This window comes from Hemiscyllium ocellatum, unplaced genomic scaffold (genome assembly GCF_020745735.1).
Source record: "Hemiscyllium ocellatum isolate sHemOce1 unplaced genomic scaffold, sHemOce1.pat.X.cur. scaffold_1023_pat_ctg1, whole genome shotgun sequence".
In the NCBI taxonomy this organism is placed as follows: Eukaryota; Metazoa; Chordata; class Chondrichthyes; order Orectolobiformes; family Hemiscylliidae; genus Hemiscyllium; species Hemiscyllium ocellatum.
The window spans coordinates 32,078-104,166 of NW_026867643.1; the positions used below are offsets into that span (position 1 = coordinate 32,078).

The 72,089-nt window shown below is 43.1% G+C and overlaps 15 non-coding genes across 15 annotated transcripts; 1 reads left to right on the top strand and 14 right to left on the bottom strand.

Moving 5' to 3' along the window:
• Positions 1 to 4,337: 4,337 nt before the first annotated feature.
• On the bottom strand, positions 4,338 to 4,410 carry trnav-cac (transfer RNA valine (anticodon CAC)). Its single transcript has one exon. It is a non-coding gene; the product is annotated as a tRNA-Val (tRNA).
• Positions 4,411 to 5,909: 1,499 nt separating this feature from the next.
• Positions 5,910 to 5,991, bottom strand: trnal-cag (transfer RNA leucine (anticodon CAG)). The gene has a single exon. It is a non-coding gene; the product is annotated as a tRNA-Leu (tRNA).
• A 1,660-nt stretch (positions 5,992 to 7,651) lies between these two features.
• Positions 7,652 to 7,724, bottom strand: trnag-ccc (transfer RNA glycine (anticodon CCC)). The gene has a single exon. It is a non-coding gene; the product is annotated as a tRNA-Gly (tRNA).
• A 1,499-nt stretch (positions 7,725 to 9,223) lies between these two features.
• trnal-cag (transfer RNA leucine (anticodon CAG)) lies at positions 9,224 to 9,305 on the bottom strand. The gene has a single exon. It is a non-coding gene; the product is annotated as a tRNA-Leu (tRNA).
• A 1,660-nt stretch (positions 9,306 to 10,965) lies between these two features.
• trnav-cac (transfer RNA valine (anticodon CAC)) lies at positions 10,966 to 11,038 on the bottom strand. The gene has a single exon. It is a non-coding gene; the product is annotated as a tRNA-Val (tRNA).
• A 1,499-nt stretch (positions 11,039 to 12,537) lies between these two features.
• On the bottom strand, positions 12,538 to 12,619 carry trnal-cag (transfer RNA leucine (anticodon CAG)). The gene has a single exon. It is a non-coding gene; the product is annotated as a tRNA-Leu (tRNA).
• A 1,660-nt stretch (positions 12,620 to 14,279) lies between these two features.
• On the bottom strand, positions 14,280 to 14,352 carry trnav-cac (transfer RNA valine (anticodon CAC)). The gene has a single exon. It is a non-coding gene; the product is annotated as a tRNA-Val (tRNA).
• Positions 14,353 to 15,851: 1,499 nt separating this feature from the next.
• trnal-cag (transfer RNA leucine (anticodon CAG)) lies at positions 15,852 to 15,933 on the bottom strand. Its single transcript has one exon. It is a non-coding gene; the product is annotated as a tRNA-Leu (tRNA).
• Positions 15,934 to 17,593: 1,660 nt separating this feature from the next.
• Positions 17,594 to 17,666, bottom strand: trnav-cac (transfer RNA valine (anticodon CAC)). Its single transcript has one exon. It is a non-coding gene; the product is annotated as a tRNA-Val (tRNA).
• A 1,499-nt stretch (positions 17,667 to 19,165) lies between these two features.
• On the bottom strand, positions 19,166 to 19,247 carry trnal-cag (transfer RNA leucine (anticodon CAG)). The gene has a single exon. It is a non-coding gene; the product is annotated as a tRNA-Leu (tRNA).
• Positions 19,248 to 20,907: 1,660 nt separating this feature from the next.
• Positions 20,908 to 20,980, bottom strand: trnav-cac (transfer RNA valine (anticodon CAC)). Its single transcript has one exon. It is a non-coding gene; the product is annotated as a tRNA-Val (tRNA).
• A 1,499-nt stretch (positions 20,981 to 22,479) lies between these two features.
• trnap-cgg (transfer RNA proline (anticodon CGG)) lies at positions 22,480 to 22,561 on the bottom strand. Its single transcript has one exon. It is a non-coding gene; the product is annotated as a tRNA-Pro (tRNA).
• A 1,660-nt stretch (positions 22,562 to 24,221) lies between these two features.
• Positions 24,222 to 24,294, bottom strand: trnav-cac (transfer RNA valine (anticodon CAC)). The gene has a single exon. It is a non-coding gene; the product is annotated as a tRNA-Val (tRNA).
• A 25,507-nt stretch (positions 24,295 to 49,801) lies between these two features.
• trnas-gcu (transfer RNA serine (anticodon GCU)) lies at positions 49,802 to 49,883 on the top strand. The gene has a single exon. It is a non-coding gene; the product is annotated as a tRNA-Ser (tRNA).
• Positions 49,884 to 62,549: 12,666 nt separating this feature from the next.
• trnah-gug (transfer RNA histidin (anticodon GUG)) lies at positions 62,550 to 62,621 on the bottom strand. Its single transcript has one exon. It is a non-coding gene; the product is annotated as a tRNA-His (tRNA).
• Positions 62,622 to 72,089: the final 9,468 nt, after the last annotated feature.

Below are 72,089 nucleotides of genomic sequence, written 5' to 3' on the forward strand. Positions count from 1 at the left end.
AGATGGAATTGCAGCCCAAACCATTGATGATTCTGTGTTCCCTGGCTCCACATGGAGTAAAATAGGGACAAACATTGTTCTTTCCAGACCCCTGCTGTCAACTGAAAGTGGCCACTGCAGCTCCCTGCATAGCCCTGGGACACAGCTTACAGAAACTAAACCCCCCCACCCCGCCCCCTCAAGAATGGTGCTTCCCGTGTGAAAATCTTCACATTTAATACGGTAATGGTTGCAAGCTAACCCCGTCTCCTAGATTACAAACTGCAGGATTTTGTGATGAGAACAGTGTTATGAAGTTGAAGACGTGCCCTCCACCTTTAAATGAGAGTGAATGCTGTTGGGAACTGAGCGCTAACTAATACCTGTGATGACCAGCTCGCAGTCTCAGCGTGGACTAGAAAATTGGAAAGATGTAACGGTTGGCTGTGAAACAAGTCAGTTTTGTTTGCTAATTAAGAAAGAATTCCAATTTTACCAATTAATTTAAATTGTGCCTCAGAATACTAAAATCCAATCGCTCTTGAATTTAGTGTCTAGAAGTTTACTGCAGTACCGGGTCCTTCCACAATGTTACTCCCACTGACCATTCCCCATGAAACATGCCCAGGTTCTCAGTTGAGGAATTTTGCTGGGAACCTTTGCTCCTTGGCTTTGAACCAGGCCACCTGCCCAAGGAAAGCAAATGTGGTTCTGTTTTTAGTGGAAGGATCAGAGTCCAGGAACTCCACTGTGACACAGAATGGCCATCAGTGCTGTACACATCTGTCCATATTCAAAACCAGTTTGGCGACCACTGTGACAATGTTTCACACAGAAATGAAATGGGATTGTATTCCGTTTCATCACGCAAACATGTATGAGCGAGCAAATTCAAAGCCAGGTTTGCTGACGTGAACAGCAAATTATAAAACTCTGCTCATGTCAGTCTGAAAGGCTGCCATCGGGAATAAGGCTATTCTTGCCCGATTTTGAAGTGAGGAGTTTTCGTGTATGAGGTGACTCTAACAGCCACTACACTACAGGCAACATCCCCGCGAGCAGCTGGTGTTCAGAGTGGGCCAGCACTAAACTTTACAGCCGTTCAACGCTTCATCTTTCTGTTTCCAGGAGCTGGTTATTCTCCAGCGTAACTGGCATCATTAAAAAAAAATAAGAAAATCACGTGAAATTGCTCACAAAATATAAACAAAGATGGTGTCAGGGGTGCACAGTTTGGAATGTCGGGCGAGCCTGAACATGCTGGGACGTCTTACCCTTCATCGTCAGGCATGACCTTAAGGAAGGTTTGTCAACAGAAAAATTTGAGTTATTGATCTCTGCAATATGGGGCGAGTTAAAAACTGGAGAGCATAGGTTTAAGGTGAGACGGGTAAAATATAAAACGGAATGAGGCACCTTTCCCACACAGAAGGTTGTGCGTGTATGGAATCAGCTACCAGAGGAAGTGGAGGAGGCTCGTACACTCAGAAGATTTCAAAGGCAACCGGCTGAGCTTCTGGATAGGAAAGGTTTAGTGGGATAGGGGCCAGATGCTGGGAAATGGGAGTTTGTTTAAAATGCATTTTAAGAGACATTGAAGCATGAATGCTGTTCTGGGGACAGTGCGAGGGCAATCAGCCATAAACAGCTCCCAGATCCTTCAGCGGAATTCCAAACTGCACTCCCAAAATGTATTGGAAACTTGGTGCACCGCCACCTCCCGGAAAGCTCCGAAATGAGGGAAAAGAAAGAACTGAACATGAACGGACCATGAAAAGTTAAGAGATTCCCAAACACAGTCTCGTTTAGATTAATTTGCCCATCCGATCAACAATGCGGCAGTGCCTGCTTCCTCCATCTCCAGGGCAGAAGGGAAGGAAATAAAAGAAATTTAAGACCATATGACATCACAATGTAGTGGAATTATTTTCCCATTCGCCGGAACACCAAATAATGGGAAGTAAAGTCACTGCAGGATTTTGTTTCACGACAGCGATGCAATACCAATCTCCGTTCTGTTTCAGTGAAAACAGTGAATAACACAACTTGGCCGGAACATGATGCAGCAGTAGAACCGCTTGAGGACGGGGACATTTCATGTGGGACGCAAACGTGATCATAACAGCATAAACACTGACAGGATAGAGAGTGTGCACTCTCCCAAATCAGAGGTACATTTCCAAAAGCAAAACCACATGGTTGTGTTGGAATTTAAACACAGCAGCATTTAACAGGCTGCAGTAAAACAAACAGCACACCCACAAAGGGCAGCGGTTGGATCTGAACTCGAGCCACCTGAGAGTTTGTAGTGAGAAAGCAGTTCCTTCGGTCACTTGGCCACGAAACCAGCCACAGCTGCAGTGTATTGTCTTACACCTTCCATGGTGCTCCTGTGAAACATTAGAAGCAAAGTCACAGGGAAACAGTTCTGTGATCCCTCTCCTGCTGGCACAGCTGCAGGGATATGACCAACTACAATATCAATCTCGCAACAAACATTCAATCCAGCCAAAAATCATTTGATAGCTGGAATCAAGCTTCTGAGATTTGCTAAAGCCACAAATGTAATGTCTGTATGAGAGACTGTATATTCGGATATGATTGGGCAAAGTAACCATGAGCTGCATGATATTGCTGGTATTTGGATTGTTGCTTTGGTAAATGATTTCGTCCTCTGCTCGAAACAGGACAACTTTCAGTTTTTGAGGATATTAACAGAAGTCAAAAGGTGATTGCCCCACCCCACCCCAGAAGATGTCAAAGAGGTGCTAACTGCCCTTGAGTGCTCTTTGTTCTCGATGTGAAGAGCTCTCTGCCAGAGTCACCTTCATGTCTCTGGTTGCTGAGTGAAACACAAAGAAGGAGCCCCTCAATCCAGACAAAAATCAATGGTAAGCTGAGTCTACCTACTCAGACTCTTTTCAGCTACAAATGTTTCTGTGAGTGCGTGAGAGTATACGTTCGCTTACGATTTGGTCAAATCACCATGAGCTGCTTGACATTACTTCAATTTCGATTCTTGCTTTGCTCAATGATTGCTCGAAACAGGACAACTTTCACGTTTACACGGAACACGAAACACACCGGACTACAGGGAAAATGCACAAAGCTGAGCAGGCCGTGTTCCACATCATACCGTGCACTATATTTTCAGTCACTGTGTCTGTTTTGCAAAGAATGTTCTCCACCCTAAAACCGGAGGTAGCATTACAATCCGAGAACGACAGATCACCTTGTGAGGATGCTCTGACCTCGGGGCTGGTTCGAGATGCCACTTTCCTTGCCTTTTACCTTAACCGTGCAATTGGCTGCAGGGATATTCACACCTGGACATGAGCCACATCGATACCGACTGACTTGGAAACCTGTGTGGGAAGCGACGAGAAGCGACTCAATAAATCTTGCTAAATTCCATGGTGCTCATTAGAAATGCAGTTTCTGTTCACCTCAATTTAAAAGGCAGTTTCTGAACATAGTAACTGAAGTCAAAAGGTAATTATCTCACCCCACCCCAATTCCGGGAGAGGTGCTAACTGCACTTGATTGCTTTTTGTTCTCGATGTGAAGAGTTCTCAGGCATGAGTCACCTTCACGTCTCTTGGTGCTGAGTGACTTACAAAGAAGGAGTTTCACCAGAGCTGCAACTGCCTCACTTTCCCACTCGCCCTGCCCGTTTACAGTTTCCTGCTCGTCAGTGATTTAAAGAAAACCAAAAGGTTGCGATGTTATTCTGCAGCCTCTCTGTCAATTCCTCCGTTTCAGTTCCAACATGGCTTAGATCTCGGGGCTCACCTTAATACTAGCGACGCTATGAAATCACAAGTCCAGAGGTTCCTCTGGGAGTGCAATTTCTTTCATTGCTGTTGCTGATTGAATGAGTCACTAACGTGCGAACTGATCCAAACCATGATTCAGCACCTCTGCTGCCAATTCTCGCACGTTGAATAACGACAGAGAGTTTCCAAATGAGGCCTTGCAGAGACGACTTTGGTTTACATTTGACAGACAGACTAGTTCAGGAATCAGTGGTGCGCTGATCAGTAGCACCAGCGCATCAGCTTCTTCCCTGTCTTTGAACCGGTCCGCCTGCGCAAGGAATGCAAATGCGGGACAGTTTTTCGTGGAAGGGATCAGAACGCGGTAACTACACTCTCAAACAGAATGACTTATGATCAGAACCAGGTTTTACAATGGTTCTGATCAGAACAAGCCTTTACAATGCTTTGCTCACTAATTAAATGGAAGTGCATCACATTTCACAAAGAGAGCAGATTTGTTCGAGCATTTTCGCAGATGGGAGAGCAAGCAAGAAAGCTCCGTTCTTGTCCGTGTAAAAGGCTGCAATTGAAGAACAAAGCAGTTTCTGCCCAGCTTCGAACTGGGGACCTTTCGCGTGTGAGGCGAACGTGATGACCACTACACTACAGAAACGAGCTTCAGCCGAGCGCGTTGCGGCTCTGTGGCATCCAGCACTGAAAGTTGAAGCCATTCTACGTTTCACCTTTCTTTTTCCAATAGCTCGTTGTTATCCAGGGAAATTGACATCTTGAAAAAGTCAAAAAATATAGACTGAACTTAGTGACAAAATATAGACAAGGATGTCGTCAATGTTTGGACTGGAGTGTGAAGTGGAATAAGCTGGGACAACTTTCCCGGCAGCATAACGGCTGCGACATGGTTTTATGGAAGGGTTGTAAACTGAGTATTTACGTGTTTTACACAAGCTAGGGTGAGTTGGAAACTCGAGAGCATAGGTTTAAGGTGAGTGGTCTGAAATTGACAAAGGACCCCGACGCACATTTTCCACTCACAAGGTTGTGGGTGTATGGAATGAGCTACCAGAGGGAGTGGAGGAGGCTATTGCACTCAGAAAATTGCAATGGTAATCGGATGAGTTTCTGGATAGGATGGGTTTAGAGGGATTGAGGAGAAATGCTGTGGAACGGGACTTGTTTAATTTTGGTGATGTGGTGAGCATGGATGAGATACACCGAAGTCTCTGTTTCCACGCGGTGTACCCCAATAACCTTGCGTTGCTTACACCGGTTTTAAAGGATTACTTTTCAGCGGAGCTTGTCGTCGCAGTCTGTAGCACAATCATTTAGTCTGTTCGACTGCTCACGGGAAAGGTAGTATTGTGAAACACTGCAGAAACGAACGACTTCCTTACTTTTGCTCCGACTGACCATGCTTCGTGAAACTTTCCCAGATCCTCAGTTGAGGATTTTTGCTGCTGCAAGTTACCTCAGAACCCCTGTTAACTCGTAATGTATTGACCGAATCGCAAACAGAAAGCATTTAACACGGAACACAAACAAAACTGGCATACCTAATGCATGTTCAGACACAGCGAAGCATGAATGCTAAATGTGAGACAGTCCGAGGGCATGAGGCATAAAGTAATCTCACAACTAACAACAGGGCAATTCCAAACTACTCTTTCAAACATACTGCAGCCTTAGTGCACCACCACTTCCCAGACAATGCTGAAAAGAGAGAAAGAAAGAATATAATAAGTATGGGCCATAAAAAAGTGAATTTCACCAATCACAGTCTCGATTAGATTACCTTTCCCTTCCGGTGTCTCCAGGACGGAAATGCAGGAAATGGGAGAAATTCAATAACATATGCATTGGAAAGATTTTCCCATTCGCCAGAAAGCCAAATAACGATGAATCGACTCACCGCCGGACTTTGTTTCACAACAGCGATGAAATAACAGTCTCCATTCGGTTCCAGTAAAACCCCAACTTGCCTGGAACATAAACCAATCGCTGAGCTGCTTGCGATTTTCTGCAGGCGAGGCGAATAACATCATGGCAGCTGAGAGACCTGACAATACTCGGCACCTGTCCACAGTTAATTCTCCGAGAACATCAATGCAGCGGGGATCGAAGCAGCATTCGAGCAGTGGAGTTGATCAGCTGAAATGGCAGTGGTGGGATTCGAACCCACGCCCCTTTCAGGACTGGAACCTGGATCCAGCGCCTTAGACCGCTCGGCCACACTACCAGACAGCCTGAGCGTCCATTTTCTTGCATTTCGAATTGTGCTCCTGCATAACCACACATGCAAAGTCACATGAAAAGGGTTCCATGGTCCCTGTCCGACTCGCACAGCAGCTGGTATGTGCCCGGCTACAATGTCTATTTCGCAGCAGATAATGAAAGCCCATCAATCCAGACAAAAATCAATGGTAAGCTGTGTCTATCTTCTCAGACTCTTTTCAGCCAGAAATGTATCTTTGACTGCGTGAGAATATATGTTCGGTAATGATTTGGTCAAATCACCATGAGCTGCTTGACATTACTTCAATTTCGATTCTTGCTTTGCTGAATGATTTCACCGATTGCTCGAAACAGGACAACGTTCACGTTTACACGGAACACGAAACACACCGGACTACAGGGAAAATGCACAAATCTGAGCAGGCCGTGTTCCACATCATACCGTGCACTATATTTTCAGTCACTGTGTCTGTTTTGCAAAGAATGTTCTCCACCCTAAAACCGGAGGTAGCATTACAATCCGAGAACGACAGATCACCTTGTGAGGATGATATGACCTCGGGGCTGGTTCGAGATGCCACTTTCCTTGCCTTTTACCTTAACCGTGCAATTGGCTGCAGGGATATTCACACCTGGACATGAGCCACATCGATACCGACTGACTTGGAAACCTGTGTGGGAAGCGACGAGAAGCGACTCAATAAATCTTGCTAAATTCCATGGTGCTCATTAGAAATGCAGTTTCTGTTCACCTCAATTTAAAAGGCAGTTTCTGAACATAGTAACTGAAGTCAAAAGGTAATTATCTCACCCCACCCCAATTCCGGGAGAGGTGCTAACTGCACTTGATTGCTTTTTGTTCTCGATGTGAAGAGTTCTCAGGCATGAGTCACCTTCACGTCTCTTGGTGCTGAGTGACTTACAAAGAAGGAGTTTCACCAGAGCTGCAACTGCCTCACTTTCCCACTCGCCCTGCCCGTTTACAGTTTCCTGCTCGTCAGTGATTTAAAGAAAACCAAAAGGTTGCGATGTTATTCTGCAGCCTCTCTGTCAATTCCTCCGTTTCAGTTCCAACATGGCTTAGATCTCGGGGCTCACCTTAATACTAGCGACGCTATGAAATCACAAGTCCAGAGGTTCCTCTGGGAGTGCAATTTCTTTCATTGCTGTTGCTGATTGAATGAGTCACTAACGTGCGAACTGATCCAAACCATGATTCAGCACCTCTGCTGCCAATTCTCGCACGTTGAATAACGACAGAGAGTTTCCAAATGAGGCCTTGCAGAGACGACTTTGGTTTACATTTGACAGACAGACTAGTTCAGGAATCAGTGGTGCGCTGATCAGTAGCACCAGCGCATCAGCTTCTTCCCTGTCTTTGAACCGGTCCGCCTGCGCAAGGAATGCAAATGCGGGACAGTTTTTCGTGGAAGGGATCAGAACGCGGTAACTACACTCTCAAACAGAATGACTTATGATCAGAACCAGGTTTTACAATGGTTCTGATCAGAACAAGCCTTTACAATGCTTTGCTCACTAATTAAATGGAAGTGCATCACATTTCACAAAGAGAGCAGATTTGTTCGAGCATTTTCGCAGATGGGAGAGCAAGCAAGAAAGCTCCGTTCTTGTCCGTGTAAAAGGCTGCAATTGAAGAGCAAAGCAGTTTCTGCCCAGCTTCGAACTGGGGACCTTTCGCGTGGGAGGCGAACGTGATGACCACTACACTACAGAAACGAGCTTCAGCCGAGCGCGTTGCGGCTCTGTGGCATCCAGCACTGAAAGTTGAAGCCATTCTACGTTTCACCTTTCTTTTTCCAATAGCTCGTTGTTATCCAGGGAAATTGACATCTTGAAAAAGTCAAAAAATATAGACTGAAATTAGTGACAAAATATAGACAAGGATGTCGTCAATGTTTGGACTGGAGTGTGAAGTGGAATAAGCTGGGACAACTTTCCCGGCAGCATAACGGCTGCGACATGGTTTTATGGAAGGGTTGTAAACTGAGTATTTACGTGTTTTACACAAGCTAGGGTGAGTTGGAAACTCGAGAGCATAGGTTTAAGGTGAGTGGTCTGAAATTGACAAAGGACCCCGACGCACATTTTCCACTCACAAGGTTGTGGGTGTATGGAATGAGCTACCAGAGGGAGTGGAGGAGGCTATTGCACTCAGAAAATTGCAATGGTAATCGGATGAGTTTCTGGATAGGATGGGTTTAGAGGGATTGAGGAGAAATGCTGTGGAACGGGACTTGTTTAATTTTGGTGATGTGGTGAGCATGGATGAGATACACCGAAGTCTCTGTTTCCACGCGGTGTACCCCAATAACCTTGCGTTGCTTACACCGGTTTTAAAGGATTACTTTTCAGCGGAGCTTGTCGTCGCAGTCTGTAGCACAATCATTTAGTCTGTTCGACTGCTCACGGGAAAGGTAGTATTGTGAAACACTGCAGAAACGAACGACTTCCTTACTTTTGCTCCGACTGACCATGCTTCGTGAAACTTTCCCAGATCCTCAGTTGAGGATTTTTGCTGCTGCAAGTTACCTCAGAACCCCTGTTAACTCGTAATGTATTGACCGAATCGCAAACAGAAAGCATTTAACACGGAACACAAACAAAACTGGCATACCTAATGCATGTTCAGACACAGCGAAGCATGAATGCTAAATGTGAGACAGTCCGAGGGCATGAGGCATAAAGTAATCTCACAACTAACAACAGGGCAATTCCAAACTACTCTTTCAAACATACTGCAGCCTTAGTGCACCACCACTTCCCAGACAATGCTGAAAAGAGAGAAAGAAAGAATATAATAAGTATGGGCCATAAAAAAGTGAATTTCACCAATCACAGTCTCGATTAGATTACCTTTCCCTTCCGGTGTCTCCAGGACGGAAATGCAGGAAATGGGAGAAATTCAATAACATATGCATTGGAAAGATTTTCCCATTCGCCAGAAAGCCAAATAACGATGAATCGACTCACCGCCGGACTTTGTTTCACAACAGCGATGAAATAACAGTCTCCATTCGGTTCCAGTAAAACCTCAACTTGCCTGGAACATTAACCAATCGCGGAGCTGCTTGCGATTTTCTGCAGGGGAGGCGAATAACATCATGGCAGCTGAGAGACCTGACAATACTCGGCACCTGTCCACAGTTAATTCTCCGAGAAGATCAATGCAGCGGGGATCGAAGCAGCATTCGAGTAGTGGAGTTGATCAGCTGAAATGGCAGTGGTGGGATTCGAACCCACGCCCCTTTCAGGACTTGAACCTGGATCCAGCGCCTTAGACCGCTCGGCCACACTACCAGACAGCCTGAGCGTCCATTTTCTTGCATTTCGAATTGTGCTCCTGCATAACCACACATGCAAAGTCACATGAAAAGGGTTCCATGGTCCCTGTCCGACTCGCACAGCAGCTGGTATGTGCCCGGCTACAATGTCTATTTCGCAGCAGATAATGAAAGCCCATCAATCCAGACAAAAATCAATGGTAAGCTGTGTCTATCTTCTCAGACTCTTTTCAGCCAGAAATGTATCTTTGACTGCGTGAGAATATATGTTCGGTAATGATTTGGTCAAATCACCATGAGCTGCTTGACATTACTTCAATTTCGATTCTTGCTTTGCTGAATGATTTCACCGATTGCTCGAAACAGGACAACGTTCACGTTTACACGGAACACGAAACACACCGGACTACAGGGAAAATGCACAAATCTGAGCAGGCCGTGTTCCACATCATACCGTGCACTATATTTTCAGTCACTGTGTCTGTTTTGCAAAGAATGTTCTCCACCCTAAAACCGGAGGTAGCATTACAATCCGAGAACGACAGATCACCTTGTGAGGATGATATGACCTCGGGGCTGGTTCGAGATGCCACTTTCCTTGCCTTTTACCTTAACCGTGCAATTGGCTGCAGGGATATTCACACCTGGACATGAGCCACATCGATACCGACTGACTTGGAAACCTGTGTGGGAAGCGACGAGAAGCGACTCAATAAATCTTGCTAAATTCCATGGTGCTCATTAGAAATGCAGTTTCTGTTCACCTCAATTTAAAAGGCAGTTTCTGAACATAGTAACTGAAGTCAAAAGGTAATTATCTCACCCCACCCCAATTCCGGGAGAGGTGCTAACTGCACTTGATTGCTTTTTGTTCTCGATGTGAAGAGTTCTCAGGCATGAGTCACCTTCACGTCTCTTGGTGCTGAGTGACTTACAAAGAAGGAGTTTCACCAGAGCTGCAACTGCCTCACTTTCCCACTCGCCCTGCCCGTTTACAGTTTCCTGCTCGTCAGTGATTTAAAGAAAACCAAAAGGTTGCGATGTTATTCTGCAGCCTCTCTGTCAATTCCTCCGTTTCATTTCCAACATGGCTTAGATCTCGGGGCTCACCTTAATACTAGCGACGCTATGAAATCACAAGTCCAGAGGTTCCTCTGGGAGTGCAATTTCTTTCATTGCTGTTGCTGATTGAATGAGTCACTAACGTGCGAACTGATCCAAACCATGATTCAGCACCTCTGCTGCCAATTCTCGCACGTTGAATAACGACAGAGAGTTTCCAAATGAGGCCTTGCAGAGACGACTTTGGTTTACATTTGACAGACAGACTAGTTCAGGAATCAGTGGTGCGCTGATCAGTAGCACCAGCGCATCAGCTTCTTCCCTGTCTTTGAACCGGTCCGCCTGCGCAAGGAATGCAAATGCGGGACAGTTTTTCGTGGAAGGGATCAGAACGCGGTAACTACACTCTCAAACAGAATGACTTATGATCAGAACCAGGTTTTACAATGGTTCTGATCAGAACAAGCCTTTACAATGCTTTGCTCACTAATTAAATGGAAGTGCATCACATTTCACAAAGAGAGCAGATTTGTTCGAGCATTTTCGCAGATGGGAGAGCAAGCAAGAAAGCTCCGTTCTTGTCCGTGTAAAAGGCTGCAATTGAAGAACAAAGCAGTTTCTGCCCAGCTTCGAACTGGGGACCTTTCGCGTGTGAGGCGAACGTGATGACCACTACACTACAGAAACGAGCTTCAGCCGAGCGCGTTGCGGCTCTGTGGCATCCAGCACTGAAAGTTGAAGCCATTCTACGTTTCACCTTTCTTTTTCCAATAGCTCGTTGTTATCCAGGGAAATTGACATCTTGAAAAAGTCAAAAAATATAGACTGAAATTAGTGACAAAATATAGACAAGGATGTCGTCAATGTTTGGACTGGAGTGTGAAGTGGAATAAGCTGGGACAACTTTCCCGGCAGCATAACGGCTGCGACATGGTTTTATGGAAGGGTTGTAAACTGAGTATTTACGTGTTTTACACAAGCTAGGGTGAGTTGGAAACTCGAGAGCATAGGTTTAAGGTGAGTGGTCTGAAATTGACAAAGGACCCCGACGCACATTTTCCACTCACAAGGTTGTGGGTGTATGGAATGAGCTACCAGAGGGAGTGGAGGAGGCTATTGCACTCAGAAAATTGCAATGGTAATCGGATGAGTTTCTGGATAGGATGGGTTTAGAGGGATTGAGGAGAAATGCTGTGGAACGGGACTTGTTTAATTTTGGTGATGTGGTGAGCATGGATGAGATACACCGAAGTCTCTGTTTCCACGCGGTGTACCCCAATAACCTTGCGTTGCTTACACCGGTTTTAAAGGATTACTTTTCAGCGGAGCTTGTCGTCGCAGTCTGTAGCACAATCATTTAGTCTGTTCGACTGCTCACGGGAAAGGTAGTATTGTGAAACACTGCAGAAACGAACGACTTCCTTACTTTTGCTCCGACTGACCATGCTTCGTGAAACTTTCCCAGATCCTCAGTTGAGGATTTTTGCTGCTGCAAGTTACCTCAGAACCCCTGTTAACTCGTAATGTATTGACCGAATCGCAAACAGAAAGCATTTAACACGGAACACAAACAAAACTGGCATACCTAATGCATGTTCAGACACAGCGAAGCATGAATGCTAAATGTGAGACAGTCCGAGGGCATGAGGCATAAAGTAATCTCACAACTAACAACAGGGCAATTCCAAACTACTCTTTCAAACATACTGCAGCCTTAGTGCACCACCACTTCCCAGACAATGCTGAAAAGAGAGAAAGAAAGAATATAATAAGTATGGGCCATAAAAAAGTGAATTTCACCAATCACAGTCTCGATTAGATTACCTTTCCCTTCCGGTGTCTCCAGGACGGAAATGCAGGAAATGGGAGAAATTCAATAACATATGCATTGGAAAGATTTTCCCATTCGCCAGAAAGCCAAATAACGATGAATCGACTCACCGCCGGACTTTGTTTCACAACAGCGATGAAATAACAGTCTCCATTCGGTTCCAGTAAAACCTCAACTTGCCTGGAACATTAACCAATCGCTGAGCTGCTTGCGATTTTCTGCAGGCGAGGCGAATAACATCATGGCAGCTGAGAGACCTGACAATACTCGGCACCTGTCCACAGTTAATTCTCCGAGAACATCAATGCAGCGGGGATCGAAGCAGCATTCGAGTAGTGGAGTTGATCAGCTGAAATGGCAGTGGTGGGATTCGAACCCACGCCCCTTTCAGGACTTGAACCTGGATCCAGCGCCTTAGACCGCTCGGCCACACTACCAGACAGCCTGAGCGTCCATTTTCTTGCATTTCGAATTGTGCTCCTGCATAACCACACATGCAAAGTCACATGAAAAGGGTTCCATGGTCCCTGTCCGACTCGCACAGCAGCTGGTATGTGCCCGGCTACAATGTCTATTTCGCAGCAGATAATGAAAGCCCATCAATCCAGACAAAAATCAATGGTAAGCTGTGTCTATCTTCTCAGACTCTTTTCAGCCAGAAATGTATCTTTGACTGCGTGAGAATATATGTTCGGTAATGATTTGGTCAAATCACCATGAGCTGCTTGACATTACTTCAATTTCGATTCTTGCTTTGCTGAATGATTTCACCGATTGCTCGAAACAGGACAACGTTCACGTTTACACGGAACACGAAACACACCGGACTACAGGGAAAATGCACAAATCTGAGCAGGCCGTGTTCCACATCATACCGTGCACTATATTTTCAGTCACTGTGTCTGTTTTGCAAAGAATGTTCTCCACCCTAAAACCGGAGGTAGCATTACAATCCGAGAACGACAGATCACCTTGTGAGGATGATATGACCTCGGGGCTGGTTCGAGATGCCACTTTCCTTGCCTTTTACCTTAACCGTGCAATTGGCTGCAGGGATATTCACACCTGGACATGAGCCACATCGATACCGACTGACTTGGAAACCTGTGTGGGAAGCGACGAGAAGCGACTCAATAAATCTTGCTAAATTCCATGGTGCTCATTAGAAATGCAGTTTCTGTTCACCTCAATTTAAAAGGCAGTTTCTGAACATAGTAACTGAAGTCAAAAGGTAATTATCTCACCCCACCCCAATTCCGGGAGAGGTGCTAACTGCACTTGATTGCTTTTTGTTCTCGATGTGAAGAGTTCTCAGGCATGAGTCACCTTCACGTCTCTTGGTGCTGAGTGACTTACAAAGAAGGAGTTTCACCAGAGCTGCAACTGCCTCACTTTCCCACTCGCCCTGCCCGTTTACAGTTTCCTGCTCGTCAGTGATTTAAAGAAAACCAAAAGGTTGCGATGTTATTCTGCAGCCTCTCTGTCAATTCCTCCGTTTCAGTTCCAACATGGCTTAGATCTCGGGGCTCACCTTAATACTAGCGACGCTATGAAACCACAAGTCCAGAGGTTCCTCTGGGAGTGCAATTTCTTTCATTGCTGTTGCTGATTGAATGAGTCACTAACGTGCGAACTGATCCAAACCATGATTCAGCACCTCTGCTGCCAATTCTCGCACGTTGAATAACGACAGAGAGTTTCCAAATGAGGCCTTGCAGAGACGACTTTGGTTTACATTTGACAGACAGACTAGTTCAGGAATCAGTGGTGCGCTGATCAGTAGCACCAGCGCATCAGCTTCTTCCCTGTCTTTGAACCGGTCCGCCTGCGCAAGGAATGCAAATGCGGGACAGTTTTTCGTGGAAGGGATCAGAACGCGGTAACTACACTCTCAAACAGAATGACTTATGATCAGAACCAGGTTTTACAATGGTTCTGATCAGAACAAGCCTTTACAATGCTTTGCTCACTAATTAAATGGAAGTGCATCACATTTCACAAAGAGAGCAGATTTGTTCGAGCATTTTCGCAGATGGGAGAGCAAGCAAGAAAGCTCCGTTCTTGTCCGTGTAAAAGGCTGCAATTGAAGAACAAAGCAGTTTCTGCCCAGCTTCGAACTGGGGACCTTTCGCGTGTGAGGCGAACGTGATGACCACTACACTACAGAAACGAGCTTCAGCCGAGCGCGTTGCGGCTCTGTGGCATCCAGCACTGAAAGTTGAAGCCATTCTACGTTTCACCTTTCTTTTTCCAATAGCTCGTTGTTATCCAGGGAAATTGACATCTTGAAAAAGTCAAAAAATATAGACTGAAATTAGTGACAAAATATAGACAAGGATGTCGTCAATGTTTGGACTGGAGTGTGAAGTGGAATAAGCTGGGACAACTTTCCCGGCAGCATAACGGCTGCGACATGGTTTTATGGAAGGGTTGTAAACTGAGTATTTACGTGTTTTACACAAGCTAGGGTGAGTTGGAAACTCGAGAGCATAGGTTTAAGGTGAGTGGTCTGAAATTGACAAAGGACCCCGACGCACATTTTCCACTCACAAGGTTGTGGGTGTATGGAATGAGCTACCAGAGGGAGTGGAGGAGGCTATTGCACTCAGAAAATTGCAATGGTAATCGGATGAGTTTCTGGATAGGATGGGTTTAGAGGGATTGAGGAGAAATGCTGTGGAACGGGACTTGTTTAATTTTGGTGATGTGGTGAGCATGGATGAGATACACCGAAGTCTCTGTTTCCACGCGGTGTACCCCAATAACCTTGCGTTGCTTACACCGGTTTTAAAGGATTACTTTTCAGCGGAGCTTGTCGTCGCAGTCTGTAGCACAATCATTTAGTCTGTTCGACTGCTCACGGGAAAGGTAGTATTGTGAAACACTGCAGAAACGAACGACTTCCTTACTTTTGCTCCGACTGACCATGCTTCGTGAAACTTTCCCAGATCCTCAGTTGAGGATTTTTGCTGCTGCAAGTTACCTCAGAACCCCTGTTAACTCGTAATGTATTGACCGAATCGCAAACAGAAAGCATTTAACACGGAACACAAACAAAACTGGCATACCTAATGCATGTTCAGACACAGCGAAGCATGAATGCTAAATGTGAGACAGTCCGAGGGCATGAGGCATAAAGTAATCTCACAACTAACAACAGGGCAATTCCAAACTACTCTTTCAAACATACTGCAGCCTTAGTGCACCACCACTTCCCAGACAATGCTGAAAAGAGAGAAAGAAAGAATATAATAAGTATGGGCCATAAAAAAGTGAATTTCACCAATCACAGTCTCGATTAGATTACCTTTCCCTTCCGGTGTCTCCAGGACGGAAATGCAGGAAATGGGAGAAATTCAATAACATATGCATTGGAAAGATTTTCCCATTCGCCAGAAAGCCAAATAACGATGAATCGACTCACCGCCGGACTTTGTTTCACAACAGCGATGAAATAACAGTCTCCATTCGGTTCCAGTAAAACCTCAACTTGCCTGGAACATTAACCAATCGCTGAGCTGCTTGCGATTTTCTGCAGGCGAGGCGAATAACATCATGGCAGCTGAGAGACCTGACAATACTCGGCACCTGTCCACAGTTAATTCTCCGAGAAGATCAATGCAGCGGGGATCGAAGCAGCATTCGAGTAGTGGAGTTGATCAGCTGAAATGGCAGTGGTGGGATTCGAACCCACGCCCCTTTCAGGACTTGAACCTGGATCCAGCGCCTTAGACCGCTCGGCCACACTACCAGACAGCCTGAGCGTCCATTTTCTTGCATTTCGAATTGTGCTCCTGCATAACCACACATGCAAAGTCACATGAAAAGGGTTCCATGGTCCCTGTCCGACTCGCACAGCAGCTGGTATGTGCCCGGCTACAATGTCTATTTCGCAGCAGATAATGAAAGCCCATCAATCCAGACAAAAATCAATGGTAAGCTGTGTCTATCTTCTCAGACTCTTTTCAGCCAGAAATGTATCTTTGACTGCGTGAGAATATATGTTCGGTAATGATTTGGTCAAATCACCATGAGCTGCTTGACATTACTTCAATTTCGATTCTTGCTTTGCTGAATGATTTCACCGATTGCTCGAAACAGGACAACGTTCACGTTTACACGGAACACGAAACACACCGGACTACAGGGAAAATGCACAAATCTGAGCAGGCCGTGTTCCACATCATACCGTGCACTATATTTTCAGTCACTGTGTCTGTTTTGCAAAGAATGTTCTCCACCCTAAAACCGGAGGTAGCATTACAATCCGAGAACGACAGATCACCTTGTGAGGATGATATGACCTCGGGGCTGGTTCGAGATGCCACTTTCCTTGCCTTTTACCTTAACCGTGCAATTGGCTGCAGGGATATTCACACCTGGACATGAGCCACATCGATACCGACTGACTTGGAAACCTGTGTGGGAAGCGACGAGAAGCGACTCAATAAATCTTGCTAAATTCCATGGTGCTCATTAGAAATGCAGTTTCTGTTCACCTCAATTTAAAAGGCAGTTTCTGAACATAGTAACTGAAGTCAAAAGGTAATTATCTCACCCCACCCCAATTCCGGGAGAGGTGCTAACTGCACTTGATTGCTTTTTGTTCTCGATGTGAAGAGTTCTCAGGCATGAGTCACCTTCACGTCTCTTGGTGCTGAGTGACTTACAAAGAAGGAGTTTCACCAGAGCTGCAACTGCCTCACTTTCCCACTCGCCCTGCCCGTTTACAGTTTCCTGCTCGTCAGTGATTTAAAGAAAACCAAAAGGTTGCGATGTTATTCTGCAGCCTCTCTGTCAATTCCTCCGTTTCAGTTCCAACATGGCTTAGATCTCGGGGCTCACCTTAATACTAGCGACGCTATGAAATCACAAGTCCAGAGGTTCCTCTGGGAGTGCAATTTCTTTCATTGCTGTTGCTGATTGAATGAGTCACTAACGTGCGAACTGATCCAAACCATGATTCAGCACCTCTGCTGCCAATTCTCGCACGTTGAATAACGACATAGAGTTTCCAAATGAGGCCTTGCAGAGACGACTTTGGTTTACATTTGACAGACAGACTAGTTCAGGAATCAGTGGTGCGCTGATCAGTAGCACCAGCGCATCAGCTTCTTCCCTGTCTTTGAACCGGTCCGCCTGCGCAAGGAATGCAAATGCGGGACAGTTTTTCGTGGAAGGGATCAGAACGCGGTAACTACACTCTCAAACAGAATGACTTATGATCAGAACCAGGTTTTACAATGGTTCTGATCAGAACAAGCCTTTACAATGCTTTGCTCACTAATTAAATGGAAGTGCATCACATTTCACAAAGAGAGCAGATTTGTTCGAGCATTTTCGCAGATGGGAGAGCAAGCAAGAAAGCTCCGTTCTTGTCCGTGTAAAAGGCTGCAATTGAAGAACAAAGCAGTTTCTGCCCAGCTTCGAACTGGGGACCTTTCGCGTGTGAGGCGAACGTGATGACCACCACACTACAGAAACGAGCTTCAGCCGAGCGCGTTGCGGCTCTGTGGCATCCAGCACTGAAAGTTGAAGCCATTCTACGTTTCACCTTTCTTTTTCCAATAGCTCGTTGTTATCCAGGGAAATTGACATCTTGAAAAAGTCAAAAAATATAGACTGAAATTAGTGACAAAATATAGACAAGGATGTCGTCAATGTTTGGACTGGAGTGTGAAGTGGAATAAGCTGGGACAACTTTCCCGGCAGCATAACGGCTGCGACATGGTTTTATGGAAGGGTTGTAAACTGAGTATTTACGTGTTTTACACAAGCTAGGGTGAGTTGGAAACTCGAGAGCATAGGTTTAAGGTGAGTGGTCTGAAATTGACAAAGGACCCCGACGCACATTTTCCACTCACAAGGTTGTGGGTGTATGGAATGAGCTACCAGAGGGAGTGGAGGAGGCTATTGCACTCAGAAAATTGCAATGGTAATCGGATGAGTTTCTGGATAGGATGGGTTTAGAGGGATTGAGGAGAAATGCTGTGGAACGGGACTTGTTTAATTTTGGTGATGTGGTGAGCATGGATGAGATACACCGAAGTCTCTGTTTCCACGCGGTGTACCCCAATAACCTTGCGTTGCTTACACCGGTTTTAAAGGATTACTTTTCAGCGGAGCTTGTCGTCGCAGTCTGTAGCACAATCATTTAGTCTGTTCGACTGCTCACGGGAAAGGTAGTATTGTGAAACACTGCAGAAACGAACGACTTCCTTACTTTTGCTCCGACTGACCATGCTTCGTGAAACTTTCCCAGATCCTCAGTTGAGGATTTTTGCTGCTGCAAGTTACCTCAGAACCCCTGTTAACTCGTAATGTATTGACCGAATCGCAAACAGAAAGCATTTAACACGGAACACAAACAAAACTGGCATACCTAATGCATGTTCAGACACAGCGAAGCATGAATGCTAAATGTGAGACAGTCCGAGGGCATGAGGCATAAAGTAATCTCACAACTAACAACAGGGCAATTCCAAACTACTCTTTCAAACATACTGCAGCCTTAGTGCACCACCACTTCCCAGACAATGCTGAAAAGAGAGAAAGAAAGAATATAATAAGTATGGGCCATAAAAAAGTGAATTTCACCAATCACAGTCTCGATTAGATTACCTTTCCCTTCCGGTGTCTCCAGGACGGAAATGCAGGAAATGGGAGAAATTCAATAACATATGCATTGGAAAGATTTTCCCATTCGCCAGAAAGCCAAATAACGATGAATCGACTCACCGCCGGACTTTGTTTCACAACAGCGATGAAATAACAGTCTCCATTCGGTTCCAGTAAAACCTCAACTTGCCTGGAACATTAACCAATCGCTGAGCTGCTTGCGATTTTCTGCAGGCGAGGCGAATAACATCATGGCAGCTGAGAGACCTGACAATACTCGGCACCTGTCCACAGTTAATTCTCCGAGAAGATCAATGCAGCGGGGATCGAAGCAGCATTCGAGTAGTGGAGTTGATCAGCTGAAATGGCAGTGGTGGGATTCGAACCCACGCCCCTTTCAGGACTTGAACCTGGATCCAGCGCCTTAGACCGCTCGGCCACACTACCAGACAGCCTGAGCGTCCATTTTCTTGCATTTCGAATTGTGCTCCTGCATAACCACACATGCAAAGTCACATGAAAAGGGTTCCATGGTCCCTGTCCGACTCGCACAGCAGCTGGTATGTGCCCGGCTACAATGTCTATTTCGCAGCAGATAATGAAAGCCCATCAATCCAGACAAAAATCAATGGTAAGCTGTGTCTATCTTCTCAGACTCTTTTCAGCCAGAAATGTATCTTTGACTGCGTGAGAATATATGTTCGGTAATGATTTGGTCAAATCACCATGAGCTGCTTGACATTACTTCAATTTCGATTCTTGCTTTGCTGAATGATTTCACCGATTGCTCGAAACAGGACAACGTTCACGTTTACACGGAACACGAAACACACCGGACTACAGGGAAAATGCACAAAGCTGAGCAGGCCGTGTTCCACATCATACCGTGCACTATATTTTCAGTCACTGTGTCTGTTTGGCAAAGAATGTTCTCCACCCTAAAACCGGAGGTAGCATTACAATCCGAGAACGACAGATCACCTTGTGAGGATGATATGACCTCGGGGCTGGTTCGAGATGCCACTTTCCTTGCCTTTTACCTTAACCGTGCAATTGGCTGCAGGGATATTCACACCTGGACATGAGCCACATCGATACCGACTGACTTGGAAACCTGTGTGGGAAGCGACGAGAAGCGACTCAATAAATCTTGCTAAATTCCATGGTGCTCATTAGAAATGCAGTTTCTGTTCACCTCAATTTAAAAGGCAGTTTCTGAACATAGTAACTGAAGTCAAAAGGTAATTATCTCACCCCACCCCAATTCCGGGAGAGGTGCTAACTGCACTTGATTGCTTTTTGTTCTCGATGTGAAGAGTTCTCAGGCATGAGTCACCTTCACGTCTCTTGGTGCTGAGTGACTTACAAAGAAGGAGTTTCACCAGAGCTGCAACTGCCTCACTTTCCCACTCGCCCTGCCCGTTTACAGTTTCCTGCTCGTCAGTGATTTAAAGAAAACCAAAAGGTTGCGATGTTATTCTGCAGCCTCTCTGTCAATTCCTCCGTTTCATTTCCAACATGGCTTAGATCTCGGGGCTCACCTTAATACTAGCGACGCTATGAAATCACAAGTCCAGAGGTTCCTCTGGGAGTGCAATTTCTTTCATTGCTGTTGCTGATTGAATGAGTCACTAACGTGCGAACTGATCCAAACCATGATTCAGCACCTCTGCTGCCAATTCTCGCACGTTGAATAACGACATAGAGTTTCCAAATGAGGCCTTGCAGAGACGACTTTGGTTTACATTTGACAGACAGACTAGTTCAGGAATCAGTGGTGCGCTGATCAGTAGCACCAGCGCATCAGCTTCTTCCCTGTCTTTGAACCGGTCCGCCTGCGCAAGGAATGCAAATGCGGGACAGTTTTTCGTGGAAGGGATCAGAACGCGGTAACTACACTCTCAAACAGAATGACTTATGATCAGAACCAGGTTTTACAATGGTTCTGATCAGAACAAGCCTTTACAATGCTTTGCTCACTAATTAAATGGAAGTGCATCACATTTCACAAAGAGAGCAGATTTGTTCGAGCATTTTCGCAGATGGGAGAGCAAGCAAGAAAGCTCCGTTCTTGTCCGTGTAAAAGGCTGCAATTGAAGAGCAAAGCAGTTTCTGCCCAGCTTCGAACTGGGGACCTTTCGCGTGTGAGGCGAACGTGATGACCACTACACTACAGAAACGAGCTTCAGCCGAGCGCGTTGCGGCTCTGTGGCATCCAGCACTGAAAGTTGAAGCCATTCTACGTTTCACCTTTCTTTTTCCAATAGCTCGTTGTTATCCAGGGAAATTGACATCTTGAAAAAGTCAAAAAATATAGACTGAAATTAGTGACAAAATATAGACAAGGATGTCGTCAATGTTTGGACTGGAATGTGAAGTGGAATAAGCTGGGACAACTTTCCCGGCAGCATAACGGCTGCGACATGGTTTTATGGAAGGGTTGTAAACTGAGTATTTACGTGTTTTACACAAGCTAGGGTGAGTTGGAAACTCGAGAGCATAGGTTTAAGGTGAGTGGTCTGAAATTGACAAAGGACCCCGACGCACATTTTCCACTCACAAGGTTGTGGGTGTATGGAATGAGCTACCAGAGGGAGTGGAGGAGGCTATTGCACTCAGAAAATTGCAATGGTAATCGGATGAGTTTCTGGATAGGATGGGTTTAGAGGGATTGAGGAGAAATGCTGTGGAACGGGACTTGTTTAATTTTGGTGATGTGGTGAGCATGGATGAGATACACCGAAGTCTCTGTTTCCACGCGGTGTACCCCAATAACCTTGCGTTGCTTACACCGGTTTTAAAGGATTACTTTTCAGCGGAGCTTGTCGTCGCAGTCTGTAGCACAATCATTTAGTCTGTTCGACTGCTCACGGGAAAGGTAGTATTGTGAAACACTGCAGAAACGAACGACTTCCTTACTTTTGCTCCGACTGACCATGCTTCGTGAAACTTTCCCAGATCCTCAGTTGAGGATTTTTGCTGCTGCAAGTTACCTCAGAACCCCTGTTAACTCGTAATGTATTGACCGAATCGCAAACAGAAAGCATTTAACACGGAACACAAACAAAACTGGCATACCTAATGCATGTTCAGACACAGCGAAGCATGAATGCTAAATGTGAGACAGTCCGAGGGCATGAGGCATAAAGTAATCTCACAACTAACAACAGGGCAATTCCAAACTACTCTTTCAAACATACTGCAGCCTTAGTGCACCACCACTTCCCAGACAATGCTGAAAAGAGAGAAAGAAAGAATATAATAAGTATGGGCCATAAAAAAGTGAATTTCACCAATCACAGTCTCGATTAGATTACCTTTCCCTTCCGGTGTCTCCAGGACGGAAATGCAGGAAATGGGAGAAATTCAATAACATATGCATTGGAAAGATTTTCCCATTCGCCAGAAAGCCAAATAACGATGAATCGACTCACCGCCGGACTTTGTTTCACAACAGCGATGAAATAACAGTCTCCATTCGGTTCCAGTAAAACCTCAACTTGCCTGGAACATTAACCAATCGCTGAGCTGCTTGCGATTTTCTGCAGGCGAGGCGAATAACATCATGGCAGCTGAGAGACCTGACAATACTCGGCACCTGTCCACAGTTAATTCTCCGAGAAGATCAATGCAGCGGGGATCGAAGCAGCATTCGAGTAGTGGAGTTGATCAGCTGAAATGGCAGTGGTGGGATTCGAACCCACGCCCCTTTCAGGACTGGAACCCGGATCCAGCGCCTTAGACCGCTCGGCCATACTACCAGACTGTCTGAGCGCCCATTTTCTTGCATTTCGAATTGTGCTCCTGCATAACCACACATGCAAAGTCACATGAAAAGGGTTCCATGGTCCCTGTCCGACTCGCACAGCAGCTGGTATGTGCCCGGCTACAATGTCTATTTCGCAGCAGATAATGAAAGCCCATCAATCCAGACAAAAATCAATGGTAAGCTGTGTCTATCTTCTCAGACTCTTTTCAGCCAGAAATGTATCTTTGACTGCGTGAGAATATATGTTCGGTAATGATTTGGTCAAATCACCATGAGCTGCTTGACATTACTTCAATTTTGATTCTTGCTTTGCTGAATGATTTCACCGATTGCTCGAAACAGGACAACGTTCACGTTTACACGGAACACGAAACACACCGGACTACAGGGAAAATGCACAAAGCTGAGCAGGCCGTGTTCCACATCATACCGTGCACTATATTTTCAGTCACTGTGTCTGTTTGGCAAAGAATGTTCTCCACCCTAAAACCGGAGGTAGCATTACAATCCTAGAACGACAGATCACCTTGTGAGGATGATATGACCTCGGGGCTGGTTCGAGATGCCACTTTCCTTGCCTTTTACCTTAACCGTGCAATTGGCTGCAGGGATATTCACACCTGGACATGAGCCACATCGATACCGACTGACTTGGAAACCTGTGTGGGAAGCGACGAGAAGCGACTCAATAAATCTTGCTAAATTCCATGGTGCTCATTAGAAATGCAGTTTCTGTTCACCTCAATTTAAAAGGCAGTTTCTGAACATAGTAACTGAAGTCAAAAGGTAATTATCTCACCCCACCCCAATTCCGGGAGAGGTGCTAACTGCACTTGATTGCTTTTTGTTCTCGATGTGAAGAGTTCTCAGGCATGAGTCACCTTCACGTCTCTTGGTGCTGAGTGACTTACAAAGAAGGAGTTTCACCAGAGCTGCAACTGCCTCACTTTCCCACTCGCCCTGCCCGTTTACAGTTTCCTGCTCGTCAGTGATTTAAAGAAAACCAAAAGGTTGCGATGTTATTCTGCAGCCTCTCTGTCAATTCCTCCGTTTCATTTCCAACATGGCTTAGATCTCGGGGCTCACCTTAATACTAGCGACGCTATGAAATCACAAGTCCAGAGGTTCCTCTGGGAGTGCAATTTCTTTCATTGCTGTTGCTGATTGAATGAGTCACTAACGTGCGAACTGATCCAAACCATGATTCAGCACCTCTGCTGCCAATTCTCGCACGTTGAATAACGACAGAGAGTTTCCAAATGAGGCCTTGCAGAGACGACTTTGGTTTACATTTGACAGACAGACTAGTTCAGGAATCAGTGGTGCGCTGATCAGTAGCACCAGCGCATCAGCTTCTTCCCTGTCTTTGAACCGGTCCGCCTGCGCAAGGAATGCAAATGCGGGACAGTTTTTCGTGGAAGGGATCAGAACGCGGTAACTACACTCTCAAACAGAATGACTTATGATCAGAACCAGGTTTTACAATGGTTCTGATCAGAACAAGCCTTTACAATGCTTTGCTCACTAATTAAATGGAAGTGCATCACATTTCACAAAGAGAGCAGATTTGTTCGAGCATTTTCGCAGATGGGAGAGCAAGCAAGAAAGCTCCGTTCTTGTCCGTGTAAAAGGCTGCAATTGAAGAGCAAAGCAGTTTCTGCCCAGCTTCGAACTGGGGACCTTTCGCGTGTGAGGCGAACGTGATGACCACTACACTACAGAAACGAGCTTCAGCCGAGCGCGTTGCGGCTCTGTGGCATCCAGCACTGAAAGTTGAAGCCATTCTACGTTTCACCTTTCTTTTTCCAATAGCTCGTTGTTATCCAGGGAAATTGACATCTTGAAAAAGTCAAAAAATATAGACTGAAATTAGTGACAAAATATAGACAAGGATGTCGTCAATGTTTGGACTGGAATGTGAAGTGGAATAAGCTGGGACAACTTTCCCGGCAGCATAACGGCTGCGACATGGTTTTATGGAAGGGTTGTAAACTGAGTATTTACGTGTTTTACACAAGCTAGGGTGAGTTGGAAACTCGAGAGCATAGGTTTAAGGTGAGTGGTCTGAAATTGACAAAGGACCCCGACGCACATTTTCCACTCACAAGGTTGTGGGTGTATGGAATGAGCTACCAGAGGGAGTGGAGGAGGCTATTGCACTCAGAAAATTGCAATGGTAATCGGATGAGTTTCTGGATAGGATGGGTTTAGAGGGATTGAGGAGAAATGCTGTGGAACGGGACTTGTTTAATTTTGGTGATGTGGTGAGCATGGATGAGATACACCGAAGTCTCTGTTTCCACGCGGTGTACCCCAATAACCTTGCGTTGCTTACACCGGTTTTAAAGGATTACTTTTCAGCGGAGCTTGTCGTCGCAGTCTGTAGCACAATCATTTAGTCTGTTCGACTGCTCACGGGAAAGGTAGTATTGTGAAACACTGCAGAAACGAACGACTTCCTTACTTTTGCTCCGACTGACCATGCTTCGTGAAACTTTCCCAGATCCTCAGTTGAGGATTTTTGCTGCTGCAAGTTACCTCAGAACCCCTGTTAACTCGTAATGTATTGACCGAATCGCAAACAGAAAGCATTTAACACGGAACACAAACAAAACTGGCATACCTAATGCATGTTCAGACACAGCGAAGCATGAATGCTAAATGTGAGACAGTCCGAGGGCATGAGGCATAAAGTAATCTCACAACTAACAACAGGGCAATTCCAAACTACTCTTTCAAACATACTGCAGCCTTAGTGCACCACCACTTCCCAGACAATGCTGAAAAGAGAGAAAGAAAGAATATAATAAGTATGGGCCATAAAAAAGTGAATTTCACCAATCACAGTCTCGATTAGATTACCTTTCCCTTCCGGTGTCTCCAGGACGGAAATGCAGGAAATGGGAGAAATTCAATAACATATGCATTGGAAAGATTTTCCCATTCGCCAGAAAGCCAAATAACGATGAATCGACTCACCGCCGGACTTTGTTTCACAACAGCGATGAAATAACAGCCTCCATTCGGTTCCAGTATAACCTCAACTTGCCTGGAACATAAACCAATCGCTGAGCTGCTTGCGATTTTCTGCAGGGGAGGCGAATAACATCATGGCAGCTGAGAGACCTGACAATACTCGGCACCTGTCCACAGTTAATTCTCCGAGAAGATCAATGCAGCGGGGATCGAAGCAGCATTCGAGCAGTGGAGTTGATCAGCTGAAATGGCAGTGGTGGGATTCGAACCCACGCCCCTTTCAGGACTGGCACCTGGATTCAGCGCCTTAGACCGCTCGGCCACACTACCAGACTGCCTGAGCGTCCATTTTCTTGCATTTCGAATTGTGCTCCTGCATAACCACACATGCAAAGTCACATGAAAAGGGTTCCATGGTCCCTGTCCGACTCGCACAGCAGCTGGTATGTGCCCGGCTACAATGTCTATTTCGCAGCAGATAATAAAAGCCCATCAATCCAGACAAAAATCAATGGTAAGCTGTGTCTATCTTCTCAGACTCTTTTCAGCCAGAAATGTATCTTTGACTGCGTGAGAATATATGTTCGGTAATGATTTGGTCAAATCACCATGAGCTGCTTGACATTACTTCAATTTCGATTCTTGCTTTGCTGAATGATTTCACCGATTGCTCGAAACAGGACAACGTTCACGTTTACACGGAACACGAAACACACCGGACTACAGGGAAAATGCACAAAGCTGAGCAGGCCGTGTTCCACATCATACCGTGCACTATATTTTCAGTCACTGTGTCTGTTTTGCAAAGAATGTTCTCCACCCTAAAACCGGAGGTAGCATTACAATCGAGAACGACAGATCACCTTGTGAGGATGCTCTGACCTCGGGGCTGGTTCGAGATGCCACTTTCCTTGCCTTTTACCTTAACCGTGCAATTGGCTGCAGGGATATTCACACCTGGACATGAGCCACATCGATACCGACTGACTTGGAAACCTGTGTGGGAAGCGACGAGAAGCGACTCAATAAATCTTGCTAAATTCCATGGTGCTCATTAGAAATGCAGTTTCTGTTCACCTCAATTTAAAAGGCAGTTTCTGAACATAGTAACTGAAGTCAAAAGGTAATTATCTCACCCCACCCCCACTCCGGGAGAGGTGCTAACTGCCCTTGAGTGCTTTTTGTTCTCGATGTGAAGAGCTCTCACGCCTGAGTCACCTTCACGTCTCTTGTTGCTGGGTGACTTACAATGAAGGAGGTTCATCAGAGCTGCAACTGCCTCACTTTCCCACTCGCCCTCCCGAGTTTCCTGCTCGTCAGTGTTTTAAAGGAAACCAAAAAGTTGCGATGTTATTCTGCAGCCTCTCTGTCAATTCCTCCGTTTCAGCCAACATGGCTTAGATCTCGGGGCTCACCTTAATACTAGCGAGGCTATGAAATCACAAGTCCAGAGGTTCCTCTGAGAGTGCAATTTCTTTCATTGCTGTTGCTGATTGAATAAGTCACTAACGTGCGAACTGCTCCAAACCATGATTCAGCACCTCTGCTGCCAATTCTCGTACGTTGAATAATGACAGAGAGCTTCCAAATGAGGCCTTGCAGAGACGACTTTGGTGTACATTTGACAGACAGACTAGTTCAGGAATCAGTGGTGTACTGTGACACCAGCGCATCATCTTATTCCCTGTCTTTGAACCGGTCCGCCTGCGCAAGGAATGCAAACGCGGGACAGTTTTTCGTGGAAGGGATCAGAACGCGGTAACTACACTCTCAAACAGAATGACTTATGATCAGAACCAGGTTGGAGAAAACCTTTACAATGCTTTACTCACTAATTAAATGGAATTGCATCACATTTCACAAAGAGAGCAGATTTGTTCGAGCATTTTCGAAGGCAGGTTTGCAGATGGGAGAGCAGGCAAGAAAGCTCCGTTTACGTCCGTGTAAAAGGCTACAAATGAAGAACGAAGCAGTTTCTGGCCAGTTTCGAACTGGGGACGTGATGATCACTACACTACAGAAACAAGCCTCAGCTGGGTGTACTGCTGTTCTGTGGCATCCAGCACTGAAAGTTGAAGCCATTCTACGTTTCACCTTTCTTTTTCCAATAGCTCGTTGTTATCCAGGGTAATTGACATCTTGAAAAAAGTTAAAAAAAAAAAGAGGGACGTGAAATTGGTGTCAAAATATAGACAAGGATGTCGTCAATGTTTGGACTGTAGAGTGAAGTGGAATAGGCTGGGACAACCTTCCCGGCAGCATAACGGATACGACATGATTTTATGGAAGTGTTGTGAACTGAGCATTAACGTGTTTTACACAAGCTAGGGTGAGTTGGAAACTCGAGAGCATAGGTTTAAGGTGAGTGGTCTGAAATTGACAAAGGACCCCGAGGCACATTTCCCACACACAAGGTTATGGGTGCATGGAATGAGCTACCAGAGGGAGCGGAGGAGGCTATTGCGCTCAGAAAATTGCAATGGTAATCGGATGAGGAAATGAGGAAATGGGAGAAATTCAATAACATATGCATTGGAAAGATTTTCCCATTGGCCATAAAACCAAACAACGAGGAATCGAGTCACCGCAGGACTTTGTTTCACAACAGCGATGAAATAAAAGTCTCCATTCCGTTCCAGTAAAAACTCAACTTGCCTGGAAAACAAAGCAACATTCAAGCTGCTTGCGATTTTCTGCGCGGGAGGAGAACATGACCATGACAGGACAGACACTTTAAATATTCAGCACATTCCCACACCGCAGTTGTGTTTTGAACATCAATATAGCGGGGATCGAAACTGCCTTTTAACAAACTGTTGGAGTTGATCAGCATAAATGGCAGTATTTTCTTTCAGCTGAAATAAATTCGGAACAAATTTGCATATATCATTAATCGTTCCAATGAGATAAATCTAATGCACTTCCGATTATTACAATGAACTGTGTGACTTTCAGTTCACTTAATAAAATGAAACGAACAAAAAAGCTTTCCTTGTGGTTTAACGTAATTCAGTTAAGCCATATGAGAACGGCTATTGAACCACAACATCACATTTATATCACTCGCCATAGCTACTTCTTCATGTGAGAGAGAACGTCACTGAAGAAATTATGAGTGAAGGCAAAATGTGGGTGTGAATATGACGGGGAATTATTGTTCACTGCTTCATTCTGAGCATGGCTACTTCTTGGATTTTGCTGTTATTGTAATTCTGGTGAAAGCAGAAACACAATGGTTTGGATTCAATTTAGCTCAAGACATTTCTCAACCACGACTTTCACCACATGTTACCTTGATGAGGTCACATGTTACCCATTTCCAAAACGTGCTGAGGAGACCGAGAGATTACGGTGATGGATTATTATACCACCGTGCTCCGCATTCATGGGTTCGAGTCACATTTTGGTTGCTAATTCCACAAACCACTGCTGCATTTTTACATTGCATCTCACACCATACACTGGATCGAGAATTTTGTTCTTGTGCTTCACTGTACGGGAGACTCACGAATAATCAACACCACATAAAAGTTGAAATAAAAAATGAGAGCAGATGTTCTATTCGGTTGTAAATTAAGTTGGTGTAATTAGAGGGAACACATTTTTTTCTTTATGCACCTCTTTCCATCTTGTCTTTCTATGAATTTACATCGACAGAAAGAGAAATAACTAACAAGTGATCTGGAGCACAAGTGTATGCAATGGGATTGCTCATGATTATTTTAACCTAACAGTCCACACAATGATTTGATCAGTATTTCAAACAGTCACTCGGAATTGGAACCGCAGCAAACTGCTCCAATGAAACTAACCTTTCTTTCTTCCACATGCAGCGTGATGAGTGACTTGCTAACTGTACAAGGTCAGCCAATTTTCTTCAGCAATCACAGCTTCTGTAAACAGCTACCTGTGCTGTGCAGAGTGTCATTTGATACCCCCAGGTCACAGCACATTTCTTCTTCATGAGCTTATGAGCTTCGTTCCTGATCTGTTTGATAAACCTTTTCTATCACTTCATCCCATCCACTCACAATTCTCAATTTATGAATAAAATTTAGCGTTAGATCAAATGTTAAACAAAATGAATGCATGCCATTCAGCCCACCGAGTCTGCCCCACCATACAACGAACTCATGGTTGATCTGATAATCTTCAACTCCATTCTGCTCACTTACCTCGACAAACTTCATCATCTTTCTGATTAAATACCTGACACAGTTTGAAAATACCCAACAACTTCGCCTCTACTTCGGTTGCCAAAAAAACCCCACAGATTCTTTGAGCATGGAAATTACTCTTCATTTCTGAATTAAATGGGCGATATCTCATTCTGAGATTATGTCCTGTGGTGCTCTCATCAGAGCATAGGCCAAACCACCTGCCTATATCTACCCTGTCAAGATCCCACGGCTTTGTTTCAAGGAGAATAATCCAAGCCTGACCAATCATTCCAAGAAGCTCCATTTTATCCAAAGTTGACAACATCCTCGTAAATCTCTGTTGTCCCTTACAGCACGGGAACTGGAACTTGAAATCAGATAGCGATTGGAATCGGATTAGTCCACACATGGACCAAATACAGTAATGATAACTTTGACAAATGAGAATCTAATCATATTCTATTGACATTCAATGACTTCGTTGTAACTGAAGTCCTCCGTGTAATCGCCCTCGGAGCTAATATTTAGGAGAAATGTTACCTGACCGCCCAAATAAAGAAGTTGACTACAAAAAAATGTCCGTCAGTCGACTCTGGTTGATAATTAACACAACTCATGTCTCCGTGAAGTCTGCATCATTTGTTAGGCACAAATTAGATGTGTAACAGAACTCGCTTCATTTGCCTGGATGTGTGAAGCTTCAATACCACTGAAGGAACTGGACCTCGTCCACGACAATGCAGTCACTTAACTGTACCACGTTCAACACCTGAATGTTTATTACCCTCACTGCTAAGGCACGATTGCAGTAGAGTGCACCACCTCCAAGATGTATGGAGTAAGTCATCCAGGCTGTGTTGACAGAACATTCAAAGCTCAAAAACTGTGCTGACTATAAGGACAAGGTTGAAGATGCACTGAAGCGCGACCATTTGCAAGTTACCCGCCAAGGCACATACCGGCATGACTTGAAGATGTATCAGTGGTAAATCCATTGAGTGATGAAGCTGTCTTGATCGTCAAAGTGGTATACTTCAGCCCTCCATCCTTTGTCTTACAAATTTTAAAATGTCAATTATTGCATTGATCAGACTTGTGCTCATTCTATTAGTTGTTTCCTAAACTGGCGGTTGCTAAAGATCGAATATCACCCACAACCGAGGGTCAACAACAGAAAATATCCAAAAATACTCTCGACCATCTGAACTCCCTGTCCAAAAATCTTCAGTGATCTGTGAATATCCACTCCAAGATCCCTTTGTTCCTGTTTGTTCTGTTCTCCACTCAGAATCCTCACTGTTATTGTTTCAACTCCCCAAATTCGTTACCACTTATTGGTCTGGATTCAATTCCATTCGCCGGTTTTATTTTCCACCTGATTGATACATCTCTGCAGGCCCTGACATTATTCATCATAGTCAAATGCACGACCAATTGTTGCATCCACTGCAAATTTCTAAATCATGACTCCTACAACTAAGTCTGAATCGTTGATCTCTGTCACGAAACAGTGGAACTCCACTGGAAACAAGCGTCCAAACATGGTTCATTGCTGGATGTGATGAACACCTGCAATTACAGCACAATCGGACCCCTGATGTCATTTGTCAACATGCTGGTGACTCTGCCAGTTGGCCTCCTGAGTGATCCCTTCTCACACATGGGAGTGGTGAATGACCTGTCCACATTGTGCCTGGGCACGTAGGTTTACACTTCAGCGGGTAATTGAATCCTTTCCCGAAGTCCCCCTATGGACCTGACATCTTGGCGGTGTGTGTATCCATGTGTCTATTTAGATTGGATAATCAGTTGAATTTGAGTCCACGCAGAGATGACTCCCAATTTTCCCCGTCATCCGTGTATTTTTTTCTTCTTCTTTATTCTCCCACGGAGTGTGGCCATCATGGTCTGAACATTATTTGTTGTGCATTCTTCATTCACCTTGAATTGAGTCAGAGGGATTCTATCGTTGAAAAGCACTGTTGTGAGTCTGGAGTCGTATGTTGGCAGGTCTCATTAAGAATGGCAAATTCCCCTTTCCAAGGGACACGAATGAATGGGCTTTCAGCTAATTCAAACCTTTTGCCTCTGTTCCTATGATCGGGGTTATTATTCCAAATTTTATTCATCGATTTAAATACCAGCAGCTGCCATGTTCCAGTCTCCAAGTGTTGTTAGCCCAATATATCGCCACTACATTTGCATTTGACACGAAGATTGGTGAGTAGCAGAAAGCATAGGGGTCGTCAAAGAATAGAGAATAATATAGATAGACGGGAGAGTAGAGCGGAGAAGTGGCAGACGGAGTTCAATCGAGGCAAATGTGAAGTGATGCATTTTGGGAAGCCTAATTCTTGAACCAACGACACAGTAAACGGAACAGCCTTGGAGAAATTTGATGAGCGGAGAGATCTGGGAGTTCAGGTCCTTTGTACCATGACGATGGTGGCACAGGTCGACAGAGCGATCAAGAAAGCAAATGGCATGCTTGTCGTCAGAGGACCGGGCTTTGAATGTAAGAGCTGGCAGGTCATGCAAAAATTGTAGAAGATTTTGGGTCGGCCGCGTTTAGGAACACTGCACAGTTCTGGTCGTCAAGTTACGCAGTTGATGTGGACGTTTACGAAAGGGTGTAGAGAAGGTTTACGAGGATGTTGCTGGTATGGAAGATGTTTGCTGTGAAGAGAGGTTAAGAAGTTTATGATTGTTTTCAGTGAATAAAAAGAGATTGAGGGGTCCTGATTGAGGTCTACAACATCTTGCAGGGTAAAGACCGGGTGTATAGAGATGCTTTTTCCCCAGGTAAGGGATTCAATAATGAGAGGTCTCACATTCAAATTGAGAGGTGAAACGTTTAAGGAAGATAGATGTAGAAAGTATTTAGCACAGAGGGTGGTAGGTGCTGGAACACGTTTCTAGCAGAGGTAGTACAGGCAGGCACGGTCGTTTCATTCAAGGTGCGCCTTAATAGATGCGTGAGTAAGTGGGGAGCAGATGGAAACAGGTGCTTAGGAATTGGGTGATTGGTTTAGACAGTTGATTTTGTTCATCCCAGGCTGGGAGGTCCAAAAGGCCTGTTCCTGGGCCATAAATGTTCTGTGTTCTTTATTCTTCTTTGTTCACTACACTACCATCTCAATGCTACGTTGCTCCATCTCAGAGAATGACATTGGCAATTCCAATCATCTCAGAGGGAGTGAGAATATGACATGTGGCTGTGTTGGAATGAAACTGATGTACGCTGTACTGGAGTGTTTGCTGGGAGCAAGAGGATGATGTGATGAAAAAACAGTTCTTACCTATCAAAATAACCAAACAGTGCATTGTAAAGGAAAATTGCACTGAATGCTTGCAATACATCGACCTCTCGCTTAAGGCTGCAGCACGCTTCCACTGAGACAATCGGCAGTGCGGGTTAATGCTGCTGTTGTACCTTAATAATCTAATAACCGGAGACAAATATACCCTTCCTCCCCGCCTTTGACCAGGAGAACTCCCAGCCTCGGAATTTCATGCGCCTCTGTATCATCATAAAAGGACCATGTGCTCACCGATCGCATCACTGGTGCGACACAGTAGCTTCATGTGCTCATTTCCATCCCAATTTCCCGTTTGATCATTTCAACTGCACAATTGAGTCTGGGTGGAGGAATTGGGATTATGTGATCCACTGTAGAAATGGGTACTTCCTTGTGTGGGGAAACTCGTGTGGCAACAATCGTGAAACCTCATTACTGTTGGGAACATACATTTCAACAATATCCTGCAGTATCCCTTGAGAATTTGATGTTTTGTAAAAATCTATCACCCTCACTCTTCAACATGCAGTGCTCGATGGAACATACTCAGCCTCTTGAAATATCCAATTTGAATATACAGCCAATTCTGAGTTCCCACATGTCTATTATTGCTCGCCAAATAGTCCTGTTGTGTCTCTGCATTCTTCCTAACATGCTCTATGTCACTGTCGTTACTGCTCTTTTCAAACACGCATCTCTGCATGGCCCAGGGATCGTATAATGTTCAGTGTTGTGCGTTGTGGCCGCAGGAACCTCGATTGAATCCGAGTTACGGCATGTAATGTTCTACCCATTTTAACTCCTTGTGGTACATGCCAAAGAAACACAGAAATGAATTAATTGATTTGACGTGAAAACTTTCTTTGACATTATGATTTTTTCATCAAACCCCTCTCTCACACATCTCTCTGAGATAAATGTCAGAATTCAGACTCACCCATTCTTGGAGACTTCTCTCCCTCTCACAATCACTGACCTCCTTTAAGTTCCCCCTCCCATTTCCATTACAATCATTTTCAAATTGAACGCTGTTCAGTCTGTGCTGCTGCTCTCCCTGTTGCTGGGTGAACATGCCTCAATCATACCATTGCGACCTTCAGAGCAGTCAATCCATTTCGATACCGTGGTTTTGAGATCAATGTTCAAGTAGCACCTTTTACTGGCATGGATCAGATATTATTGGAACTTGAGGCTCAGGAAAAGAACACAGGGCAGCACTGAGGAAAAGAAAGTTTTTTTTCAAAACGACCTCTTTCTGCGGATTGCAACATCATTTATTTCACTTGCTCATTCGGCTCTATCTAGACTATGGTGTGCAGTTCTGCAATCACATTAGCACTGGAAATGATGCAGGGGTGATTTACCAGGACATAGTCTGAGTAGAAGAGCTCCTGTTATGAAGAGAGATTGGATAGACTGGATAGACTTAGAGCAGAAGAGATCGAGAGGAGACATGATTGAGATACACAAAATAATCAGGGATACGGATAGTGTAGACTGAAACTAAAGTTTGCCAATAATGGAGAGATCACTCACGGGGTAATAGATTTAAGAACAGAGGAAGAAAGTTTTGAGTGAATGCGCAGATATTCGTTTTGAAACGGCGGGTGGTTGAAATCTGGAACTCAGTGCATGCAAAGGTTGGAGAGGCAGAAATCCTCATATCTTTTAGAAGTATTCCGATGTTAATTTTTGACGACAAGATGTACAAGGCTGTCGATCAAGTGATTTATAAAAAGAGTTTGGATAGTTAATCAATTATAGATTTCCAGTACTGATACATAGGCTTCTTTTTGCATTGAACTCCAGGGCAATACCACTGCCTGTCACTGCGTGAGATTGGGTTCATTTCGCATCCGGGTCGGGCGCTTGCAGCTTGAGAGGGCTAACAGGCCAGAAACCTGCATTCGATTCCAGAATTATGTGACTGACTGTGTGGAATTTGCACGCTCCTTTTCTCTTCTCCTCCGTGTGGGTTTCTTCCGGCTGCTCCAATTCCTTCTCACTGTCCAAAGATGTGCACTTCAGGTAGATGGCAAACAAAACCTGAATGGACTGTATAATCAAAGACAAAATCAAAGACAAAAGTAGGAATCGCAGCTCAGGGAAACCGAATGACCATTTGGGGTCAACAGACCATTCCTTGGAACAGTTTTTGATTCGCAATGTTAACTCTGATTTCTCTCCAACGATGTTGCCTGACGCGCTGAGCTTTTGAACTCATTTCTATTTTTGTAGGTGGATCAATAATGCGGGTTTAGAAAGATAGGGTGAGGGAGTGTGAATCTCTTCGACGGCACAGAGCAGACTCAATTGGCCAAATGGTTTCTGTCTGCATTGCGTCTATTTCCATTAACTCTGATTCTATAAGTTTTTTTGTCCTTTTTTTAGTCTTTGGTTTTTCACATCTCCCCTGAAATGTGGTTTCCAGAACAGAACAATGGACGTTTCGGGCATAAGCCACCACCAAACCGTTACCACTCGCTGCTTGGAAAAAAAATACTCCATATCCTGCCTTGGGACCCTGCAATCGTACGGGATAAATGTGGATTTCAACATCTTCCTCAATTCCCCTCCCCTCACATTATCACAGTCCGAAGCATCCAACTCGGCACCACCCTCCGGACCTATTAATCTTTTCCCCCTCTGACTTATCACTTTCTCCCTCGCCCCCATCCAATTAGCGCTTTTCCAGCTACCTTCCACCCAACCCCAACTGCCGCCCATTCATCTCTCCGCCCCCACCTACACGTCTAATTCCTGATGAAAGGTTATGCCAGAAGCGTCGGTTCGCCTGCTCCTCGGACGCTGCCTGATCGGCTGTACTTTTCCAGCACGACAATCTCGTCATGGGGAAGATAAATTAGCTTAGCTCAGGCTCTTGATCTGAGACCGGAGAAGTGTGATTGAGGAAGAGTTGAAGGTGTAGAGTAAGGGGATAGATACGTGTTATAGGAAGAAATTTCTTATGGAAAATGTTTACAACCATAGATCGACGTTAAATGCAAGGGGAGGATAATCAGAGGAGATATAGGAAGACCATTTTCATTCTGAGAGTGTTTTAGAATTGGAACTCACTGTTTGAACGTGTGGTAAAGCTATGAGTCATCAAAACACTTCAGGAGTATTTAGCCGAATACTTGAGAAGCTGGAGCACACATGGATAAGGACCAGGTACTGGAAAATGGGGCGAAGACAAACAGATATCTGATCAAAGGTCTGAACACCATGTGGCAAATACCGAGCATGAAAGCATGGGAAGGGTAAAAGCATGGATGCTACTGTCGATCTGTTACAAGAGGTCTGTGGAATACTATACGAGTCAAAAGGTCACTGTGGCAGGATGGGGCCACTGTGGCTGGATGGGATAAGCACAGTGGAATGCTCCTCCACCAATTAGCAGAGTCAGACTGGGGCTGAATGGTTACTGTGACAGGCTGAGATAATAGCAATTAATACTGTCAGCCTTGCCAGCTAAATATCATCGTTGCAGGTTGTGACAATTCGTGACAATAAATCTTTAGGACTTGACTTTAAGTATTTAATTGATAGTTAGTAGCGTCAGTCTGCTTGAAACCCTTGTAGCAGAAAAATAAGACATTAAATATTTAATCAGCTTGGGACAGGAAAACATTGTGGTAGATGGGGTAGCGAAAAATCTAATCGTGACAGGTTAGTCTGGGCTGTAAGATCATTGCAGCAGAGGTGGCAGTAAAATATATAATCGTGACAATAGAAAAATCCTATTGGCAGAAGTAGAGCGATAGTGGTTTATTGGATAGAAGGAGTGAAATAATTCTGACTAACACAGTTGGGCATCCAGGTAAGCTAACAAAAATATAATAAAAGAAAAGGAGTAAAGAGCCACGAATCCTGAGTCTCGGGGTCGTTCAAGAAATTGCTTTCTGAGTGTCACGGTTTTTTGTCTGCAAATAAAAGATCTCATTGAAGAACTCCCCTGGAGATTTCTTATATGTTCTCGATGACAACCACAACTTTGAGTACAGTGAAACTGTGGCTAGCGCGGCTCGGTGGTGCAATGAAAAGCGCGTTAGATTTCTACAGCATTGTTAACGTTGCGATAGAAAGTTTGTTGTTTTGAGTTCCACCAGAATCGGAGTTCAGATTTCAGCTGATTCAATTATTATTCTGCTGATTCATCGTTAATTCCCGTCGTCTGGGGTTCTCGAAATTGCTGTTTAACACAAAAAATTCCTTACCACCTTGTTGGTGAGTTTTGACAGAATCATATCATTTGAAGCATGATCAGACCAGAATCAACTGCTAACACAGGAAACCTACAAACTTGGTGCAGAAACCCACTGAATCTAAACACATTCCCCTCCAATAGTTGCACAGGCATCATCGATTGCTTAAATGTCTTTTTCCCTTTGAGCGACATGCTGCTGTGGATGGATCGGGGAAAGATATCGATGTATTTGGTCAGTCATAACGATGTTAAATGGCGGAGTATTACCGGTGTTTGGAATAGCGTCCTCCTGTTACTCTCTGTCAGTGCTGTTTCTGACAGAGGGCTTTCAACAATAACATGTTGAAGTGTGGATCTACACCACGGAATATCAAGGTCCTCCCATTCACCCCACCGCTCTCACAGCCAGAATGGAGAGCTCCTATTGTAACTTTAGATCACACAATCGAGGATTCCCCCAGGCGCTCTGTCAGACTGCATGCTCCTTCCCACCGGTTTCCAACTGGACACATGGAGCAAGCAAACGTGGGCATTCGGGGACAGATTACCCCTCTGTTTTGCTGCAGTTCTGGACAGGGAGATGTACATGAATTTCTGACATTCTGTGTCTTACTGTTCATTCTTCCTACTTTACAATTTAAACTGGAATTGAATTTATTCTTGTATCACACTCTTCAGTATCCATCTTCAGTATTAATGGAAACCATGCAACGTGTTCATGGATGTAGGAATGGTGAAGATTGTTGATGAATGCAGTGTGCTTCATGTTACCAGTATGAACATTCAGAAGTTTTATTGATTTGAATTGAAGCTGATCCAAGGAAAGGCCTGGCGACAACGGCAAAGTAACATTGTCTGTAAACATCGCAGGAAGCAACAGAAACCCATTTTTCAATGAATTCTATTTGGCATATTTTTATGTGTCCCCTTCCTGAACCTGATGCTTTAATAATCACAGGTCCATGTCAGTTTCACCTCGTCTGCGTTAGCTTTAAATTCAGAACCACAGCAAAAGTAGAGCAGTTGAGTTAAAGTTCCTAAGGTATGAGTACGGCATGTGACCAGCTTGCTGTCTGCGGCTTCAGTCGCGCAATTGTTTAGCGCCTGCCACTTAAAGGTGCGGAAGATGTCACTGTTGTAAGTTCAATGTTTATCCAAAGATCCTGTTACTGTCATTGACAAGGGATTATTAGTGCATCATACTAAAACGCAGTTGAAATCAATGTTGAGTAAAGTAGCATGTATTTGAAAACACCAGTTTCACATTTCTATCAATTATTATCTGAACTGCTGCAAATATTCCGCACGTGAATTTGCATCTGTGAACAGGGAAACAGAGGTGAAATTTTAGCTTAATGACTTTTCTCAGATCGCTCACCCTGCACAGCATTACATTCTGGGAAAGTCTGTTTAACTTATTTCATGTCATTCCATTTCCTGCAAACATGCACAGCTCAATATCCAATCAAAAGTATTAGATTTATCTCTTTGGGGAGTTTGAATGATGTCAGTAAATCTGGCAAAGGCATAACAAGTAGTTTTGGGGTTGGGAGGAGCAGAGGTTGCAAACTGGGATAAGGTCGAGGATTTTTCAAGCGGAGATCAGTGAGTATTAAATGGACTCACTCTCCTTCCGAGTGATTGTGACCAAATGCTCGAGGCAACAGATGACAATGACAATGATGTTTTACATCTACAGGCCAAACCTTACACACTGGAGGCACCATAGTATTACCGATCGGGAGACTGGGGTAGTTGATGATCCTCATGCAAACCTGAGACAGTGAGAAAATTAATCCCATGCTGCTGGTCTAACTTTTCTAATAACTAGTTAGTCAGTGGGCTGAGCTAACCGACTTCCATTCAATGCCGAGCTGAATCAAACAGCTCAGTGTATTTACAATATATAATATTTCAAGTAGAATGAGCTGCAACACCTATCAACGCCAGCAGCTCTTCTCATACTTAACATTTTCAGTTGCAGATACTATGCAATTTCTTTCCGATAAATGTTATGCACTTCGAGAATATGCCCCTTTTGCCTCACCATCCAGGCAGGCCATAATCTCTGTCGCTGTTAAATTCACTCCCTTATGAAATATAATGTAATTAGCTCCTCAAATGATTTTATTTCTGAAAGTTCATCTCCGATTTCAATAATTCTCAGAATAAAAATAAAATCTGCTCCAAACTTCTTCATCATTCCCCGTTTGTTCTGAAACCCCAACCTCGAGTTTCAATTCACTGAAACGAAGGAAGTCCCCTCAGATTTACCCTTACCAACGTCCCATCAGCTGGATAACCTCCATTCAGGCACAACTAAGTCTTTCCTGATTTCTCCCGCATGATTCATTATCTATCCCAACGTCCCATTAAATCTGCTCTTTCTTTTTCTAGTGATGTAATCTCAAAGTAACCGTCATGTCTGTTTTTTATCGACTTTGTATCAAGTGAACTCTGACCGTGCCACTCCAAACGTCTTTTTCCTCCAGTAAACACCACCGTGTCTTTCAACATGCCTTTATATCCCAGTAAAGTTCAACCTGAGAAAGAATGTTGAGGTCCAATTCAACGCATGAAAACTCACCACTAAGCTATGCAATCTTATTACCGACACGGGAAAGGTGGAAACAATTTTAATTACAACTGAATCGATTGGCTGCAGCAGCATCGGGTCAAATCCCAGCCACATATGCGACTGTTGTTCTTATATTTATTTCTTCTCTACGCGTGCTGAAGTAACACAGTGAGGGATCAATAACTGTTGTCAGACGTACTTATAGGGGCGTATTAAATACTGAAGTTGTGAGATCCGACCAGTTTTTATTAATATAGACCATTCACTGTTCGAATCTGAGGCTCAGGAATTTGACAGAGAGCGTATTTGAGCGAAAGTTGAGCCGGGGAATTTACCCCATTACGTATCACGAGTTTCTGCGGTTGGTTTGTTGTTCACCTCATATGTGTGTTTTGCATCATTGAGGATTTTGAAGTTGTCCCCTTTCTACAAAAGGCCCGTGCTTTTGCAAATATTGTACAATAGATGCAGTACAATAACAGCCGATGCTGATTCACTCTACTTATCCAGATATTTACCTCTGGGAACAGCACTGTGCACGCTCCTCGATTCTGGAAAACAACTTCCTCACAGATAATGTTACATTCCCCCTCTCATGGCTCTTTTCATTCCATCGGCTTCTGTTTTGCACGGAATCTGATTCAATAGATCTTGTCACTGTGTCCTTTCTTTCCATGTGGTCAGATCTTGTGAACATAATATCACAGTGGGATTGTAAATGCTGGAACCAGTCGAGACTGTCCGCTCTCCCACATCCAATCCATGCCTAGCTTGTGCTCAGATCATGGTCTGAATCGTTTCCTTCGCTTCCCTGTCACTCTGGGATGATGTGAGCTGTGGAATCTATGATCTGAACTGCAGGAAACGTAGAAAACTGTACACACATCAACTGCGTGTGCGATGGGACTCGCTGCAGTGACATCCCATGCTGATTCAGACTGCAGAAGGCTCCCCGTGACTTCGAGAAGCACAGACACTGTTCCCGAATAGTGAGGAGAAGTTCAGTCTTTCCTTGCAGTTCTGCATTTTCTATCTGTCTCAGACCGCATTATTTGGATAAGGGTTCTGAAAAGAAGATGATTTCTTGTGCATGCATGATCTCCCTTTTTTACACCTTTCCAGAATTTCTCTATTTCCCACTCCCGCCAGACCCCTACCCCGCTCCACAAACCCGTGTTTGATTGGGAGTTGAAGAACGCGTTCAAGCTGCTCTCCACCAACACTGCGTGACAATGGAAGATGAGTTCGTCCAGTTATCAATGAAGACCGCCCTGTTCCGTGAAAGCAGCTAGCGCAGCCTCCTGGGAGAAGCGAGTCAGAATGGAAAGGACCTGTGTTGAAAACTCTGTGATTCTTTCACTCTGAAACAGCAGCAATAGCCTTAGTTAACCAAAAAACTCATCTAATTAATGGTTACCACGTCTGGCGCCATTCTGGCTCGTTTGTCTCGGGTGTAATATTGCCTCAGACAGGTGACATACATGCGAGAGGCCTCAGGTTCACCTTGCGGATGAGTATTCGAATTTTTGACTGAGACGATATAATTTCGATGAGATCGAGTTCAGATAAAGATTCCAAAGCTTGAATACAAACACAAGCAAGTTCACGAACCGCATCTTCTCGGCCGTTGCTGCTCTGAGAAATGGATTGTCTAGCTTGAAATAATGCTGATCTTGCCTATGTGGATTTTGCCGAGGGCACGCCCTATACGTAGTAACCTGAATTCCTGAGTTTGGTCAAATTTTGCATTTCTCACGCTGTGATCTGCATGTCCTTGATTACTATGATCCGCCTTCAGCAATCGCAAACAAAGCTTTCCACTGTACTTAGGTCCATGTGATGATCAATCAATCAAAGCACAGTCATTTCCTCATTGCGTGGAACCAGCAGAGCGAAGGTGGGCTGCATGGCCTCAGTCTGCAGTGTGACACATTTTCTGATTCTGATTGAATTTGCAATTAAAACAGCAGAATTTGGGAAGTTACAGAGTGGTTATATTGACACAGCCGGGACACATCTGTGCCACAGTATATCACACAATAACAGTGAATATCTTTTGACACCATCCTCGAAGGTACGCTACAAAAACCTGAAGACTGCGGGAAACTGCTGTGGTCAGCAATAACAGAGCGGCCCAGAGGGATCGTGTTAGGCGCATAATCCATAAAATTAATGATTGAAAAGCATCCTTTGCTCGATGACAATTCCAGCTTTCAGTTTGTGCACTGCCACTGCCAGAATTTCGCTATAACAGTGCTCCGTTCTTCGCATTACATATTGATGAGCCTTCTACGTCCTTACACTCAATGGTATCTGAAATAGATACACCCGCCACATTTATACATTTGAGGAAACACACGTTTGAAGTTATGAAAGCATTTTTTGCCGTTCTCTGTCGGTCTCTTATGACGTGTCACTTGCCTGAGCTGGGAATACACTGGCGAAAGTGACAGAAATCAGTTGTGGCTTGCACCATGCCCATGACGCCTTGTAGTTATTCCCCACCTGTGTCACACAGCAGGGTCCTCCGGTGAAACGAACAGCCGTGAATGATATGTGGATCAATATGTTGGAGACAGCATTTCGACACAGACACAGTTTCCTATTATGAGAACAAGCACCACGAATGATGAATAACCTCAGAGAGAAGCAAGCGATCGAGATTTGCCGTGCACTCAATGGGCTGAATCGGCAAGTGAATGACGTCACACGTCTCTGCCGTCCCTCTCCCTGTCTCTGTGACAGAGTGATTGTTGGACAAAAATAATGGCTAGCTTTTCATCCTCCCTTCCACTTTGGACTACCTGCAGCCCCGCACCTCCTGGCTGTGGGGCTGGTTCTCAGCGAGTGAGGGTTTCATTCGGAGTCACTTCATCTGGGAGTTGGGACTCAGATGTTAACTGATGCCCGATTGCAGCAAAGAAGCCGACGCCTCTGAAACAAAAGCCTTTCAGCAGGATTGTTCTCCGAAGATTGATTCTGAACATCAAATAGGCAGCACAAAAATGCACTTACTGGTATTTTACTGAGGGAAGAGAGTCCACAGCGCATTTCTTTCTTTCCTACCAGCTCAGCATCTTTTTCTCTCTCTCAAATAAATGATATTTGGAAGAAGTTCGCAATCAAAGTTACTGAGTTCCAGCGGCATTCTTGCACCTGGCTGTGCCCGGGAGAGGAAGCTTCAGAGCATATGCGCACTTACACCCTCTCATAATGCCTGTTAGTGGAGAGAAATGGCTGAATACTCTGCCAATAGAGACAGCTCAGTCCCCGGGGATGGGATAAACAGCACCGTCCCGGTGGGGACATTCTGCAGATCAGACACAGTGCACTTTATCATTCGGATCATACCAGAGTGAGAGCGCTAGAGAAGGTCAATCGGTCACTCGTACCTGTGCCAACTCGGGAGTTACAAAAGATTGGTGAAAGTGGAAAGTGGATTTGTTCACATTTCAAGTGTTTTCGTGAAGCAGGAAGCAGAAGAAGATACACTGAGAAGCGATTGAGATCTGACTACAGGAACAGCAAATAAGTTGTACAGCGCAGAGGAGAGCATGAAGTATTGAATTCTGGTTTATGGAATGATCATGCTTTCACGAGGCCACGCTGCTACAGAAGGAACTATGTCAGTGTCTCTCAACATTGTGATGTCACAGGCAAATGTCGCCGTTACACTGCAGGAAATTCCTTTTTTCAATGTGAGGGCAGTCCATATGTAAAGTAGCTTATATATCAAATCCGTTCACATAAATAATTCCACTGCACCGCAGTGTATTGTCTCCTTTCCACTTTACCTGTCATTGTGCCTGAAGGGCTTTACTCCTTCTGTGTGTCTTTTACAATCTGTGTGATGTTGAGCAGTTGTATTGAACCATCTTCTGACAGAATTTTCCACTTCACTTCAGCCCGCCCTAACTTCGCTATCTGATCCCATTCCCGTTGTTTAGATGTTAAACGCTCGTCTCAGATCTAGCCTGCCCTCACCCAAAATAAATGGAAGACTCAGTCACACTGTGATCACTGCAATCGAGGGCTATCTTCAGTCCAAGGTCTTTGATAATTCCAAAGATAAAGTTAGGACTGCAGATGCTGGAGATCCGTGTTGGTAATGTAATACTGGAAAAGCACATCAGATCAGGTAGCATCCGAGAAGCAGGAGAATTCAGGTTTCAGGCTTCAGCCCTCATCAGGAATAAGACTTGTGAGTCAGGGCTGAGAGATAAATAGAAGTGGTGCGGGGTTGAGGGTAAATAGCTGGAAAGCAATAAATGGATGAATAGGAGGGAGAAGATAATACGTCAGAAGTGACAGTGATGGAATGGGTCGAAACTGCGGTGGCGAGCTGAAGGCTTGCGCTTGGGGGAGCGGAAATGTGGAAACTGTTCGAATTCACATTTATCACGTGTGCAGTTAGGGCCCCAAGCCGGAAGGTGTGTCGTTGCTCCTCCAGGTGTTGGCTTGTAACGATTTGGTATTGGAGGAGGTCCAGGACCTGCATGTCTTTGACATGTAGGAGAGGGTTGGTGAAGTTAGTGGGTAAGGGTGTCCCAGAGATGTTCTCTGAAATGATCTACAAGAAGATGTCCTGTCTCCCTGATGAAGAGGAGACCACACTGGGTGCAAAGGATGCAGTAGATGACATTGGTAGCTGTACAGGTGAAGTTCTAACGGATGTGGAATGATTCCTTCGCGTCTTGGTTGGAGGTGTGGGGAGTGGTGTGGGTGCTAGTTTCACCCTTCCTATGGTGCCAGTGAAAGGTACCAGGAGAGGGTTGTGGGCTGGTGGGGGGAGTTGTGAAACTGAATACGGGGTCGTCGAGGGAATGGTCTTTTTGGAGTGCTGGCAGGGCTGCATAGCAGAATATATCTCTGGTGGTGGTGTCTCTTTGGAGGTAGCATCAGTGGCAAAATATGGTGCGTTTTATGCGGAGGTTGGTGGGTGGAAGGTGAGCACCAGTAGGTTCTGTCCTTGTTGCGTTGAGAGGCGTGGGGTTCAAGGGTGGTGGTGTGTGAAGTGGCAGAGATGCACTGGAGGGCGTTGTTAACCACATGGGAAGGCAATTTGTGATCGTAGAAGAAGACACCAACTGGGTCTTTCTGGAGTGTAATTGGTCATCCTGGGAACAGGAGGCGGAGGAATTGTGAATAAGGAATGTCGTTTTTACACGAGATAGGGTTGGAGAAGATGTAGTCTAGATACCTGTGGGAGTCGGTGGGCTTGCAGTGTATGTCTGTAATTTGTCAGTCGCCAGAGGCGGTGACGGAGAGGTCCTGGAAGACGAGGGAATTTTCCAAGATGACCCGGATAAATTTGCGTTGCGTGTGGAAGGTATTGGTAAAGTTGGCGAGTTATTGAACCTCCCAGTTGGAGCACGAAGTGGCGCCAATACATTTATCAATGTAGCAGAGGAGCAGGTGGAGGATGGTGTATGTGTAACTGTGAAAGATGGACAGTTCCGTGTGTCTGACAAACAGGCAGGTATAGCAAGGTCCTATGCGGCTGCCCATGGCTACCCGTTTCGATGGAGAAAGTGCGAAGATTGGAAAGAGCAGATGTTGATTGTGAGGACTAGTTCAGCCTAGTTCAGGATGAGAATGGAAAGGTACTGGTTGGGATGGTGTGAGATTAAGAAATGGAAGGCTTGCAGACTTCTGTCATGCCAGATGGATTTGTACAGGGACTGGATGTCCATGGTGAAGATGACGCGTTGGGGGCCAGAAAACCGAAATTCTTGGAGGAGGTAAAGTGCATAGGGGTGTCACGAATATAAGTGGGCATATCCGGGCCCGGGGAGATAGGATTGTGTCGAGGTAGAAAGAGATGATTCGGATGGGACAGGCGCAGGCTGAGACAAAAGGTCGACTGGGGCAGTCAGGTTGTTGAATCTTAGGAAGGAGGTAGAATCGGGGAATGCACGGTTCACGGAGAATGAGGTTGGAGGTTGTGGATGGGAGATGCCCAGAGGTGATGTGATTGTGGATGGTCTGGGAGATGATGGTTTGGTGATGGGAGGAGGGGTTGTGATCGGGGTCAGTCAGAGGAAGTGCCTGCGAGTTTGTATCTGGCTTCAGCTTTGTCCCTCAACCCGACTCACAAGCCTAATTTCTCATGAATGGCTGATACCTAAATCGCCGATTCTCCTGCTCCTCAGATGTTGCCTGACCTGCTGTGTTTTTTCCAGTACAACACTCTCTACTCATTCATTTCACACAAGCAGGTCCATGCTGTCTGTTTGATTCTCGAGAGCACTGTCCTCATGAACTGTGACAAGATCTGCCAATCTGAAACAAAAACAGAAATTGCTGTAAAATCACAGGTGTGCAGGAACCATCTGTGGAGGTGAATCACAGTTAACGTTTCACATCCACTGAGTCCATCTCTCCACAAATGCTGCAAGACGTCCTGAAATTTTCCAGCAATGTCAGTTTTTATTTGATTTTCAACATCAGCATTTTTTCTTTTATGATTTCTTATTTTCTGCCAAAAGATTTGGCTAAAGATTACGTTAAATGTTTTAAATATGACTGCGATAGAACGGCCAGATTCCACCAGCCCGCTACTTTTATTTGGTTCACGTGACCAATGCCTTTCCACTTGTCCACCGCCCCCTACAGCTGCACTGCATATAAATTGACAAAATTGTGGCATTCTCGCGGATTGGTAATCAGGAGCGAGATTGATTGAAATTGTTGAAAATGTAAGATAAATTGAGAAAATACAGGATATTAAACGGGAAACTGAAAGGGAAAGAGAGAACAGCGAATGACAGCTTTTTGACAAAACTGAAATGTAATTCCTCAAGATTCAGAAAGTGCTTTCATCCACAAACATACCACAATGCGGAATGTAATTTTGGGGACAACCAATGCAAGCAGATTGCAAAATCTTAGTTTTAAAATCTTACTGCAACTCTTTTGGTTTTAATGAACGCACACATGGGATTCGGTGCTGTTATGATCCCCTAAACTGGAGAAGGAAATCCTTGCCTTCGAGGATACGTGGGGAATGTTTACTGATTTATCCCAGTAATGGCAGGACTGTCCTCTGGAAGCATATGAGTAAAATTATTCAATGTTCCATGGAGTATCGAATGAGTGGTGAAGGGAATGTCTCCATTCACAAATTAATCATTCAGTAGAATTCAATACAGGGACTCATGTAATGATGAACAAGTTGAACAAGAACACGGACATACAATGCACATTAACTATGACAATTACTCTGTGAAAACTGTTGATTTCAGATCTACGGCGGCCTTTGGTGATGGCATTTGCTGTCCAGAAACAGTCTGCACTGGAATGACTGGAGACACACTATGAAGTATTTGAACTTCAGACGCCTTTAGAAATAGCTGAGACTCACTTAGGGCATGGGGAGTTAGAGATGTTGACCTCATAAACCTTTCGAACATTACGTGGAAGAATAATGGGAGTGATAGATAATTTTCGTCTCCATAGAGACGATGTTCACGAACTGGAGAGAAAATAATTTACCTTATTGGAGTTTATACATACAGGCGTCATATTTAAAAAGCAAAGAGTTCATAGTGTAACTGTGAAATCTGTAGGTCACCCTCAGTGGGAACATTGTGTGTAATCCTTGTCCTCATGCTCCACCAAAAACATGTACAGAGGCACAGACTCTGTTTCCTGGATAGCAAGATATTAGAACGCCAATGACGTTGTTTACTGAGACATAAGGACATCAGAAAGAATGCAAACGGGATGATAGAAAGAATGAAGGAGTTTATTCACAAGATTTGGAAATGCTGGTGCTGAATCACGCAAGTTTGATGTAAACAAATGAGATTTCCATAAAACGTGAGGGTTGAATGACTAAATCGGGGAAACTCCTTCTTTCGTGTGAATCAATAACTTCAGTTAGAGCTTCAAAACCATGAGTGAATGTTTGGATGAGAGTTTCTTCCACTCAATAGAGTTAGTCAAATCGTGAACGGCTTTCCAGAAATAAAGTGTAGAATCTGATTTCACAGTGTTTTAAAAGATACCCGAAAAAACATACAAGGAGAAAGTCTTTCATTGAGAGAAATTCAGTGTGGTTGCGTAAAAAATTCGAATTTGGTTGACTTCAGACACAAAGACATTTCATGAACACGTACAACTGAATAAGATTGAGTATAAAAAGTTCATGGATTGGTAAGCTGTGGCGTATTATTCAAGGTGAAACGCTGTAAATGGAGCTGATGTCCTAAAATAACTGCAGACAGAAGTTATATCCTAATGATAGGAATTGAATCGTCACTTGGACTTTAAAGATTTGACCACATTCACATGATGTTACGTATATTTCCTACATTCTTAACTCAACCCAAGAAATGCACCAAGAAGATTGTGTCCTTTTGTGTTGTTAACCCGCTGTACTTCTCTGCAGCACACCATTGAAGATAAAATCTGCTCAAACCAACATTCAATTCAATACGAAATTCAAACGGTCCTATGTGTGTTTTTTTGCTTTTGATTATTGCAATAACCTTTGTGAGTTTGTAACAAACTGCATAACATGAAACCAGTTCAGCATCTATTTTCCCGGAGATTAACGCAGTGCACATGTCAAACGTTATTCATCTGCTGAAAAATCAACTTTGCCTCTCTCTCCACACCTGTCTCTTCACGTTTTAAATACTTGTTTGTTGATCAAGGAGTCATTATCCAGAAAAGGACGTTTGCCAATCCACAAACACGGCTATTTTCCCATAAACTTGGCTTTGCTCAATATCACCTTCCATCCGTACCCCTCAAGACAATGAATAATTGAAGCTGCTCCATGTGAGGCTCAAATTTAAAACTTCGGGAGAGCACAGCCCATTATATTGGCACAGAGATACTGTGCACTGCCCACCTGCAGCACAGGAGCAACACATTAATGCTTACCTCCACGTTCCTGGTTGTACCTTAACGTTTGGGAAACTGAGTTTCTCTGATTCCATGGCTTGTAACGATCATCTTCACCAGTGGTTCTGTACCTGAGTGAGGAAAGTGGTGAGCTACTCATTGCAAAGATGGGTACGTTGTTGAAATATACAATGTCAACATTTGCCTTCACTAACCAATGTACATTTTATTTTGTTTTTTATCTGTTGAAATCTTAAAATTTTCATCTTTAATAGATTCAATGACAGATCTCCATTGTGACTCTGGCATCAAATTCGAAAGTGTAAACACCCTCTGAATTCTTCCACCACAGTCCGTTGTTTGGGAAGTGTTCCTGTTGTGGGAAATGAACTTCCCTGTGTGTCAACTGCTGCTCCCAGCATTCTCTCTGGTACTGCACTCATTTTCCTTCTGACACTTCCTCACTGTGTTGCTGTGATCATACAGTGACTTGTTGTAGCATGTCCCAGGAAAATGACACAGATCAAGGTTTTTGCATTGTTGAATTCAATTGTCAGTTTAGCCTCATTTAGGATTGTGAAATTGTCTGTTGTGTACACAGGTGTGTGTCAAAAATATCTGAGCCGAAGAAAGGTGTTCCGAATAATGTCATTGAGCACTATGCACTCTCCTCCAGTCTGGAAAACAATTCCGCACAGGCAATTTAATCGACAATAGACAATAGGTGCAGGAGTAGGCCATTCTGCCCTTCCAGCCAGCACTACCATTCATTATGATTATGGATGATCATTCTCAATTAGTATCCTGTTCCTGCCTTATCCGCACAACACTTGATTACACTACCCTTATGAGCTCTATCCAACTGTTTCTTGAAAGAACACCTCCTGCTTTTTCGGGTTCTTCATTCCGTTGACTTCAAATATTCACAGAATTCAACAGACTTTGTTACATAATCTATTCTTCATTTTTGTTCAGATCACTGTGAGCAGAGTGTCACAGTGGGAATGCCGTTGCCCCACAACTCAGATGTCAGACCATAGTCTTCGGACCGTACTGTGCTACTTAGCATTTCACCAGACCAGGGAGAAATAGCTGCTGTTCTGCATAATTTACGCAATTCACTTATTGAAAAGTTCATACAAATGCTAGCATATGTGACGAGGTGGCCGAGAGGTTAAGGCGATGGACTGCTAATCCATTGTGTTCTGCACGCGTGGGTTCGAATCCCACTCTCGTCGCTGTTTTCAATGTTGCTACTTTTGTATGTTGACACCTGTCTTATTGAAATTGGAACTCCAATGGTCAATTTATATGCATCGACGCTATAAAATCTCAAAGAATAATTTGAGTCAGTTGCCTAAACTGCATTGAAACGTAGATCACATTGGGATAATGAAAAGCAACGCGATTTTCTTTTTCAAGTCGAGCAGCTGGGACCTTTTATCGTATGAAAGAGATCCAGGAAAAACAAATAACAAGAGATGTGAAGGGCGTGTTTATGTAATGGGATTCTTAATGACTGTTTTGTCAAATCAAATCTGGAGCATGTTGAGTAGAAGTGATTCATCTTAGTGAGAAGAGTACAGAGAGACAGCACAAAATAGTGGAAATATTTCAAAAGGGGCAGGGCGTGGGTGTAGGGGCACCGAGAACTGGCTATAAATGCACAGTAGAGAATTGCAGATATGGGTGCCATGCATAAGTACGGAAAGACTTACACATTGGATGCATCACATTGAACAATGAACATCTGGAGAAGTCAGCATGTTCACTGTAGGGACTGAACCTAAACTGTGGATCAATAATCGCAAATTCATGCAGCATTAGCACGAAAAATGATTTAATGCGTCTTTGTACACATGTCATTAATAGACGTTTCGTTCTAATACCCGTGTGGTTGAAAGAAGAGGACATCACATGTCAAGATGTATGACAACGTAACCAAGTTTGCTTTGAAATTGAGATCCATTTCATCATTGTACACAGTGGACAAGTTCATTTTAAATAATACAAACCACATTCCCTCACCTGGAATAAAAGTGTGATTTCATTACAAACATTGCCCTTGCTAAGTAGCAGTTACTCAACATGAAAAATAAGATGTAATTTTTATTGAGCGTACATCAATTAGCACCATTATCTAACTTCGGATTGACTGCAATATGCACATGATAAACAATATTTAAGAAAGAATGTCTTTTGGAAGTAATGATTCGGTGCTGACGAAAAAAAATTTAAATTCACATGATGCGGATATTCCACCAATGCATCCAATGGTGGAAGTGGTCAGTGGGCACTATTTCTAAGTTGGTATAGATGTGTGTGAGTTGCAAGGGTTGGGAGCTCCCACCTCATCTGGAGCAGCATCTGCTCACATGGACCAGGGAGCATTGGGGCAGCAGGCTGGGAGGTCCAACCTCACCCGGAGCAGCTTTTATTTACTTGGAGTAGCAGGGAGCATTGGGGCAGCAGACTGGGAGGTCCAACCTCACCCAGAGCAGCTTCAATTGACGTGGAGCAGCAGGGAGCATTGGGACATCAGACTGGGAAATCCAGCCTCACCTGGAGCAGTCTCCATTGACATGAAGCAGCAGGGAGCATTGGAACATCAGACTGCGGGATCTTACCTAATTTGAAGCAGCTTCAGTCGACATGAAGCAAGGAGCTTTGCGAGATCCGTCTGGGAGCCCCACTCTCACTTGGAGCAGCTTTTAATGTCAAGTAGCAGTGGGAAGCATTGGGACTCAGAGTGATAGATCCAACTTCAACTGGACCGCTTGTATTGACATGGAGGAGGGAGCATTTGGACATCAGAGTGGGAGCACCAACCTCACAAGGACGAGCTCTTAATGACGCGTAGCACCTAGGAGCATTTGGGCATGAGAGTGGTAGATCCAAACTCAAATGAACCGCTTCTATTCACATGCAGCAGGGAGCATTGAGGCATCAGACTGGGAGCTCCAACTTAAATTGGAGAAGCTGCTATTGACATGGAGCAGCAAGGAGCATTGGAACGTCAGGTTGGGAGCTCCAACCTCACCTGGAGCAGCTGGTATTTACATGGAAGAGAAAGGAGGATTGGGACATTAGGCTGGGGGAAAGGATATTCAACTATTTTAGTCTGAAGTAAAGTAGGTTTCAAAACTCAGATGTTAATTGATTTATGAATAAACTTTCCCAGGAAAATAATTAATACTTTCGATACTAAAGACAAGTCCTGCAACAGAGAGAAATGGGATCGATGTTTCATGTATTTGTCTTTTCTTTTCTGGCCGACTCTGCACTGGATTACATCACCGGAAGAACGTTTTCACTCATTTCATGTTGTTCAGTTTCCTGCAAATACGGACAGGTCATTAACGTAATCTAAATCTGAAAATTAATGGGAATATGCGATGTTATGATTAGGCTGGAGTTTACCTCTAATTATGTTGAAAACGCAGCAAAGTAAGTTGCAATTTTCTTGATCAGCAGCGACTTCATTGATTGGCTGCTCAAATTGTGAATGGTAGTCTTCTTTAAGACAATTTGAAGTGGATCATTGATGGTGATTATTTTTGTTCTTTGTTCACCTTGTGACTGTTACTGTTATTGCTCATGTCATTGTCAGCACCACAGCTCTGCAGAGTGTAAAATTTCAGCTGTGCATCTGGCCAGTGGTACAGCCATTCTTATAGCTGGCTACGGATCAGGCAGGTGCAGGTTCAACTTTTGCTTGGCGCAAGCGCATTGTGGAGATTCAGCACACATCCAAACTTTTTTTTTGTTACACTGAGGTGGATAATATTTGAAATTTTCATCTCCACGAACGAAAATTCGTTTACTGTCTTCGATCAATTAATCATTACCAAGAGCTCTCAATGTTAAAAATCACATTGCATCAGATTGTATCGACCAAGCATATTTGGAAGCACCAGTGTTCCGTGCATTGTTTCTTCATCAGGTGATTGTCAACTGTTGGACTCTAATCTGGCTTTGTATGATTTTTAAATTTGTCCACCCCAGTCCAACACCAACACATCTAAGTCATGGGTACCATCGACACCACGAACGGTCAGTTAAAGTCCAGATGATCTTCCAAAAGATCGCGCATATTGACACACACATCAAGTTTCTGCAGAAAGACACCCACCTGATGAAGGAGCGGCTCTCTGAAAGCTAGTGTTTCCAAAGAAACCTGGTGGACTATGCCCTGATATTGTGTAATTTTTAACTTTGTCTACCAAACTCGAACACTGGCACTTCCATATCATAGAGAACATCAGTCATGTCCCAGCGCAGTCAGAGAAGGCAATCTTGGAATAGCCTCACTCATTGTTCAGAAGGTACGTTTAATTTTCAGAAATTAACCCACTCAATCGTGAATTACTACAGATTGTTAATGTGCTGACCTGTTTGTTTTAGCTTTACATTAAATGGAAGCTGGTTAGCTCAGTCCGCTGGCTAACTGGTTTTTGGTTTAGAGTGAGAATAACAACGTGGGATTAATTGTCGCACTGTCTCAGGGTGCCAGAAGGATCATCATCTCCTCTGCTTACGTGATCTGTAATACAATGTGACTCTAGTGAGTAGGAATGCACCTGTCGATGTCAAGCATCATTATCATTGCCATCGATTGCCTTGGTCATTTAGTCACAATGACCAGGAACGGGACTGAGTCCTTTTAATACTCACTGATTTAATGGGATACAGAAAAATGTTGTGCAAAATAGACTTGATTGAAAACTGGGTTTCCAAGGGTCGCTGCATTGTTTACAGAAAATGTTACATTATCACAGGTCTTCTCACTCGGTCGGCTTCAATTCGGCACAGAATTCGATTCAACCACACTTCAAGAGCAAGCTTCTGTAAGATCCTACAGACAACATGAAACACACTGCACTCATCATTAATCTTCACCATGGCTTCATCCAAGGACATAATGCACAGTTTTCATGAATACTGAAGACATGAAAATGTCATGCAAGAGTAATTTGAATTTCAGTTTAAATTGTAAAGTGATAAGAATCTAGAGTAAGATACAGAACGCCCGAAATTCATGTTTATTACCGTGGTCAGAACTCTAGTCAGAAAAAGGGGAAATCTGTCCCTGAATCCCCAATATGTAACCGGCAGTTTGCTCCATGTGTCTAGTTGGAAACCTGTGTGAAGGAGCATGCAGCTTGAAAGAGCACCTGGGAGAATCCTCCACTGTCTGATCTGAAGCTACAACAGCAGCTGTGAGAGCGGTGGGATACAAGGGAGGACCTCGGTATTCCGTGGTGTAGATTCACATTGTCCTCATCATGCAATTGTTTAAAACCCTCTGTCAGAAACAGCACAGACTGAGAGGAATAGGAGGGGACCATTTCACCCGCCAGCGCTACCCCGCCATTTGACATAATTACGGCTGATCGAACAGGTCAATGTCTTTTCCCAGCCCATCTACATCAACCTAACATCCAAAGGGAAAAAGACACTGAATAAATAGAAACACTCTGTGCAACCGTGGGAGGGAACTGTGTTGAAAGACAGTGGGTATCTGCAGTGGGTTTTGTGAATGAGCAGCCGATTGCTGGCTGATCATATTTCAAATGATATGATTTTCTTAAAACTCACCACCAAGAAAGTGAGGAACCTTCTCTGGTCAGTAGCAGGGACGAGAACTCCAAACGATGGGAACTGACGATGAAGCAGCAGAACAATCATTGAATCAGCTAAAATCTGAACAAAATTGCGATTCTGGCGGGAATCAAACCCACAAACTGTGAATCGCGATCTTAACAATGCAGGAGATGTCCACCACGTCTTTCATTGTGCCACTGAGCTGCGCTAGCCTCCATTTTACTGCACCGAAAGTTACAGTATTCAAGTCTTTCAATAGATATCTGTTTATCTTCGCCCCACCTTCCAGTACCTGGTCCTTATCCGTGCATGCTCTAGCTCCTCAAGTGTTCAGCTAAATACTCCTGAAATATTTGGATGACTCTTAGCTTTACCACACGTTCAAACAGTGAGTTCCAGAGAAACAACCCTCTCCGGTTGTAAACATTCTTCCTAAATCTTCACTGAACATCCTCCCTGTAGCGTTTCATCTATAACCCTGGTTATTTACCCTTCCCATAAGACGTTTATTCCTGTCAAACATATCTATTCCATTTCTGTGCACGTTAATCAATTTCTCTCTCAGCTTTCTCCGCTGTCAGATAGAGAGCCCCAGTCGAGCTCATCTATCTTTGCATTGGCGAGAGTGTAGTACTTTAAAAGCACAGAACGTCTGGCCGCATCCGAGGAGCAGGAGGATCGATGTTTCGGGCATAAGCCCTTCATCAGGAATGAGGCTTTTGAGTCGGGGTTGAGGGAGGGGAATGGGGTTGGTGGTCAGGTAGCTGGGAAACCGATAGATGGATGAAGAGAGGTAGAAGGTGGTAGTTCGGAGGGGCAATGATGGCCGGGTCCAGAGAGCAGTGCCTAGCTGGAGGCTTGGGATTGGGATAATGTTGGGGGAGGTGAAATGAGGAAGCTGTTGAAATACACATTTATCCCGTATGGTTGCAGGGTCCTAAGGTGGAACAAAAGATTTTCTTCCTCCAGGCATCGGCCGACAATGGAATGTCGGTGTTTTTTTCCCGAAACATCGATTTTCCTACTCCTCAGATGCTGTCTGACGTGCTGTGCATTTCCAGCACTACACTCTCGACTCTGAGCTCCAGCCGCTGCGGCCCTCACTTTCACTTATCTTCGCAGAGGGAATGGTCGAGCTCAGGCACCACGTTGATAAATCTCCTCTGACCACAATCCCGTCCAAACGCACTTTTCCTGAAGGCTGGCAATCACAACAGAATAAAGTTATCAAAAGAAATGTAGAAATATCGGAACAAAAGCTGCAGGTCTAGTGCATCTGGGGAGAAATTTTCGAGCCAAACCATCCGCCTTTGGAATGAATGGTATGTGTAGATGGGGCAGGAACGTGAAAGAAGATGGGCAGGGTCTAAAATGATTGAACTCCATGTTGGGTACTGAAGATTGCACGGTCTCTCATTCGGAAATTACGTGCCACTCTTCCAACTTGCACTGGCCATGCGGAGCTCTGCAGCAGACCAAACTGACATGGAGGCATAGGAACACAGTGGGAATTTGCAGTGACAGGAATCTAGAAGCTCAAGTTCTTTTTTCTGTTTGCAGACAGAACATATGTGTACTCGAATTTGTCACCCATTCTGTTTTTCTCTCCCCAGTCTTGACGAGATCACACTGTGAGCAGGAAATGCAGTTTGCTAAATTGAGTGAGAGGCAGATAAATCACTGGAACTTTACACAGTGAGGAGAGACATCGTAAACAAGTAGCATTGCATCTTCTGAGATTTCGTGTAATTGTGCCATATGGGGAAGTTTTGGGGGCCAAGGAGTACTGGATGATGGTGCTCAGAGAGAAATTGTCCGACATAGTGGCGGTATTCAGTGGTATGAGCGAGTGGGGAAAGGGCAGTAGAATGTATATTTTCCTGAGCTACCTTCTATAAGTAAACACCTCACTACGATCAAAACTACCTAATGATTTTCATTCCAACACCGACTCTAGGTACAGCTTACAGAAGTCACGTGTTTGCACAGTCACTGTCATTGTGTCTCCCCGGGAGCAGCAGCACTCCCCCACGCTGATTCAGACAGCACAGTTCTTACTCTGACATGTCCGTTCGAGATTGGAAAGACAGGTATTAATAACCCACTCTTGTAACTGAGTATCTGTATTGCTCAAACACAATCGCTTAGCTATCTGAACTCCTTTTTAAATCACTTGATACAGAGCCTTGTATGTCGTGGCATCACAAATTCACATCTGAATAATTCGGAAAGTTATGTGGATTTAGCCTCTCCGATCCTTGCATACACTGTGTTTCAGATGTCAGCCACCCACTGCTTGCAAACGTATTTCCACGCATTCACTGTAATCTTTCCGCCTCTGTTATATTGTCAACACAGGAGAAAACGGAGCTTCGTGGAATGATTGGTTCGTCTGGGATTATCCTCTTTGAAACAAAGGAGGCAGAAGGGACCTGTATAATCACATGATAACATTTATAAACGTTCAATATTCATGGGATCTTGACAAGGCAGTTATGGGCAGATGGTTTACCCTCTGGTATGAGGAGAACACCAGAGGGCATGAACTCAGAATTAGATTTTGCCTATTTAATTCAGAAATGAGGAGTCATTTCTTTGCTCAGGGGCCAGTGAATCAGTGGAACTCCTTACCGAGGCTGTTGTTGAGGCTGAGTTGTTGTGTATTTTCAAACTGTGCCAGACAGATCAGAAAGACGATAACGCTTTGTCAAGGCAATGCAAGAGAATGGAGTTGAAGATTATCAGATCTGCCATGAGTCCATTGAATGTTCGAACAGACTCGATGGTCTGAATGCGAGATTCCACAACTGCATCATTTGGTCTAATGCCTTACTTTGTTGATAAGTTTCGAATTTTGAGGGGATGGGATGAAGTGAGAGAAAAGGTTTCTCAAACTGATCAGACAGATCAGGAACTAGGCTCATCAGCTCATAAACAAGAAATGTGCTGTGGCCTGGAGACAACAAATGGCACTGCGCACACCACAGATGTGTATGTGCAGAAGTTGTGGTTGCTAAAGTAAATTGGTGGATCTAATATTGTTGCCAACTTGGTGATCACGCTGGATGCCGGATGCCGGTGTGATGCACACAGCAAAAGGTTGTGAAAGAATGAAAGGCTCATTCCATTGGAAAAGTTTTCTGCGGTTCCAATTCAATTGACTGTTTAAAATACTGATCAAAAGTTTGTGTGGTGTGTTACATTGAAATTCACAATCCAACTGGATAAAATATTGGACCTGATCTCTCCTTATTTGTATTGCTTTTATTCGATGTAAATTCATAGAAAGTCAAGATGGAATGATAGGAGGAAAGAAACGTTTGCACTCCTTTTCATTATCCCAATAAAACTTACAACGGAAACAAATTGCTTTATCTCGACTTTGATGAGGTTTCAATTTATCACAAATCTCCGGTGCAATGAAGGGCAAGAGCAAGATTCTCCATCCAATGTATACTAAAGATACGAGGCACAAACGAAAACCACAGCTGTTTTTGATAGAAGTAACAGCCAGAGTAGGATTCAAATCCACACATGCGCAATGAAAGACCAACCCGTCGCCTTCACCTCTGGGCCACTTCAGCCAATTGCAAAGGGGCTCACATGTGACCACATCAAGATTACATATGGTGCACCCAAGGGATAAGAAATTCCCTGAGAGGAATCGAATCCACACCATAATGTTTCTGCTTTTAGCGAATAATAATACCAGCAAAGTCCAAAGAATTGACCTCGTCCTTGGAAGGAATACCTGTGCTTGATTCATTCCGAGTCGGAACTGTCTCAGAATGAAACAGCAAACATGAAATTGCCTTCACATTCACACGCACATTTAGTCTTGACGCATAATTTCTTCAGACAGTTTCTCTCTCACGTGAAGAAGTATATATGGAGAGAGAAGTGAAGGTGATATTTTAGCTCCATGGGCTTTCTCATATGGCTGAACCTGAACTGGGTAAAATTTCCGGAAATGCAGTTTTCTTCGTTTCATTTTATTAATTTTGCTGCAACTTCACTCTGTTCATTGCAGTGATCGGAAGTGAATTGGATTTATATCATTGGAACATTTAATGTTGCATTCAGTTTTGCTCCGAATTTATTTCAGCTTAAAGAAAATACTGTTGAGAAAAACAGAAACTTAAACTACAAAACAAGATGCCAGTTTTGATGCTCAGTTACGTTGGCAGATTTCAGTGGGTATCAAATGAACCCAACATCATGGCGGTTGTCTTTCCATCTTTAAGGCGTGGGATTAAAGCAGGAAATCGATCTCCAAGAGACAGGTCACTTCCTATTCATTATGGAATATTTTTCCTTGACAATATACAAAATCTGCTCAGTTCTATTTATAATGTTTCATGTAGAATATTAATATAAATCTTTCAAAACTCCGATGGTTCTTTGGTCAATCTGATTGAAGATTTGTAGCTCGGGTATCCGTTGTTGTGGTTCTGCTCGCCGAGCTGGAAGTTTTTGCTGCAAACGTTTCGTTCCCTGGCTAGGGAACATCATCAGAGCGGTGGGAGCCTCGTGTGAAGCGCTGCTTTGGTGTTTCTTCCGGTATTTATATTGGTTTGTTCTTGCCGCTTCCGGGTGTCAGTTTCAGCTGCAGTAATTTGTATGAGGGGTCCAGGTCGATGTGTCTGTTGATGGATGTTCTTGCCGTTTCCGGGTGTCAGTTTCAGCTGTAGTGGTTTGTATATGGTGTCCAGGTCAATGTGTCTGTTGATGGAGTTTGGGGATGAATGCAATGCTTCTAGGAATTCTCTGGCTGTTCTCTGTCTGGCTTGTCCTATGATAGTGGTGTTTTCCCAGTCAAATTCATGTTGCTGGTTGTCTGAGTGTATGGCTACTAGAGATAGCTGGTCGTGTCGTTTTGTGGCTAGCTGATGTTCATGGATGCGGATTGTTAGCTGTCTTCCTGTTTGTCCTATATAGTGTTTTGTGCAGTCCTTGCATGGTATTTTGTAAACTACGTTAGTTTGGCTCATGCTGGGTATTGGGTCCTTTGTTCTAGTGAGTTGTTGCCAGAGCGTGTATGTTGGCTTGTGTGCTGTTATGAGTCCTAAGGGTCGCAGTAGTCTGGCTGTCAGTTCTGAGACGCTCCTGACGTATGGTAGAGTGGCTAGTCCTTTTGGTTGTGGCATGTCCTCGTTCCTCGGTCTATCTCTTAGGCATCTGGTGATAAAGTTGCGTGGGTATCCGTTTTTGGCGAATACCTTGTATAGATGTTCCTCTTCCTCTTTTCGCAGTTCTGGTGTACTGCAGTGTGTTGTGGCCCTTTTGAATAGTGTCCTGATGCAGCTTCGTTTGTGTGTGTTGGGGTGGTTACTTTCATAGATTAAGACTTTGTCTGTGTGTGTTGGTTTCCTGTGTACCCTTGTGGTGAATTCTCCGTAGGGTGTTCTCTCTACTAACACGTCTAGGAATGGGAGTTGGCTATCCTTTTCCTCTTCTCGTGTGAATCGGATTCCTGTGAGTGTGGCGTTGATGATTCGGTGTGTTTTTTCTATATCTGTGTTTTTGATGATTACAGAGGTGTCATCAACATATCTGATCCAGAGTTTGGGTTGGATTTGTGGTATGGCTGTATGTTCTAACCTTTGCATAACTGCCTCTGCTATGAGTCCCGAGATTGGTGATCCCATGGGTGTTCCGTTGATTTGTTCGTATATCTGATTGTTGAATGTAAAGTGTGTGGTGAGGCACAGGTCCAGTAGTTTAAGTATGCCGTCCTTGTTGATAGGTTCGGCCTCCTGTGTTCTGTTCTGTATGTCCAGTAGGTTGGCTATTGTTTCTCTGGCTAGGGTTTTGTCAATTGAAGTGAACAGTGCCGTCACGTCGAATGATACCATGGTTTCTTCTTTGTCTATATGTATATTCCTGATGACGTCCAAGATTTCCTGTGTTGATTGTATGGAGTGTTTGGATCCGCAGACTAGGTGTTTCAGTTTTTGTTGTAGTTCTTTGGCCAGTTTGTTTGCTGGTGTCCCTGGTAGTGATACTATGGGTCTGAGTGGGATGTCTGGTTTGTGTACATTGGGTAGTCCATAGAATCTGAGAGTGTTGTTGCTTTCAGGTTTCATTCTTTGCTGGTCCGCTTTGGTTATCTGTCCGTTTTTTTTTGTAGATTCCTTAGTGTGTTGTTTATTCTATTGGTGAGTTGTGGTGTGGGGTCGGAATCATTCATTTGGTAGGTGTTGGTGTCTGCGAGTAGTTGTTGTGCTTTACTGATGTAGTCTGATTTATCTAGGATGACCGTCATTCTGCCTTTATCTGCCGGTAGTATGATTATGTTCTTGTCATTTTTCAGTGCTTTCAGTGCTTCCCTCTCCTTGGTGTTGAGGTTATGTGTTTGTCGTTTTCTTATCATCATGGGTACTACCGTTTGTCTCACTGTTTGTTGTGTCTCTTCTGTCAGTCCATTGTTCCTGAGTGTGCTTTCTAGTGCTGCTAGGAAGTCTGCTGTGTTGGCATCCCTGTGGTTGTATTTGAGTCCTTTGGCCAGTATAGTTCTTTCCATGTCTGTGAGCTGTCTGTGGGAGAGGTTTTTAACCCAGTTGTGTGTTGTAGTGTCCTCCTTTTTGTGTGTTAGTTTGTCCATTTTTTCTCTTAGTGCTGTTTTTTTGCGGAGTGTTGTCCTGTTCTGTCCTATAGTGATAGCCTGTTCTACGGTCCGGGTCCATTCCTGATTAGTGGTTTTTGAAATTAACGACTTTTGGCGCGCAATTTCTTGCTTGTATCTGTGCAGTCGGTTGTGAGCGTCTGTGATCATTACCTGGACCATCCTGAATCCGTTCTTCTTGGCTGTTTCCCTGGCTTGTGGGTTATTTACTGGAGGTCTGTACTTGACACATTGTGGCAGGATTTGATTTTTTCTGCATTCGTGGAGGAACCGGAGTTGTTCATATGTTGCGCTGAGGCGGTTAGCGCAGGGTTCCCATCTCCTGGCTTGTTTCAGCGTTTCTCGCCCGTAAGTGTTTAAAATCTGAAGAGGAAAAGGATAGCCAACTCCCATTCCTGGACGTGTTAGTAGATTGTGAGGCCAATCCCTCCATCAATAACAAACGCTTCTTTCAGTCTATCCTGTCCATATCCCTCATTATTTTTTACATCTCAGTCGTGTCTTCTCCAATCTCCTCTGCTCGGTGACAAACAACCCCAGTCTGTCCAATCTCTCCTCATAACTGAAACTCTTCAGCCCAGACAATATCCCATTGAATCTCTCCTGCAACGTTCGCAGTGCCATCACATCATTGCTATACTGTGAATTGCAGAACTGCACACAGTACTCTAGCGAGAGCTAAATTAACTATTTTTCTATTCTGTTACAATACTCGCTGTCTCGGGGGTATTGATTGCGATTCCTAATTGCACAGCGGGTAGTCGAGACTCAACCGCATTGCAGTGAGTCTGGAGTCACATCGAGGCCTGACCAGGTAAGAATAGGAGGTTCCTTCCTCAAAGGATCTCAGTGAACACGATGGTTTTGTTTTTTTCAACAATTAGCCATGTATCTATAGGTGTTATTAGATTCGTAATTCCAGATATGTATTGTCTCCCAATTCTAACACCTGGCATGTCTGGAGTCAAACCCGGGTCCCTGGTTAATTTGCTTGGTATCTGAGTTAACAGTCCAGTGGTAAAAGCGCTCGGCCATTGCAGAAAATCCGTGAAACTAATCTTTCAGAAAGAAGTCGCTTTTCCTCGATATTGTCCTGTATCATTTTCCTGAGCTTGACCGCCCATAATCGCAAGTCCATATCAGTAAAAGCTGCTACCTGAGGATTGGCCTCACAACAGCCTTAACCAAGTGGATCAACTGATCTGCAGGTCCCGATGGTGGGGTTGGGACACGTTCACCCAGCAACAGTGACCGCAGCAGCACAGACTGAATGGTATCAATGTGAGAGTCTGTGTTGGATTCTGCAGTGCCTTAATGAAATAGGAAATGACTCCACAACCACACAATGAAAGAGCAGCGCTCAGAAAACCAGTGCTCAGTTAAATCTGTTAGACTCTAACCTGGTGTTGTGTGGTTTTTAACTTTTTACACCATAGTCCAACACCGGCATCTCTAAATTAATGTAATGGGGGTGTGGGATGAAAAGTTCAGTTAATGATCGTAGGAGGGAGTGAAATTTCTGAGAACGGGTGGATTTGAATTCTGACATATGAAATACAGAGATGTGAGCGAGCAGAATTTGAAGGGAAAAGATCATCACCTTGGAAAAAATTACCTTATCCAAACAACTGATTCCTTTGTGTTTCCCAAGAGCTGGAGTAGATAGAGCAATTACTGCCGTGACTCGGATTCGAACCGAGGTTGCTGCGGCCACAACGCAGAGTACTAACCACTATACGATCACAGCATTGTGACAGAGGAGTGCCCTGCCACTGTGCAATAAGTGCAATCTCATAGGACATATTAGGCAGCGCACCAAATGCACAATATCAGTGCTAAGCGAATAGTGGCAGATATGTGGGAACTCAGAATGGGCTGACCGCTTAATATCAGTTCCCCCAGTGGCTGTGGTGATTCCATCATTAATATGCTGAAGGCTGAGATAAGTAGATTTCTCCAAAACATCAAAAACTCCGGGGACAGTGCAGGTGTTGTTGAAATGTATGCTTCAATCGTAATGCAGTTTAACATTGGCGACTTCACCAGTTTCCCCACACAAGGCAGTAACCAGTGCTGCCACATAGTTCCAATTCCCAGCCCCAGAATCAGAGGAACTGAGTGGCGCAGTCGCGAAGATGTACGAAAAAGCTTTATCAGCCAGTGGGTGGTTGGAATTTGGAATATACTATCTGCATTGTTCAGAGCGACAGAAACCCTTACAACCTGAATAAATATTCAGATGTGAGCTTGTGATGCCAAGACATATAAGGCTGTGGAGTAAGAATTGTGAAATGTGATTCAGTTCATTAGGCAGTTGTATTTGAGAAGTGTGGCCACAATTGGTTGAAGGGCCTCCTTTGACACTCTTGTTCTCGGTAGTATAGTAGTGAGTATCCCCGCCTGTCACAGGGCTCAATTCTCCACTGAGGACAGTGTAAATATTTTAAAACTGTCGCTCCATTCCCAAGTGCGGGTATTGATACCTGTCCTTCCATTCTAGATGGGGCATGTCACAGGAAGGGCAGTGCTGCCTGAATAAAGGTGGGAAAGGACTGCAGCTCTCAGGAAGGCTGTGTGTCAGTGAACGGCCAAACACGTGCCTTTTGCAAACTTCACCTTGTGACTGTGTTGGAATGAAAAGTATTTGACAGCCTTGTTCCGGATTGAAGTGTTTACTAGAAGCAGGAAGCTGAGGAAGAAACAACGTAAACACATTCAAATATGAGTGCAGAAACATTTCCCGCAGCACGAATGAAATTGTAAAGGACAGAGTACCATTTCGATACATTGAATTTGGGTTCATTTATTCTGATGAGACTGTTACCAGGGTATAAAACCATTGCAAAATGATACAACATTTACTCAGTATGATGGAACATTTTCTCAGTAATTCGCACTGGTTTTCAGAGGGAGGGTTGGGTTGATTGGCAAAGTTAAGTTGCCCTCTCGTGTCCAGGGAGTGAATTAAGTAAGTTAAGTGAATTTGCCATGGGTAATGTGTGGATAAGGTCAGAAATCACAGGACGTCAGATTATACTCCAACAGGTTTATTTGAAATCATAAGGGGGGATGGATTCCCCTTCTTCAGGTGAAATATATGGAAATAGGGAGGATGGGTGGGTCTAGGTGAGATGCTCTTCAGAGAGTCGATACCGGCCCGATTGACTGAAATGCTCTTTCTGCAATGTAGGGTTCTGTGATTCCATGAATTGATAATGACAGGGTTTACTGGGGTGTAAAGCTATTAGAGAAGATGCTGATGGGGGTGTACTGAAGATGAGATTTTATTCACTTGTCTTCTTGGAAAACTGAGAACAGTTATCCTTGAACCAAGGAAGACTTAATGTTTTTTTTTGCAGGTTATGAAATGTTTGGTCAGAGTAAATAGGTGGAAAATTCCATCTTTCAAGTAAGTAAACATCTAGATATCAGGTGTTCAATACCTTTAATCAAACCTTTGAAGGAGAAAGAAATGATGAGAACAGAATCGCTGTCACTCCGAGAATCTGGTTTTCAAAATATTTGGAAAGGCACTTTTGTTGACATGCAAGGAATAAATTTCACAAGGAGAGACACCGCGTGTGGGTAGGTAAAGGTGTAGGGATGGGGTGTAGTCGGTCGGACGTTGAGGGGAAACAATGTCTAAGTTAGTTGACTTTAAATGTAAAGAAATTCCTTTAATGTGTGCAGCTGAATAAGATTTGGTTCCAAAAACATTGTAAATGGAACTGAGTGGATTTTTATTTATTGTGAATGGAAGATATTACATAATGAATAGGAAGTGACCAGTTGCTTGGAGAACGACTTCCTGCTTTCATCACATGCGGTCAGGATGTGAGAACAAACACCATGATGTTTGATCCATGTAGTACTCTGTGAAATTTGCCAAAGCAACGAGCAACAAAACTGGTGGGTTTTCTTTTGCACTTTAACCCTCTGTTTTTCTTAGCAGTATTTTCCTTAAGCTGAAATAAAGTCCGAGCAAATTTGAATACAGCATTAATCGTTCCAATGAGATATATCTAATTCACTTCTGATTATTAATGAACATTGTGAGGTTTCAGCAAAATTAAAATGAAACGAACAAATCAGCGATTCTTGCGACTCAGAATGTATCAATGACAGTTATTCATTCTGACCAGCATGACTATTTATTGTTATATAATTCTGGTGAAGGCAGAATCACAATGGTGTGGTCATATGTCACCCCTCTACAAAATGTGCAGTGGGGACCGAGGGATTATGGTGGTTGGTAATTATACCACTGTGCTCTACATTCACAGGTTCGAGTCACACTCTGGTTGCTAACTTTATGTACCGCTCTAGCAGTTTTTATTTGCAGCTCACACTCTGGTATGCACTGGATCGAGAATCTTGTTCTTGCCCTTCACTGCACGGGAGATTCACAAATAATCGACACCACATTAAAGTCGAAATGAAGAGTGAGAGCAGCCGTTCTATTCAATTGTAGATGAAATTGGTGAAATGAGAAAGAACCCATTTTTCTTTCCGCCCTACATTCCATCTTGTCTTTCTATGAATTTACATCGAAAGAAAGAAAAAAAAAACCTACAGATCGGGAGCACAGGCTTATCCAGTGGGGTTGTTCATGAGTATTTTAACCTAACACTTCACACAAAAATCTGATCAGTATTTCAAACAGTCAATCGGAATTGAACCACAGAAAATGTCTCCAATGAAACAAACATTTCATTCTTTCACAACTTTCTGCTGTGTGTGAATCATACAACGATCCATCATCCAGCGTGATCACTGACTTGCCAACTGTATAAGATCTAGCAACTTTCTTCAGCAATCACAGCTTCTGTACACAGCCACCTGTGCTGGGCCCAGTGTCATTTGTTGCCCCAGGCCACAGCATATTTCTTCTTCCTGAGTTTATGAGCCTTGTTCCTGCTGTGTCTGATCTGTTCAATAAACCTTTTATGTCACTTCATCCCATCCCCTCACAATTCTGAACTTATGAATAAAATAAAGCGTTAGACGAAATGTTAAACCAAGTAGAAGTATGCTATTCAGCGCAAGGAGTCTGCTCAACCATTCAACGAACTCATGGTTGATCTGATTTGGAAATACTGGTGTTGGACTGAGGTGTACAAATTTAAAAATCACACAACACCAGTTTATAGTCCAACAGGGTTAATTGGAAAAACACTAGCTTTCGGAGCGATGCTCCTTCATCGGGTGATCACCTGATGACGGAGCGTCGCTCCGAAAGCTAGTGTGCTTCCAATTAAACCTGTTGGACTATAACCTGGTGTTGTGTGATTTTTAACTTTGTACACCCCAGTCCAACACCGGCATCTCCCAATCATATTTTACCTGTCCAGTAACGTCAAGTGACCTGTCGCACATAATTGAACATTCTAAATATTCTGACCACTGGACAAATCGGAGCTAAAAAGGCCAAAATAAAGCAAACATTAGACAAAATAATCAGCTCCAGAAAATTGTGGAATGACCAGTCAAAGAGGTCACAAAGGTTCGAGAGTTCCAGTCACAACCAGCCTGAGAGTTGAGCTTTGAAGAATTTTATGCAGACTTCCTGGCACCTTGATTTGCAGCCAGTGCCTGAGCGTTATACACCTCGCTTGATAATGACAAAAAGTGAAGGGTGTTTTCATGAAACCCATTGAATGCTGAGAATCCAGAATTTTGGTAAAGTGTTGTAAAATATTTCCCAGATCATGGAAATCAGCTCAACATTATTGAAATCAAAGTACTCGTAATGGTCTTCAAGACCACCAAATTACTGTTCGGTGAAATATGCTTTGTACGTGCCTTATTGTTTTCAGGATGAATAATCACAGCAAACATCACAGTCTCACCAGATCCAAAGATACGTAAGAGAAACCTTATTATAATTTGCACACTATATCTTTCCCAGACCCATGATGACACCTTATTTCTTATGACTGAGGATACTACACGTAACATGTATCGAGATGAAGCAAGTATTGAATATAGGATTTTTTTCTGATTTCCAAGCCAAATATTATGATAAAAATTTAATTGTGGCTCATTACATTGTCAAAAGATCCCCATTAAATGTATTTACCTGTTTATTCAGGGACAGCATCGAAACAAATACATTGATAAATGCTGTTGACTGTATGCTTCTGTGAAAATAAATCTCCCTTATGACTTACTTTCTTTATAATTCTGACTCAAATGTCTAAATATTGATGAGATGAAAAATTGCATGAATTAAGTACAATGCAGAATTTGTTCTTATTATGTATTATATTTCTTCAGAAGAAAAGTAGAGAAACCGAGTATAGAAATTGTGAAGATCTGAGAATTTTGAATGACAAACTATTTCTGATCAATGTTCAATGAATGTCTAATGTCTTGCCACATCATGCCAGAATTTGCATTCTCGGCTGACAGATTAAGAAATATCTATTCAACATCAGAGCAAATCCATTTAGACATATTGAATCATTTACTTTGCCAAAGTTCTAAAATTAATTATCAATTCATTGTCATTCCAAAAATCACACAGTTTAGATTTTGTAACAAACATCGTCAAATTCACATTTTAATTTAATCCAGTATTTCTTAGTGTCATTATTTTAAAAAAAAGTTCTTTTTTTCCAGGATAACACAAATACAAACTAATTAATGATTCCTTATCCAACACTCACAGGTAATATCTGTTCCCTTCTCATTTGAATGTTCACAGAAATCATTGGATTAATATTCATCCTGACATATTAAGAGAGGTGTGATTATTTTACACTCCAATAAATGGTGTTCATTTTTACACATGACGGGCAGCTATATGAGATTTCTAATCATTTTTAAATTCGCTATGAAATGTTGTTAAGATTAATTGTTGCTTATATCTAATAGTTAAGAATTGACCAAATCCAGTGTATCTAGTTTTAAGTGTGTAGTTAAGGCTCAGTAACATAAACGCATTGCATTTTACAGATACCAATGGTAGCGAATGGTGATTTTTATTTCAATACTTGAATATTAGTTGATTTGCTGTTCTGGGCTGCCCCCACCTGGAATAGAATGGTCCATGTTGGCTCATACAAAATGCCTGACTTTCAAAAACAGGCAGCCTACCTTAGAACTAGACTAACATTCTGTTCCAGCCTTAAATTAAAAGAAAGCACACTACCAATGGACCGAGTCCAACGCCAGGACTACAACATTCCAGACATTTCTTTATAAGAGCATGCCGACATACAGACAAATGACCAATCCTGATCTTCATAAATGAAAGGATAATTGTCCCAATAAATGAATAAACAGCAGCTGCAGGGTGCAGCCCAGTTAAATCACAAAGCAGCTATTATGACAACAGAAGAGTTCATTTGTCAGATATAGTTATTATTTTACAGTTACTCAGAACATTAAACAAAGGTTCTAATTACAGATTCTTGAGTATAATAGGGGAAATTTGCAACATAAGTTTGATACATGTAACCAATGCCTACTACAAAGATCATAGAAAAGCATTTAGACTGAGATTTGAAGTTACTTAGTTTTAGGAATTAACTTCACGGTATGATGTTGACTGCCCATTAATGATAAAGTCCTGACAGAAAGAGTAGCTGTATAATTTTACACAATATAACGAACTTTATAACACAAGTCATATTACTAATCTTATAGCAAGTAAGCTAAAATTAACTGTCTTTTCTATTCCTTTGTACATACATAATTAAGACAGTGAAAAATATAAGGAGTAATTGGCTTTGATAAAATAAAATATAATGACGAGCAGAATTCAAAATTTCCCAACTGATAAGGTATCCTGAGAGGCCCGAGAGAGTTCAGGAATAACTTTGGAATTTCTGTCAATATGACGCACGGAAAGTTCCCAATTGGAATCTGGGGATGTCCATGAGAATGCCCATCTGCGATTATGTGATTCAGTTGGGTGTTTGGATGAGGAGGGAAGGGCTGTAACCACATTGCATGTGGACATTGTGATGCAGAAAGTCCATTAATTGCTGCTTTTTACTGTATCTGTTACAGTGTGTCATGGATCTCCCTTCCGTGATTGGCCTCGTGGGATGATCTCTTCATTAACTGATTGCTGCACATGCCTGAGCTCAGCCTGCCTCCTGAGTCATCATTCCCTGTCAGGGGGAAAACACTTCTACAGCTGTGATGACATTTCAATTCAACATAAACATTTATTGTGTGTGAAATGATTACATTCAGAGCGATATAATTTTCAGGATAAAATTGCTTTACATTTAGTTTTTTTAGTGTACAAGAAAACATTTTGATTTTATCAATTTGTTCTTTTGTTCAACCAACACGAAGTTTAAAATTATTGTAAAGACTACAATGGGGGAAACGGGAACGAGTTTTCAGCTCAAATGTCAAATTAAATGACTGTTTCCTTTTTTCAAACAAATTGCCCTCCAAAATGATTTTTATTTTCATTTCACAAAAAGAAAAATATTCCTTGGAAATGTTGACAATTCTCCTTTTCCTCCCATATTAGATGTCAGTGAACAATAATCACACAATTATGAGAATTCCTTTCCAGATGAAATTCATTGACTCTATGTTTTGTTCACAGTAATTGTCCCTTCCATGGCCAAATTCTTTTCCTCCTAATTCTGAAATAAATGTCAAAACATTTATTGTGATAAAAATTACATCAATAAAATTGACATGACTCTTCAAGAAAACTATTGGAAGCATATAAATCTTGCAATGCCTGCATTTTTAAACAAAATCATTTTTTTCAATTGCTGCTGAATGTTTTTTTTTCACATCATAGAGCGAAGTTTTATGCTTTAATTTTCATTTCCCTAATCTTAATGAATATCCAATCAACATCAGAGAAATGTGTTTTCAAAAATATTAAGTCAATTTATCTGTTAGGATTGTAAAAGCAATTATCAATTACAATAATTGAACAGCAATTTTACATCGACTTTTTAAAATGCGGTGTTTAAAAAAAAATCAATCATTATTTCTGATTGTCAATGCTACTATCTTAATACCTATTTGTTCAGGCCCATGCACATACCAAACGACCAAGAATATCCCTGGCAACATTCATTGTAAATGTCTGATTTTTGCTCAAGTGAAATATAACAATTATCTCAGCCTTTGAAATTCAGAGAGCTCCAATTACTTTTCCCTACAATATTACTCTTCATTTCTACATATTAGTCAGTCTAATATCAAGATGGGATATCTCATTATTCTCAAATTCACGAATATGTATTTTTAAATCGCTTTATTGCTAATATATCTTATATCTAATAATTGTGTAATCCAGTAAGGGCTACAAGTGTGGAATTATGCTTATGTGCAATAAATACTGCAAGGACATTGCAACGTACAATCTCTCAATCATTGTGAATATTGCATTTATTTTAAACTTGGAAACATTTTTGAATTGATTTGATTGTAATTTACTTCGATGCTGACACGTACTGTATTTCCAGTCACAATGTCTGTAGATTATTTGAAGGTATAATCGTCCATTCCAATAATCAAAGTATCTGCTAGAAACTTTCTTCTGGTCACTCATAGCAAAATGTATCGAACTCCACTCAATCAATATTCCTCAGAAAATATTTGAGAATGTTGCAGTCATAAAGCTTAAATATACAAAGTCATGATAGTCATTAATTTTCTCTTGTTCTGTAGATCTTAATTAAAACAACACAGAATTTTATGCTCCAGTGCTATGAGGAAAGATCAATGACTTCTCAGTAAAATAAACAAATGCCACTTGCTATTATTTGTCAATTTTTAATTACTGGTCAGTTTAACAATTGTGTGAGATTTGTTTTTAACTTTCCAGTCATCTAGTTATATTGAATATGATAGTTAAATGGTGTGAAAATATCAGGGTGTGCTCATTTGAAAGTTCAATTTGCATACCTCTTACTTATCCCGTTAATTGCATGATGGTTTAAGAACGTTTCACTCAGCAATCCTCGTAAATATTAAAAACTGTCTGATTTTAAATCAGACCATTCGCACCCAATTATCGATCTGTTCCTAATTCATGTAAATATCTCAATTTTATCGAACCCAATGTTCACACTAAACAATACACATAAAGCAACACAAAGACTTCCATCACCATCTGATTATTGTTCAGTAAAATACCTTATTGCTCCTGAAACCAATGACAACAGTAACCATTTGTTTACTATTCCATGCAACAAGTGCAATTGATATCTTCTATTTCAGTTCAGTAGTTAAATATGATTTATGTTGCTTAAAACAATGCTTCTACTTTATCACAGATATTGACTGTAACACAATCATGCAAACAACAAACGTTTTGTCATTCTAATTATCTTTAAGTTTACATATTTTAAATTTATATGCAAGAGATATTACAAATTACAACCATTTTTGTTTTATAATTCAGCAGACCTAAATTGTGAATTTGTGAAAGACTCCATTTTTGCAAAATGGAAGTAGTTTTCAGTTTACATAACACATGAAATGACTGTTTTTTTAAATCACGTGCTGTGCAAAATGACTATTGGTTTCATTTAATTGTAAGAAAAGAACTGCTTTGAACATATTGATTCTTTTTTCATCTTTTCTATTCCAACATTATTCATCACTGTACAATAATGAACAATTTGTATAATTCCTTTATATACCAAATATCATTGACTGCATCATTTGTTCACTTTCATGCTCACTTTCATTATCTATTAATTTTCTTCCAAATTAGGACACAAATGTCTGAACTCTGATCATAATATTAATCATCTAAATTAATATAACATGTCTCCATGAGGAAACCATTTGATAGAAATTCATATTTCTTGTGTTATCTGCATTTTTTAGTCAAGAAAGAAAAGAATTGTTCTATAATCACTGGTTCAGTTTTTCTTCAATTCATAAAGCTAGTTATTATATTCTATTCCACTATTTACCAATTTTTATAAATATCCAATCAACATCACAGCAATGTGTTTTTGAAATATTGAATCATCTTCATTGCTCATATTGCAACATTAATCATCACGTCATTGTCATGATAATACTTGCACAATTGTTTAAGAAAGTCTTCTGAACAAGTAAAATGAGATTCAGATTTTAATTTGACCAATAGTTTCTGAGTACCAACACTACAATATGAAACTTGATTTTCAGGTCAAGTTTCCCACAATGCATCCAAGGACTTCGCATCCAACGTTAATTGTGACTGTCTAATGTTTGCTTATTTGAATGATCT